This window comes from Canis aureus, chromosome 31, assembly GCF_053574225.1.
Source record: "Canis aureus isolate CA01 chromosome 31, VMU_Caureus_v.1.0, whole genome shotgun sequence".
NCBI classification, from domain to species: Eukaryota; Metazoa; Chordata; class Mammalia; order Carnivora; family Canidae; genus Canis; species Canis aureus.
Window position 1 is genome coordinate 40,038,516 of NC_135641.1, and position 61,171 is coordinate 40,099,686.

Sequence of the window (61,171 nt, forward strand, 5' to 3'; positions counted from 1 at the left end):
TTTTTTGTTCTCTATTATTATTATTTTTTTTAGCACAGTCCTTTAAAAATTGGTGGATAGGTTCTTTGGGGAAGTATTTAAGTGTGATTAATGACTACAACACCAAAGAAAACAAAAATGGGGTACATTTTCATTCTTCAAAACAGACAAATGTTACAACATGTTAATTTCCCCAAGGCTAGTTGGTCCTTTTCCCCACTCCACCCTTCTCTTTTATCCTAAAGATAAGAATACTTTACCATTGTCATGGACTAAATGTTTCTGTCTTCCTGCTCCTCACCCCTTCCACTCATCTGTTGAAGCCCTAACTCACAGGGTAACTTGGAGATAGGGCTTGTGAGGAAGTGATAAAGGTGATAGGTCATAGGGTGAGACCCTAATCTGTTAGAGTAAAGCCCTTTCTCTGCTATGTGAAGACACAGTGAGTCAGTGACCCATCTCCAAACCTGGCAGAGAGCTTTCACCAAGGAAGCAAAGCAACTGGAAACTTGATCTTGGATGTCTTAGCCTCTAGAACTGTAAAAAGTAAATTTCTTTTTTTGAGTCTATGGTATTTTGTTATGGTGGCCTGAGCAGATTAATAGACCATTTGCTGACTAAACTATTTGCATCTTACATTTCACATTTCAGGTAAAAATTTTTAAAACAATTATTTGTGTTTCAAAAAATCTTATAATTTAAGCAGAATTTGTGCCATCTTCATTTTCATTTTACCTAAGAGCAAACGATTGACACTTTAAAAGGCTATGTAACCTATCCCAAATGACTCAGCTGATAACTTCATAATCAAGGCTGAACATTGGGGTGCAATTGATTTATTTGGGTTAGTCCAGGAATCAATTATCTCTAGGATTTTTGCTGTGGGTATGGGCTCATCTAGTATTTTCTGCTGACAAGGGACAGTTAATCTGATATAAGCAACCTCAGTTTTTCTACTTTTTGTCCCAAAATGTCTCCAAATCTTTATTCATTTTTCACTTTTCTCTCAACTTTCTGTCTCCTCCTTAATATCACTACCTGTAATTTTTTTGTAACAATCTTTCCCATGATTTGCTTATCCTCCTCTCATCTAAAATTCTTTCTCTATTTTTCTTTTCCTTTAGTCTACACATTCACATGCTTCCCATTGTAATAAAACTTCATATTGTTTTTCAAATTGTATACCCATTTCTCTTCATTTTCTCACCATCTATTTCTAAAAGAAGATTAATTTCTCCTACATTTATTTTTATCCCATTACAAACATAATATTCATGCACAATGAAGACAACTTAGACCACACACTTACACACACACTATCTGAAATCCTGCCACCTATGGATAGCCAATAACTTCAGTTAACATTTTTCTCTCTCTCTCTCCTACGCTCTCTCTCTCCTCACCTATCTCCCTCTCTTTCTACCTCTTGTTTTACGTTCTCAGGCTCTCTCATCTATCTAAAATCTATTGTGTATATATAATCTCATCCACTTTTGTGCTATATAGCTTTTTAAAGGTTGATTTAATATTTTAAATTAAAATGTTATTGAAATATTTTTATTTTTATAAAATAATGCAAGTCTGTAACTTAAAGGTCAGTAATAATACAAGGCTTATATTAAACATATTTTAAAAACCACACAGAATAGTTTCTTACCCCATCCCTCTCCACCCATGTATCTCCTTATAGATGAACACTTGAAAAGTGTTTAACTATCCCTTAAAACTTAAATTTTCATAGTATAATTCATATGCTGTATTGCTCAGGGTCACAGCAGAAAAAGAGATGATTAAAGAAGTTTAATGAAGAGTTGATTTACAAAGGAGAAAGCCAAGTTAAAGAAACAGAAAGGGATAATAAGGCACCTGAGACTTGTATTAGTGTAACTAATAATAGTAGGATGCCATTACCAACTCTAGGACTAAGAGGGTTAAGGTCAGAGGAGCAATTACCAGAACACAGTAAGAACAGTAGGTGGAGGAGAAGGCCCACCTTGCAGAGCTGTGACCATAGATGGAGGAATGCGTACACTGCCCAGCCAAGGGTGAGAGGGTGGAAGCTGCAAGAATCAATAGCCTGCTTTCTACCTCTTCCTGTCCTCCCATTTCCCGCTAATACATCCCATTAAGCAAACCCACTAGAAGCTGAAGACCAGGAACCCAGATGATAGTCTGAAGAGGCGAGCCTTCTGAGGCACAGAACAGGTTAGAAAGGGTTACTATAAATCTGCAAGAGCACAGGGAAAATTACCAGCATATAGGCCTATACTAATATTTTTTGCTTTATGGATTTATATGTTGACAACTTACTACGGTAATAATTGAGCTCTTTTTCTCACACTTTCTCACCGTTTCTTTCAATAGACCTCATAATGTAGTACTTTATAAATTTCATTTGGAAACAAAAATTATACAATATCTAGTGTTTTCCACACTTATGTAAATATTCACTGCCAAGCCAAGTAGTACTACAATGTTTCCTTTTTATACCGCTCCCTACCTTACTCTCTCTCCAAAAATTCGTAATTGCCCCAATCTTCATTTGTTTATTTTTTATGTGTTCGTCACTATTTTTTTTCCCTAAATGTCACAAGTTATTCTTCATAGGGCCAAACACATTAGAGTATCTTTCAGTTCTATTTTCCCCTGGAACATTCTTTTCCTTGGTTCAGTTTGAATCAGTTGCTTTCTTGGCCCTAATGCTAACTATCCACCCATGACTTGCATCTTCAGATTTATCTTTCTTTTTTCCCTTTTGCTGAATTCCATGTCTTTATGTGGTTTTCTTTGTTTTGGTAGAATAAACCATGTATTTGTTTCATAAGAAAAGAAGTAAAATTTTGAGTCATGCATGTCTGGAAATATCTTTATGTTACTTTCATACTCAATTGATAGTATGTCTGGGGATAGAATTCTAGGTTGAAAATCATTGTCCTTCAGAATTTTATAGGCATTGCTCCACAATGTTTTAGCTTCCACAGTTGCTGTTTACATATTACTTGCTTCTATGACTCTTGTTCCTTTGTATGTGACCTGTCTTTCCTTTCTTAACCTCTGGTGTTCTGAAATTTCATTGTGAAATTTGGGGCTTTGTTTATTGTGTTTGACACACAATAAACTTTCAGTCTCATCTTGTTCTTCAGCTCAGCTCAGCAAAATTCCAATATAATGTGTTTTTAAGAATTTTTTTCCCTCTATTTTGTTTTTTTCCTCCCTTTTGAACTCCTATTGTTTGGATGATGCTGTATCTTCTGATTCTCTATGTTTTATTCTGTACCCTGCCCCAACCCAGCTTTTAGTTTGTGAATAACTTGTAATAACTGTTTTCAAATTTGGACGTATTATCTCTTATTATGGTCAGAAACATGCACTTTCATATCCAATATGTACCTAATGTACATTAGACCATTCTTTTTTCCACTTTTTCCATAATCATCCTTCTCGATGGATCCTGCCTCTTACCATGGTGTGTTGCCTCAGAATGTTAAACTTTTAGACATACCAAACAAAGGAATACTTGGAAATAATATTACCTGTGAAGCCTACCTTAATTAAGGTGGCATAAGAAACAGTATATTTTGGCCCAAGTTAGAATATTTTGAATTCAGGCTTTGTAGAACGGGATAATGACCACTTCTGTTTAGCAGACCTTACCCACTTATTTTCAACATGTATTGCTCCTGAGGGAAAGACCATAAAAGTAAAGAAAGTAAAGCATCTATTAGAAATGCAGGAGGCAGACTTATGGCAAGTATCGATGTGGAATTACTGGAATTCAGACATGAGATAGCTATCACAGAAATAAGTATTAAGGGGATCCCTGGGTGGCGCAGTGGTTTGGCGCCTGCCTTTGGCCCAGGGCGCGATCCTGGAGACCCAGGATCGAATCCCACCTCGGGCTTCCAGTGCATGGAGCCTGCGTCTCCCTCTGCCTGTGTCTCTGCCTCTCTCTCTCTCTCTCTCTCTCCCTCTCTGTGACTATCATAAATAAATAAAAATAAAAAAAATAAGTATTAAGGTACTTATTGGAAGTGAAAAATTAAGTTGGATAGAAAGTAAGTCTGATTTGGAAAATTAGTTAGTGAGGACTGAACTTTCCCATGAGGTTATTTATGATAGATATTTTCCATGAATTGAACAAACTAAGAATCTAAATCCAAGTTTTAATGATTTGATCTAAATAAGGCATGTGATAAAATAGAAGAATTTTATTATATATGTGAAAATGTGTAAGATTAGTATTTCAATTCTTCCATCCCCTTCTCAGTGTATCAGATTAACCAAGTTACCTTTATGTGAAAGAATCAGCAATATAATTGATAGTCTTTTAGTAAGCCTTGATAAAACCTTTTTGGTATACTGCTTAGAAACCAAGTGAGGAATGATTATAACAACTGGATAACAAATCCTTCCACAATATAAGTTCTTTGATTTCAACAAAATTCAAGAAGCGTCCAAATGAGTAGTTAACTGATAGGTTATTAAAGTTTATTTTTATTAAAAAACAAAACAAATAAAATATATATGTATGATTAATTCTTATGTGCTTTTTGGCTATGATTTGGAAATAGTTTATGGAATGACTATTCCATCCCTATACTATTATTTATGAAAACAAGATTTTTTAATACATCTATAATAACATAGTATGATAATAGAATTTATGCTAAACACTCTTTAATTTTAGCAGTAAGAAATAGCTACCTATTAATATTTATTTGATTGAAAAATAAATAACTTGTGCTTCTCATTGACATCAAATGTAAAATAATGACTTTAAAAATGAATAATATGATCAAAACCTGCAATACAGATTTTTTCGTCTTTTGTGTACTATTAATAATCATAAAAGCTAACTCAATACAGAAAAAAAATGTTAAACATTTTGACCTTTTTGATGTGGGATGTTTTTAAACATGAAAATTCAAATTACAGGTATTTTTGTTACAGAGAATCATAATAGAATCATCAAAAAGTTGTTTAAAAGCATATAAATTTGTTATTTGGGATAAAATTCTTTGGGGGAAATGAAAAGGAAATCTGAGAAAAGAGAAGAGTGCAGTAAAATTTCCAATTACTAATATATATGTATTTATATGTATTTTAATGGTTGTGTTGAGTAACAAATTACTAGGTATTTAAATTCCATTAAGTATATAGAGCATAGCAAATTTTAAATATCAATACATACTATATTTAAAAATCACATTCTTTGCAGCTATTTAAAAAAATTTTAGATGTTGACTAAAAACCACTATAGTTTTTTTTTTTTTCTATTTTGTTCTTTGCGCTGTAACTATTTGTTTTCAACTTTTATCCCTTTTATGAGAATGTAAGTGGTTGAGGATATGGACCACATTTTCTAAATTTTGTGTCTTTCACAAAATTTTAACAAAGTGTCTTATTCATAGTGGGAGCTCAACTAAATATTTACTGAATGAAATTTTTTATTTTATCAAAGGGAGTCAGTTGTTTTTACCTAGACTTCAGGTTAGTTTTTCCTATTCATTGATGATCAAAACAATTGCCTGATGGAAATAAAATTTGAATTTGAAAAGTAACTCACATATTATCTTTAAAATGAGAATAGGTATAATACTATAAGAAGAAAGTGAGGATATATAGTAAACAATATTTATTTTCTTAAATGGGGTTATTTTTTATATAAAATAAAGCAACACTTAAGCATTCAGAAATGTATTTATTGACATAAAACTATAGCGTATATATACCCCTAACTAAAACCAGTCTCTTTTCATGATGATTCTTCCTAATGTGCACCAAATTAGAAAGCAGTAAAAACACCAGCAGATGGCTCAGTGTCGTTGACAACACGCCTTTTCTCCTCAGGTCACTGATAGAATTGTAATGAAAAATTATATATTCTATTACACTTTACTCAGCACATCTGCTTAGGACACCATAAGTACAAGATATTGCCAAGCATTGCCTTAGTTGCTGCATATACTATAATAAGCTATCAAGAAGTAGCTTATGCATGCACACTGGTTTACACATATATACGGGTAACATAAAAAGGATTAACTCAGTGCTCCACTTTGTGGGGAAAACAGTCTGGAGATACTTCACCTCCCTTCTAAGCCTTTGGTATCCATCAGAATTGTATTTCCATAGTTGTAAAATTGACTAAGTTTTGGAGGATTATCGAGAAGGTTTGGTCTTGTCCTGTGATCATAATCTTGTTGAATTGCATTTAAATATATAGCATTTTACTCTGTACCTAGTATTATCCAAGAAGCAGTATTACATAGCAACCTTTTAAAAAAACAACATAACTTAGGCAAAAGCAAACCTTAAAAATACAATAAAAACTCATAACCAACTTAGAAATACCAAGTTTGAATTTAGGAATTAGATAGCCTAATATCTCCCTTAATTTTTACCATTCCTTTGTCATTGTGAAATTGTTGCTTCAAGTAGGAAAATATTATCTTGAATTTATATAATTTCTTGTTTATTCAAAAGAAATTTGGAAAAACTTTAAAAAAGAAAAAAAATGGAACTATCTTATAGGTTACAAACTTATATTTTAGAAGTATCTTTGTAAACACTAATTCTAGGTAACATTTATTGAGCACCTCCTTTGTACCAGGAACTCTGCTTAGCACTTTACATTTAATCCTCACCACTCTCTGAGGTAGGTAGTATTACTCTGCCCATTTTACAAGAGAGGTCTCCAAATCAAGTTTCATGGATGGCAAAAGGCACAAGTGGGGACATTCATACCATGGTCTTCCCGAACTGCTTATTAGACCTTGAGCTCTTTGAGGTGGAAGGGGGAGTCTTAGTTTATCACAGTGTATCACAGTGCTGTTTGCATAGAGGAGAAAGTTAGAGAAGACCCTTTCACTGGTGTCATGACTGGGCAGTAGCTAGGTGTAGCAGGTGAGTAGCCAGACAAAGAATTGTAATCATGCTTCAAATAAAGCTAAGAGAAAAATCACATTTGTTAGAACATTAAATATGAAACAAATTCCACAAAAATGATAGAGTACTATGAAAATTAAATGGCCAAACTCACATCTGATTTCCCTATAATTACATCTAATTAATCAATGCCAATTTTATTATTTATTATGATGTATGCAATTGAAGATCTAGGAGTTTCTATTACTTTAAGCTAGTTTCTAAGCTTGTTCCTTTGCCCTCCTATAAAGCTTTAACAGCTTCTTACTTCACCTTAAGTTTTCTTTTCAACTCATTTGTATTTCTGCAAAGAAAAAAATATGAAAGGGAAACAACGTAAAGTAGTTCAATTTCTCTGAGGCAGAAAACTCCAGGCATGAATTTCTGGTGTTTATGCATCAGTGGAAGTAAGTGATTAGATCTTAAAAGTGGTGTTTTGGGTTCTTTATTTAAACTTCTACTAGTTTTAAGATTTTATTTATTTATTCATGAGAGACTTAGAGAGAGACCCAGAGACATAGGCAGAGGGAGAAGCAAGGCTCCCTGTGGGGAGCCCAATGCAGGACTCAATGAGGGGACTGCAGGATCATGTGCTGAGCTGAAGGCAAATGCTCAACCACGGAGCCACCCAGGGGTCCCTAAACTTCTACTACTTTATTTTTTCATAGTAAATGAGATCAGGAATGGCAATTTGATTAAATCACATTCATCACTTGTGAAAATGTTAAACTTCTTTATCATTGTAACTTCAGGCTTCTCAAAGACCACCAGCATCCTAAAGGGAGACAGAACGTAAAGACTGCTAACTCTGGGAAACGAACTAGGGGTGGTGGAAGGGGAGAAGGGCGGGGGGTGGGAGTGAATGAGTGACGGGCACTGGGGGTTATTCTGTATGTTAGTAAATTGAACACCAATAAAAAATAAATTAAAAAAAAAAAAGAAGAGGACAAGAGCCACATAGGAGCCATTATCCTGCTCCTGCCCAATTCAGAGTCTCCACATTTTTTTTCTAGAGTTCACAAGCTAGCACAAAAGTAAACTACTTAAGCTCATCTTAACTGTGTCCTGAAATCCTAAGTAAAAATAATGTATTCCAAATTGGTCCAAAGGGAATAAAATGCAAAGTGAAAAGAAATAATTTTATGTTGTTTGGATTGCCAAATTATATAAAGGTAAACAACTCTGGGAAAAAACAAACAATAAGTGTTTAGCATTTTTCCCCCCTCCACTTATAAAAAGTACTTTTTAAAAAAAGTACTCTGTTTTGTGTACAGTGAAACAAACATAAAAAGGATGGACTCAATGGTCCACTTTGTGGGGAAAACAGTCTGGAGATACTTTACCTCCCTTCTAAGCCTTTGGTATCCATCAGAATTTTGTTTCCATAGTTGTAAAATTGACTGTAAGTAAAAGTCTATTTAATCATCTGTGTGTTTCCAGTTTGCCTACATAGGTAAAACCCCTTAGAACAGCACCTGGCACATAGATAATATACAGCAAATGTTAGCAATAAGATTAGAACGGCTTAGATAGCATCCATATACTGCCGTGACAAAGAAGGAACATCAAAGCGGATGACTGTCTAACCAGGAAAGTAAATAGCGATTTTGATCAAGTCTGAAATTGAGCATTCATGAAGTTTCAGGACCCCACCTTTAGGAATCCTGCAACCCACTCTTTCAACTTGTCTTGAAACATAATTCAGAAAGTATTTTTTTAACAAACAGAACAATCCTTTATTTCAAATTTCCCTTGAACTGCTCTAACCTATTTAGGGTTTGAGGAGATATAAAAATGCCCAACTTAATCACTGTTTGAATGTATTTTACAAAAATGCAGTTGAGACAACCATGCTGTGCTCAATTTAAAAGCAAGCCAAAACAGAGCTCAAAGGATTGAATAGCCAGGAATTAACATAGGTTTATAATAGATATTAATATTAACTGACAACCCAGGCTATATGACTGGTAAAATCTTTTCAGTCTTTAATCTTATAAAAATCATTTGGTCATCAAACAAAGGAATTAATTGTTTTTTTTTTCCGAGTACCAAAATATTTGGTAAACATACCAAAAAAAGTTTTTCTTTATGAACATATCTTAATAATACACTCAATAAACTATTCCACATGAAAATACAGAAAAATAAAATTTTAAACAAAATACAAATTCTAATACAGAAGAAAAATGGTGAGTGGGAGAAATAGAAAAGTTACCAATTTTAACATAAGCCTTATTGCCACTAGCCAAATCTTTAATATGAGGTCTGTGGGTACGAAAATGCCAACATAATCATATTCAAATGTAATGAGTTCAAATGTAAATGAGTTGCAGCTTCAGGTTTCCAATCACATGCTTAATGAAGCAATAACATGATACATTGAAACTGCTTCCACTTCATGAGAACCTTGTTATAAAGGATAGAGCTAGGAACATTACAATGTAGTTGCCCTTTGGTGTAGTAAAATGAGCGAAACTTTTTAGTTTACTTAATTACAGAGTCTTACTATCAAAAATAGATGCTCTAACTTAAAAAAAAAAACAAAACTTTCTTTGGAAATATTTGATGACATTTCTGAGAAGAGCCCATAAAAGCTCTCTAAAGAATAATACTTTCAAGACGTAGATATAAAATTCTCAGAGAATCGTCCATTAAAAACACAACTTTCTTCCAGTTTCTGTTCTTGTAAAAACAAACAAACAAAACAAAACAAAAAGCAAAAACAGGTTATCTTTACACAGTCTCTGTAGCTCCAAGGAATTCCATTTCCACAGCAGCTTTTGGCTTTTGGGCCAAGCCACGCTTCTTTTGGAACTCTGCTGCGATTTCCTCAAAGGATTTTCCTTTGGTTTCTGGGACTTTGAAAAATGTAAACAAAGTGAAGGCCAGGATCACTCCAGCAAAGAGGAAAAACACATAAGGGCCACAGAACTTCTGCATAGAGAACAAATAGAATTCCAATTAGCGGCTGCTCTCCTCCATCTCTGTTCAGCAAGTTTGCACAATATGAGGCTGCTTACCGCAATGTACTGGAAACACAGAGCGATGATGAAATTGCAGGCCCAGTTGCTGAATGCAGCTATTGCTAAAGCAGCAGTCCGTGGCCCTTGGCTGAAGAACTCTGCCACCATGAACCAGGGGATGGGACCAGGCCCAATCTCAAAGAAACTGACAAAGAGGAAGATGGCTACCATGCTCACATAACTCATCCAAGCCAATTTATTCTGAGGGAAAAAACAAAACAAAAGCAAAAGTGGAGTTGGGATCATTGGCTGCTGCTTCCCTTAGCTAAGCAGGCTCTCACTGAGTTCCGAGGTGACATAGCCCTCTTCCAGACATATTTATGTGCAAATAATTATAAATTATCCTGGTTTGAGACAAGTTTATTGCAGTCTGAGTCATGCTTTAGTCTTTTGAACTTTGATATAGGAAATCCTCTGGATTAGGATTTTATAGGACTCTCAGTCACTCTGAGCATACCGAGATTGCTAGACAGGATGCATTACCCTCCATGAAGTAGTGGACAAGGGTGCTGGTTGGAGAGAATCTGGTGCTTGTGCTAGGTCACACAGGTAGCCCAGTGGCAGAGCCAGTTTTAGAACCTGAAACAGGCTGACCCCAGAAACTATGCTCTGACCATTTTGCAACACTGCCTCCGTTGGTAACAAGTGTGATTTACTTGTGAATTTTAAGTCTTTAAACCCAAAAAGCAAATCCCCTTTCTCTTTACATTTCTCCTTTGTATTATATGCTGTTCCTCTAGCTTTATTTCATAAGTCAATCTCAAATATTTCGACATAAGAAGCACTTTAACCTGGAGCACAGAAGTGCTATCATATAACCAAAAATCTCAGTGCAAAACTACACTTACCAGTAGTACAAGTCCCAAGGACATGAAGATGGCACACACAAACATCCCACTCATTCCTATGAGAAACAGAGAGCGTCGCCCTGCCTTCTCCACAAGGAATACCTAGGAAAGTTTTAAAATGTTACTGACTTAAATAGTTTTTACTGCCAAAGAGTCACTTTAATTCATACAGCTGGAAGGAGGCAGTTCTATAATCCCATTTTACAGATGTGGAACTGAGTGGGGAAGTGACTTTTGCCTCAGGTGGCTGAACTTGGTCTCGGTGAGCAGAGGTAATCATAGATACCTGCTTCATTTAATCACATTGATTTGAACAGGCCATTCTGGAGAACGAGCCACAACCTTACCATCACTCTGCAGTTATCACCTGAGTACAATATTAAGAGGCTGTATATCTCAGATCTCTTCCAGTAGGTTTGTTGAACATTTAAAATGGCTCTACATAAAAAAAGGACATTAACTTATCTTTTGGTAATTATCCTGTTGTAAGTACAAGGTTTCATGAACTGCAGACACCTGTAATAGTATAACTGTTGGGTTGTCAGCCATTCTCATCCAACTTTCTCACTGCTAGTAAAGTCAAATTATGACCACTCATCTGGCAACTTACAGAATTTGATCACTTTACCAAATAGATCTGCATTTTTCTGGTGTGCCTAAATATATTTGGTGCTGGAAGTGAATTATCCATTTGAAAAGACTTTAAAGCAAAAACTTTAAGTGCTTTCTTATCCTAACTCAGGAGATATATCATTGATACCTTTGGGTCTGTGGACCTTTGTGTTAATGGTTAACATTTACCAATTAGTCAAGACCAATGTTTGTTAAATAGACTCTTCCTGCTTGATCCTTAGAATACTGCCAAGGTTGGTGAATCACATCTAAATATTATCTGTCATAATTTCTCACTTCAATGAGTAAATTGGCTTGGCTCATAGATCTATTAGTAAATCAATAGCAATCCAGTACCCTTGAGCTATGGCTCTGAAGATATCTAAGAAACATTTGTGTTCACCTATAGTGAAAGCCCCTTTCACTTCAGAGGTGTTTCACATTTGAGTTTCAAATCACTTGAGGATGATGAGCAAAGAGCCCACACTTAGTGTTGAGAAGGTAGTCGGAAAAACAAGTCTTGTCCAAGTTCATACCATTTCTCTATTTAATTAGACTCTGTAAATATGACTTTCAAAATTGGCTTGATGACACCATGTCAAGCTGTCAAGAAGATAGAAACATTTCTTCAGGAATGAGGGCTTTTACTATGTTTCTTCTGTTTCTGAACAATTATTATTAATAGGATAATAAATTCTAAACTCACTCCTTAAGGATGGAGATGTCTGCCTGACCAGAACCCTTGTCTTTGCTCAAGACCATGTGTGTCATGCAGATCCTGGATGTCTCCTTAGAGTTTAGTAGCTACTGCTTCTCCTCTCAACCCTTCTGTGTCCCCGTTCCTTCCACATTTCTTCCTGTTTTGTTTTCTCTCAGGTTTACAGGCCCTCTTCTACTGGCCCACTAGTGTGGAAGAAAATATGGAATGTGGAAACATAATTCATCATGGAAATCAGAAAGTCTTTCTTTTCCCAAATATTCAGGAAAAAATTGATTATGTCCCTTCCAAGTTGGTGAAATATTAATATCTTATCAATGCATATTCCATTTGCATATCTTTATGTGAAAGGATACACAGAATTCAATTTAGGGGAGAGAAATGGGGTGACTGAAGGACTATACTTTTTGTACGTTTTGAACCTTAAAACAACTTTTCAAAAATAAGTATAATTAAAAATTTTAAATGTTGTATGTAGTCCTGGAGGGTTAATTAGATGATTAGAGATGATTTTTAAAGTGTCACTTATCTGCTTAAAAACTTTCACAGAATAAAGGGATAGACTCTAACATATTCAAAATAATCAAGAAACTCAAAACTCTAGCTGGGTTGATGGGGAGGGGGGGTAGTAGTTTCCTTTTAAGGCATTTACAGTTTGGGTTACCCGATTTTGACAACCTGATGCCTTACATGGCAAATCCTGTTACATATAAAATGTTTTAAGCATGATCTCTATATTAGGAAAATATGTTGACATAGGATTTGTAAAAAATATACCTCAGGAGACAAAAGAATATGAGTAGCCTTTGGATTACATCCCAGTAACAGGCCTTCATCGATTTCAAGTGGCCTTTTGGCTTGAACAGGCATTATCTCTAAAGGCATGTCTACAGAATGGCTGGTGCTCCCTTGTTATCTGTTCTCCCTCCTCTTTCCAAGGTCCAGCACTGTTTAGTGTAGTCTGGACAAATCTACTTTTTGATCTAGGTAGCCAGCCTGTAATTTATTGACCACCCTAAGGTAATAGTTAAAAGTCCATGTGCAGAGCAGAAAAACAAGTGACTAGAGTATAGTGAATATAACATGGTGGCCAGCATTGAAAGGCACAAGCTTTTTGAATATCCTGCATTCAAATATGAAAATAAACCCAATTATCCTCATTTTAGAATGAATGACATGAGTTGGGAAGTTTTAGGGGTTTTTTTTTGTTGTTGTTTGTTTACTTTAATTCTTAGAGTGTTTATGTTAAATATTATTGTCAAGATGCTTATTCCTTATATAAGGTATTCAGTCTTGAGAAGACTACATGACCTTTCCCCCTTGTCAGAAAAAAAAATAACATTTCAAAACTAACAACATTTCAAGTTATATCACTTATATTCCATCTCTTATAATATCACATACACTTGTTTTGTATCACTAGAAGTTATATCCTCGTGAGCTATCTGGAAGCTCTGCCAATTAGCCTAATATCATAAGAATTTGCTGAGTCTGTTTAACTCTGTTATAGGCATAGATATCTGTTACAGAAGACCTTTTTTTAAAAAAGTATTTTTGCCAAGACATCAGGATAAAAAAAGAATTTCAACCATGGAAGGAGAGGAACCTAGGTAGAAGACCCAATATTGATAGAAATGACAACTGTCACCTGATCCCAACAGATTCAAGTACAGAGCAAAGGAGAAGGAATCCAGGTATTTACACAAAGAAGTCTTCTTTGCCCCAAGTGAGTTATTAATCTACAAATGTGTGACTACATGGCATCCCAGCAAATGGAGACAGCCAGTGATCCACCTGTTCAGCTCTGCTTACTGATTTATTATACACCCAATATATGTAAACAATAAATCACTAGTTGCTTCTAGCTCACAAGGTACCCTCTTCCCCCCACTTCTGAACTGAGGAACAAGCAGCATATTTATCTAGGGTGTTAACTCACAGACACAGCAGTGAAAATCGTGTTGATGGTACCAACTCCAATGGTTGCATAAACAGGTTCGCTGATTCCAGCTGTCTGGAAAATGCTGGTTGAATAGTAAAAGATCTGTAAAGTAAGCAATTTAGCCTTAATAAAGAATTCTAGCACTGATAGCTTGAAAGGAAGAAATATTTTAGGTTGTTTATTTTTAGTTGTTTCTACTGAGCCATGATCCCTAGGACACCCTAAAGGTTTTATCTCTCCTCTTCTTACAGCCAATGAGAAACCACTATCAATCTTTAGTATTTAAAACTTCTGATTGCTTAAAATTCTCCTTAAATTCAGCTGAAAGCTCTGAATCTGCATTATCCTGACATATACTTTTTTAATTTTTAAGTTTTTTGTTAAGTTCTAAAGTATATACAAAAAAGTACACCCAATGTAAGTATACAGATTAATTTTCACAAACTGAACACACCTGTGTAACCAGTGCGCAGATCAAGAGTAATTTATTTCCAATCCTCCAGAAGCCCCCAGAACATCCCCCTATTTTTCCAAGGAAACTCTTCAACTTCTAATATCATGATAAATTTTACCTACTTTTGTACTTACTATAAATGGAACCACACAAAGTGAATTATTTGGTATCAGGCTTCAACATTATCTTTGTGAGAACCATCTATATAGTTGTGTGTATTTGTACACTGTTCATTATCATTGATTAGTTTTTTTAGTATTAATATACCACTATTTATTACCCAATCCACTACTGATGGATATTTAGCTAGTTGTCATTTGGGCGAATATGAATGGTGCTGCTATGAACATTTTAGTACAATCCTTTTGATGAAATACGTACACATTTACATCTAGGAATAGAATTACTAGACTATAGTGCATGCATATGCTCAGCTTTAATAGATACTGGCAAATGATTTTCCAGAAAAGTTGTATCAATTGACACTCTTACCAGTGTGCATAAGAATTCTGGTTGCTATTGTTTTCAATCCAAAATTTTTCACTAATCTCAGTGAACGTGGAGAAATCTTCAAAATCTCTCTAATAGTGTTTATTAATAATTATGTTTTTACATGTTTTGTAGGCCTTTCTGTCATTCTGTCATCTTTCATTCTTTCTCCACTTAACAAATCCTGTTCCTGGCACCTCTTCTTGTACAGATAGGGCTAATGGAGAAGGACTGTGCAGATTATGCTCACTGAGGAGTATCTTACAGCACATTGCACACTATCCCACATTTTTAGGCTGCCCAACAGCCTCAGTTCAACATTTCCTGGATGCCTGTAAGTCAGGCACTGGGACAATAGCTAAAGCAGGGAGGTTCAGAAAGATTAAATATTGTTCCTTTGGATATACAGGCTGAACTAATTTGGTCTCCAAATGCTGAAGTTCTGTAAAATGTTAGATTGAAATGAACATCTAGGACCCCTTAAAGGAGGACAGAGATGACAAAAGAGTAGTATTCAGTGTGTTGAGTGAGGTTCAGGTCTCCTTTTGCTTCAACTGATGTAAATTACTTTCTTTACCTCTCCCAAGGCTCTGCCCATCCACAAGCCACCCCCTTGTGGATCTGTGATTGGCTCATTATAGAGGAAGCCCAAAGCACATTTTTAACAGCAGTATAAGGGGATAAGTGATTTTTTTAAATCTAGTTTTTTTAGCAAATGCTTACTTTTCTTCTTTTAGTAGTTAATTGTTGCCAGTACAACAATTTTAGTCTGTGTAATACAATGATTTCAGTTCAAAACGTAAAAGCTAGCTAGTTTAATATTCAGTATGTTTTCCAGTCATGTCTGGTCTACTATCCTCAGTCACCAGTTTCATGCCAGTTCACGCTACTATTTATTTTGTTTGCTGTCTCCTCAAATAGAGTGAAAGTTTCTTGCATGGCAGGAAACTTTTGTGCACCTAGCTATTTGGTTCTATCTATCTATCTATCTATCTATCTATCTATCTATCTATCTATCTTCTATCATCTATTTATTTAAAGTAGGCTTCACATCCAGTGCAGAGCCCAATGTAGGGTCTGAACCCACAGTCCCAAGATCAAGATTAACAGTCCCATGATGCTCAATCAACTAAGCCACCTAGGTGCCCCTGGTATAATTGGGTTAAACAGATATTGGAGGTGGGGGGTTGGTGGGAGGAGGATGCCTGGGTGGCTCTGTGGATTAAGCATCTGCCTTCTGCTCAGGTCATGATCCCAGAGTCCTGGGATTGAACCCCACGTGGGGTGTCTGCTCAACAAGGAGCCTGCTTGTCCCTCTCCCTGCCCCCACTCATGCTCTCTCTCTTTTAAATAAATAAAATCTTTAAAAAAACAATAAAAATACATAGATAAAGGGAACCATGAATTCATTTTGCCTAGGCTATCAGAAATCCTAAATTTGCTACGCAACTCCAGAAGCCCCTTGTAATTTAGGGCGTTTTAAAAAATAATTACTCTCTTTTTCCCTGTTTTGTGTTAATTATGATTTTTGCCTTCCATCTTAATAGATACACAGTACCACTGATTATTGACATTTCAAAAAACTCTAAGCCAATTTTAGGAAGTGGATAAGGCAAAACAAAGAAAATTAATGCTTACTCAATATCTGTTTATTATAGTAAAATGTGATGTCAACATTTTAAAATGCCTTTTTGTTATTTAAATTCATACCCCTTTCTTTCTCTATTTTAATTCACTTTGCTTTTAATTTAGAGAGTATTCTTAAACTTACCCCATTGATTCCAGAAAATTGCTGAGCCAAGTGCAGCATCAGTGCCACTAGAATAGGCTGTCTGTAGCAGGAATTGGTGAAGAGTTGAATTATGGAGACTACTTGTTCACTTGATGCTTCTTCCTTTTCTTTTCTCATCTCAGCGATGTCTTTGGTAATATCAGCATCTCCTCTGAGTCTTTTCAAGCCTGTCCCCCAAAATGATCAGGTTGGCACAACTCAGGTCAAAACAGAGTAAATTATAGTTCCACATAGCCCTTTCTATTGCTTTACAGCATAAGTGTTGGCAATCCTTTTTGTTAAGTTAAATCCTGCTTTTAAATTAAAAAAAAATTTGGTTTTATATAATGACCAAACAAATCCCTGATCTTTATTATCATAGAAGCATAATGCAAGTAAAAAGCTTTTAGAAGCCTCTGGTTGAGTCCAGTACCCTGCACGTGGGGTTTCCTATTTGGGCTCCAAGTGTTTAAGGGTTTGAAATGGCATGCATGAATCATATTGAAGTGGTCTTTCACATTCTTCTTACATGTAGTCATTGACTTCATCTGGAAAACCCTCATACCAGCTTAACCAGTAAACATTCATGTACACTGCTTTTCATTGGCTAATAATTCCAAAACACTAGGAAGAAAAAAAAAACAGACTTACTTTTCTTTGCTCTGACTTCTTCATCCAACTTAATGTAAAGGTATCTGGGGCTTTCTGGACAGAATAGGAGCAGCAAAGACTGGATGATGGCTGGCACACCAGACAAACCAAGTAGGATATGCCACTGCTCATGATTGCCCAGGATAAAGTTGAGGCCAACAATCTGAAAAGGCAGGGAGGAACCATGGCAGCTGCACAACACTTTGGGTCTGCCTTCTGTAACCATTTGTTGAAAAAAGTACATTGGTTATTTAATAGTAATCCCTGATAACTTTGATTCAGGTATGGCCAAAGTAGAAACTATTAGTAGCATGTCTTACCTTAACTAAGTTTGAGACTGTTTTATGAAAAGTTCACTTAGGTTTGTTTTCATTAACTTATGTGGGCCATTTAGGATGGGAAACAACTAAACTTTTAAGAACACATTTGACATCTAAAGCAACACCAAAAATCATGTGTAACTTTGGACCTTAAAAAATTTCTTCTTAGATTACCTAGAACTTAAATAAAATGGGATTACATAGAACAATTATTGTAATAAAAACCAGCTTTGTCATCCTTAATGCAGGGGTTTACCCTCTGATAATCTTAAGCTAGGGATTCTAGGTCTCTGAGTCCATGGGATAGAAGGGAAGCATAGAGCCAGCTGAACAAAAAACTGCTATGGTAATCATATATATGTTAATTTTCTAGGTAAGATGCTCAAACAAAGGAAACCCAAGCAATCAAAAATGTGAAATTTTCTATTGTTTGAAATCTGCACAGAATAATTTAATTCTAGACTAGCTCCAGAAGTTCAAGACCTGGCATGTTGGGTCATCTTTAGTGCCAACCCTACCACATATCCAAGGGGAGAAGTGAGGAATGGAGTACTAATAATTTAGCTTTGAGCTAAAGAGCCTAAGTTTGTATAGCATCCCCACTCCCAATAGTGGAACTAGTTTTTTTTCCTCTATGTTGGTCTACCATGAGAGTGGACTGTTAAGGAGGGAAAAGTTGGATAAAACAGAGGATGGGTGCAGTAGGGGATGGGAGTTTTTACCTGACTAATAAGAATGCCTGTGACAATGGCCAGCTGATGAAGGGTACCAAGAGCACCTCTGAGTGTGGTTGGAGCAATTTCACCAATGTACATTGGAACCAAGCCTGAAATTAGTCCTGCATAAAACATGAACATAAATGTGAAAGTGCAGCCAGGACTATCTCAATAACAATAACTTGGTTTAAGTATAATCAATATCTTAACTGAAAGTCCCTTTCTGAGTCTGTTGGAAGGAAGACCCCTTGTCCCCAGTCATAGACAAGTTTATGCAAAGAATATTTGTTGATAAGACTTGAATGAGGTTGTAGTTGGATATAGGAATAGAAAGAAATGGTTAGTCATGGATTTACCAATCACTCATAGCGTGGCCTTATTTAGTGAAAAGATGTTAAAATTGATTTTACATCATAATGCCTTAAATTGTCTTCAGAAAAGAGACTAAAGAATGCTCTAATAATATTCTTAATCTAAACTCATGGTATCACAGGAAATTAGAACATAGGCCAATCTCTTTACTTGATAGAGATGAGAAACAGTTTATCCAAGATCACAGAGCTTTAACACCAGAACTGCAAGCCCTGAGTCTCCACAATGCGGAAGTACCTCAAGATTACTGTTTGAGTGGTGAGGGAAGTACGGACAGGTGGAAGAGTTTAAGGAATTCAAGGGCTCTTCCCCCAATTACTCCCACCAGAGCATGATCTTCCAATAACAGGCTTTGGAAAAGATTCTGGTGCTTAAAGGAATTAAAAAAAAAAAAAAAAGAAAGAAAGAAAGAAAGAAAGAAAGAAAGAAAGAAAGAAAGAAAGAAAGAAAGAAAGAAAGAAGAAAAGAAAGAAAAGAAAGAAAAGAAAAAAGAAAAGAAAAGAAGAAAAGAAAAGAAAAGAAAAAAGAAAAGAAAAGCACTAGGCAATCCAGCCTTCTATAGCTTTCTTAAATACAGATGTAATCAGTCAGGTTGGAGATGGTGGAGCATCCAGCCGTTTGCTGAGTGCATAAAAAGGTCAGACGTTATCAATAAGCAAGGCTGAAAGTAATGTTTAGCATTTCCTTAAGAATTTAAAAATAAGACTTGTCAGAGTCTTCCTCTTAGAGAGTTTCTCTACAAAAATGGAAATGTATGGTTTTTGTGTAAAGAATGAATCTGGGAACCGTTTCAGTATATTTTTAATGCTTTAAATTGTTCTTAATATCTCACGTGAACAGTTGCATGATTGATATGGCATCTGAATTTTGGCTGACATTTACATATAACTCTAATGCATGGTCTGTTGATCTTAAATAAGAAAAAGCCTATTTATTTGGCCCTATTCCAAGCTATACTGTCTCTGTAATGCTTCCTATTGTCTCTCCAGAACATAATAATGCAGATAAGTTCACGGGTCTGAGTTCACATAATTTTAAAGTCAAAATGTATTTCCTATAATTTTTAGCAGTTTTAATGCTCAGAGCAGGATGAGGCATCATTTTAAAAGGTAGGTAGGAGTACAAATTACTTGGCAATGCTAATGATAGGTTGCTCCACATCGTTTTATAGCATTTCTTTTCAATTTTCCCAAAAATATTTGTGATTTTTTTTCATAATGTATTTTAAAAAAATGGAGAGAGAAGAAGGAAGAATCATGATGATTTGGACCTCCTTGATAGTGTTATTACTTGCATTTCACAAAAGATCTACTTAATATATCTAAGGCCAGACAGAAACAGTGCCAGAATTAATTCATTCTGAATTTAAATCTCTCCATTTGTGGGTTGACTCTTCACCTTGATAAAACTACTCTAACTTTCAGCTACTTGTATTATCATTTAAAGTAATGAAAAGAGACTTTTAATTAAGTTATTAACTTGTGGGTAATTTAGACTTTTGTTTCAAGGGATCACTGAAGACACATGGAGCTATAAGTCTTTTTGCAAGTAAAAGCTATAAACATTTTATAGGTCGTTTTGTGCTCTTGCACCTCCTCTCCCAGCCCCAGTGAATATTAGTGCTTTGAAAGACAACTTTATGATTTGGGACAATGGATTAAAACCTTGGCTCCAAACCATCAGAATCAGGGATTCTTTGGCATTGAGAAGCTAAAGATTTGGCTATTTTAGAGATTAAGTGATCCTCCCTTTGTTCAGACCTCTGCTGATTAAACTTGCTTCTGAAAGTTTGAAACTTCCAAAAGTTTGAAAAGCTGTTTCAAGAACTAGTGGTTCCAGATATTCAGATATGAGGTTTTCAAGGGGAGCATCCTTCATCCATTATGAACTCCCCTACCAGCTCCTCCTGCCTAACTACCTCTACCTGTGGTCACAGCCACTGTAATGCTTCATTCAGCCACATCTGGAATCCAGTTGTTAAGGGAATGTGGTCTGAGAGATGGGCTTGGGTGTCAAGGGCTTTCTAGGAAGGAGAGACAGAGACTCAAGTGGCCAAGTAAGCCGTAAGAGCTGAGTCGGGGGTTCTGGGCGTAGCGATGTGCCACTGTCTACTGTACAACAGGAGCAATAACAGCAGCTAGCTTTTCTTGGCAGCTTAGTACAGGCAGATTCTATGCTGAACATTTCACATGTATTCTCATAAGTGCCCTACATGGTGGATATTATCTCCTTCATTTAACAGATAAGGAAACTATGAGTTAAAGAATTTATCTGAGATTATACCACTAGAAATTGCCATGAGCAAGAAGAAGCTTTGCAACTCCCACTTACTGGTCCCAAACCTCCCTGACTCAGGACTTCAACTTTATGCTATTGCCTTTCACTTTTGTGATGCCACCTCTGGCTCAAAAACTTTCCTACATGTTACCATATCTGCCTTTAGAATAATTTTTGGACAAGTAAGTGTGTGTGTGTGTGTGTGTGTGTGTGTGTACATGCACATGCATGACTTACCACAGTAGAGTCCTGATAAGCTTCTTCCTGAAATTATAAGAATGTGAGATGGTCCCAGTTTTGAAAACCCCATCAGGAGAGCTCCAGCTAATGAGAGAATGTTGGCTACCAACATGGCTTTGACTCTGAAATTTTAAAAAGCAAGGATTACAAATTCAGCATCAAAACTTGATAAAATTATTTGCTTTCAGAGTATGCTATTTACCTAAGAGCAGTTATTGTAATTTTTGCTGAAAAAGTTAGTTGGGGAAATTTAAACCATGATTGCTAGTTTATCGGTGGACTAAAGCATTAACAATAATGTTTATAATGAGAAAATCTGATGTTCATGCATGTGATGTCCACGTTTTAATAGAGATGATTCAATTGTGGCAATGACTAGTTTGATTTAAGATAACACTTCTCAAATTTTTCAGTTACCTAATTAAGTTTTCTACAAATTGATTTTTTTAAGTAACAACTGTGTGGTGATAGCTACATTCAACACTGTAATTATAACCTATTATATCCTCTTTCTTTCCCCTCTTTCTTCCTTCCTCCCTCTTCCTTTCCTTTCCTTCCCTTCTCTTCCCTTAACCTTTCCTTCCATTCCCTTCCATTCCCTTCCCTCTCCTCTCCTGCCCTGCTCTTCCCTCCCTTCCATTTTTCTTCTTTCTTTCTTTCTTTCTTTCTTTCTTTCTTTCTTTCTTTCTTTCTTTCTTCCTTCCTTCCTTCCTTCCTTCCTTCCTTCCTTCCTTCCTTCCTTTTTCTTTCTTTCTTTCTTCTTTCTTTCTTTCTTTCTTTCTTTCTTTCTTCTTTCTTTCTTTCTTTCTTCTTTCTTTCTTTCTTTCTTTCTTTCTTTCTTTCTTTCTTTCTTTCTTTTTCTTTCTTAATGGTGCAGGTTTTTAGTTGACATAGATGATGTAAGGAACTTTCAAAGTTAAATTTGTTTTGATAAGAATTATTTGGAAGTAAATTAAAAGATATTTTTACTTTAGCCTTATCACAGAGAATTATAATTACTCATATTTTAACATTGTATGTAATGATATTTTTAGAACCTATGAATTAATGTTTACCAATGTAAAATATGTAATAAAGCTGACAATAGCAACAAAACATTATTTTCAAAATTAACCATATGAAAATTAACAATATTTATGATGTCTGATACTTTTTTTCCTATTAAATGGGAAGGTGGGGCACAAAAACCTTCAGAGTTCAATAAAGTTCAATAGATGATAAGGCAACCAATAAAAGAATCTGAATGGACAAGGTGTGGAAATACTGTGGCACAAAGAGATGTAAGCATCTTGTTATGTTCTGTGTTGAATAGGTGAGCTTTTCTTAAGCAACTTTCTTTAATACCAGACTTTTTTTTCCGGAGAGTAAAACTATGTGGCCTTATACTACAATGATTGCCCAACAAGTATGTGATAGGCTTAGTAATATCCCCTAAGAGTTCACATCCTAATCTCTCAGACTCTGGGAATGTATTACCTTATATGGTAAAAGAGATTTTGCAGATGTGATTAAATCAAGGATATCGAGATAAAGAGATTATCTCAGATTATCCTAGTGGGCCCACTGATGGAATCACAAGTATCCTTATAAGAGAGTGGCAGAGGAGAAGATTATATAATGGCAGAAGTAATATTGGAATAATGTGCTTTGAAGATTGAATAAGGGGCCACAAGCCAAGCAATATAGGTGACCCCTGGAAGGTGGAAAAGGTCAAGGAAATGAGTTCTTCCCCCAGAAGCTCCAGAAGGAACCAGGCCTGCTGACACCTTGGCTTTAAAACCAAGTGAAGCTGAATTTGAGCCTCTGACCTCCAAAACTGTAAGAAAATAAACTTGTGTTGTTTTCAACCACTGTTTACGGTAACTCATAAGAGCAGTAATAGAAAGCCAACATATGAAAAATGTCAACTACTCAAAGGGAGGGGAAACAGTGATTTAGAGCTGGCCTGTTTCAGAGCTGCAGAGCAGAAAAAGACAGGGCTATTTCTCTGTGAAGTGCCCTTTCTCTACATAAGGACGGAGGGCAAACAAATTTAAAATTTTACCTTGAGAAATTGTTATTAGCTGGCTAGTAGTATATATTCTGTTAGGAAGTATATTCTGTTAGGGAGGAAAAACTCTTAAAAGAGATAGTCTGAAAGTATATTTGATGCCAAATTGCTCTAAAGTCTGTCTTCCTTACCATCAATGGATGCTAGAGCACTTTGCACTACTTAAAGGATTTTTAACTTCTGCTTAGGCAATAGCCAAGAATAACCCAAAAATACATGGAATTATTGAATCATGGAGAAAGAAATATATTTCTAAGTATATTTCTTTAAATTTTGCTCCAAATACTCCTGTTAGCATAGGTTTTAACACTGTCATCATCGTCTTCACATCATTGTCATCAAAGTAAGGCTATATTCAGTACCTGCTTACTCTGTGCTAGGCATTGTGGTAAGTCCTCTATCTGCGCTCTTGTAATTTTCACAATAATGCCACGAGTTAGGTATTATTATTTTTTCCCTCAGTGTAGATGGATGGGGAAACATGTTAGAGAACTTAAGTAACTCACTCATTTTCACACAGCTAAGTGACAAGCTAGAGTTTGATCTGTGTGAAAACAAAGGTTAATGCTTGGTTTTAGTGAGTTCTGTTTTTTTTTATACAAAAGAAAGAATGCATTCAAAGGAAGGCTATGTATACCTTCCTACACTTAACAGTAGTGTGGATTGCACAGACCATGGTCTCCTCCACTATATCATTATAGTTAAATTTTAAGTGTACAGCTTCTGGAAAAAGTGACCCTGAGAAGCCAAATCTATAAAACAGTGGCCACAGACATTTATTGCCTATTACACAATTACAAGGAAAGACTTTTTTTTAAAGCAGTAATGGAAAAATACATTTTTATTTACTTATTTTTAACAGAGCACTGACTTAGTAAGGAAAATCATGTAATTTCTCAGTGAATCTTCCTAGTAAAATTGTTTAATAGGAGGCTGAACTCTTTTGTCGTAAATTTTGACATTAAAGTTATCAGTTTTGTGGCTGTTAATCATAGAGAATCATTCTTCTCCTGAGACTTGGAAGAAGCTTCACTTTTAGTTTACCGTAAGTCATTCGATACATGATAATTCGACATTGATTTGGAGTATGACCATTGTTGATGCTACATTCTAAGACTTGAGAGGGTATGCGTCCTGTTTCCATCATGAGGACATGAATTGAATGTTTGAGTACATCACTGGACCTGCCAAAAATTTCATTTCTAAATGAGATGAGAACAAGGGCTGGCTCTTTCTTTCTTTCTTTCTTTCTTTCTTTCTTTCTTTCTTTCTTTCTTTCTTTCTCTTTCTTTCTTTCTTTCTTTCTTTCTTTCTTTCTTTCTTTCTTTCTTCCTTTCTTTCTTTCTTTCTTTCTTTCTTTCTTTCTTTCTTTCTTTCTTTCTTTCTTTCTTTCTTTCCTCTATGCCCAACTTGGGACTTGAGCTCATGATCCTGAGATCAAGAGTCAGGCTCCACCAACTAAGCCAGTAGGGGTGTGAAGAAGTATAAAATATCAATAGCTGCCAAAAGAATTGGTTTGCTCATATTTTAAAATTTAACTTTGCTTAATTTTGTTTATTTTAGAAATAGTTAATATAGAAAAAATTTCAATGACTGCTTAAACCAGTTTGGTTCAAATTAAAATGATTTTTAAATTTTTTAAACAATTAAAGTCAGTTTATGAACCCTGTAATTTGTAGATCCTGATTTTAAGTTCAGCTAAATACCAGTAAATTGATAAAAACGTGAGAAACTGACTATTTTATGGTATTATTGGTATTCATTATTTAAGAAAACTTCTTGTAGTCTTATTATATAAAATCTCCAGTGCTAGAGGAGGAAATTATCAGAATTTTAATAACAAGAGAGATAAAATTATAACTTAAAATAGGAATTTTAAAAACTAAATGAATTGTAATCCAGAATTACTAAAATAGTTATCTATATCACTTACATCTTAAAAGGTTTTTGCATTTTCTAAATATTCCATACTTGCATATTTATTCTTATTATCAGGGAAAAGATAATTAATAAAATGTGGCCTCAAAACAGAAGATGAATATAAAACAACAAACATTTGATTTTCTGATTTTATTTCCTCTCTATGTGTGGCTATGGAATCTCAATTTAGTATGTCACATGACTAAGTGAATGAAATTTAAGTGTAAAGGAGTTTCAGTGATTTTTTTTTTTCAGTGACATTTTTAATCCAAGACACGTGATTAAAATCAGAGTAAAGAAGTGGAAACACTATTTGCTTTGTTTCTAGTTGGGACTTTGAGATAGCAGAAGCAACAGCTAGAAACCCATGCCAAGTATATGGGACAAATGGGAGTTGGGGATATTGACTGACCTTAGGACTTGACTGATCCAAATGACAAATTCTAACTTGAAAATGAAAAAGTGGATGTCCGAGAAATGAGAAATGGAGTGATTTGGTGAAGCAAACCATGGATTCCCTGGTTAAAAATTTTACTCTTGGTTCTGCCATTGGGTTCCTGAGTTAACCATTTGTATAGTGGTTTCTTAATATGTTCTTTTTTTTTTAAGATTTAATTTATTTATTTGAGGTAGGGGGAGCATGAGCAGAGGGAGGCAAAGGAGAGTATCTCCCAACAGACTCCCAAATGAGTGTGGAGCCTGACTCGGGCTGGATCTCAGGACCCTGAGATCATGACCTGAGCCAAAATCAAAAGACACACAACCGACTGAGCCACCCAGGCGCCTTGATGTGTTTTAAAACTAACAAATTTAGAGAATCAAATCATTTCTGTGGAAATACACACAAAACTCATTTTTGCTATAAATGCTTCCATGATTAAGCAAACTAGGGCAACAGCTTTCTACATTATTTGTTCTAAAACCAACCTAATTCATAGAGTCATGAATTGAGAAGCAACTCTAGAACTATTCCACAAAAATAAGGACGATTTCTTTCTAACAAAGTCTTAGAAACCCCCAATACTAAAGTTTCCATGTTTATGCTTATTTATGAAACTTGCCTACCTTCCAATCCGATCCCCTAGCCATCCACCAAAAAATGATGCAATCATTCCACCAATTGCAAAGCTAGACACAGACAAGGACCAGAGCATGGTGACAAGGTTCGAAGATGCTGTAGTCTCTTCCTCTGCCAAAGGGGTTGGTATTGAATCCATTAGGCATGGGGTTGTGGGCAGTTCCTTTGTACTGTTGATAGTATAGTTGTTGATAGCTTTTCGGTCATCCAATGGAATACCCAAAACGTATGCATAATGGGATATTATTATCTGAAGAAATAAAATAAAGAAAAGTAGCTCCAATAGTTCAAGTAATCTATACACTTTTTGTTTATTTTTCCTTTGGAATGTTTGTCAGGTGTTTAAAAGGGTCATCCCGATTATGGTATTATATACATACAATCATGGATAGATTTCCTTATAGTTGACTATATCCTGTAAAACAGAGGTTGCAAATTCCAGTGCCCACAGGAACTAGGCAGGAACAAATTAAGTGAAGGAGAACCCTGATAACCAAAGGACTGAAGTACTATCTCTATTATTGAGAATATAATAGCAAGTGGGCAAGATTATAGCACTGGAAGGCATTTGTCCCACCTAAAGAAGGAAGCTGCAAATGTGACACTAGTGTTCCATAACATGTAAGTTTTAAAAAGAAGCCAGAAATCTGGGTTTTATGTAAAATTCTTCAAGTTTTAAATGCAGGAAGCTATTAAAATTGAAAATATTCTGCAGGCTAAAAAGATAACACTTTTCACACCAGTGTTACCTGTGCACAGTAGGGTTTAAATAGATTGATGCAACTATTCAAATAGAAGCATAAAAATAACTATAAGAAAAAAAGATAGGGAAAGATGAAGCCAACAATAAAGTTAGTATACAAAATCTAAACACTAGGTGCTATATCCTTGCTAGAAGTATGCTATAAATTTAACAATAAACTTCCTAGCAGCCAGCGCAAAGAGAGGAAACCAATCATGTTGATGAATTTGATGAATTTCAAAGATAAAAATAGCTGAGTGCCCCCTGAGAAGGGATTAAGACCTGAAGGACTTTTCCCCTCTGTGTCCTCATAGATTTCTGTATGTAATAGAATGAGCAGCATTCAAAACTAAATTTCATCGAGCCATAGTTTATGATGTGTTTCAATAGAGGCAAAGATCCTACCAATGTGTAATTGAGTAAAGGCGCAGCCTTTGGGCTTCCTTTCTTGTCCTTCCTCTCAGGGCTGATTGGGTCACTCTTCAGCGGCCTGGGAGGACCTCTGACAAGGGCCTGGCATGAGCTGCTCTAGGCTGCCAGTCATGGGCAAAGCCCTATGTGACGAAATCTGCTTAGTGAGGGACAGAATTGATATCCTCTTATTATAAAAGAACTTTGACCAAGACATTTGCCTCATTAGTAGACCATTCTACATGGATAATAATGCATAGAAAAAAAGGCTGGAAGGTAATATTCAAAATGTTCTCAGCTGTTTGCTCTATGTGGTAGAGTAAGTATAGGTGATTTGTTGTGAATACTTTCTGTAACAGGTATGTGTAGTTTTTATAATCATAAAAAAGTATAATTTTAAAATCATAAAAAAGTATAAATTTTAAAATTTATAAATTTAAAATACCCTAAAATAATGCCACGTGTCATTCCACTAACAAATGACGCTGGATGACTATTCTTTAATGGTGTTTAAGTGGCTTGTTAAACACAGAAAGAGGGGCTCTAGAGTGGTCACCAAGCCTGATGCCAGTGGGGGATCCATGTTTTAAAGTCTCGCTCTAGGACTTGTATTGAAGGAGGGGGAACTTTAATTTTCCCTCTCCTTCCCTGGAGAGGATGATTTAAGTAGGAAATGAAAAGGTCTTACACAAAAAGAGGCTCTTCTGATTCCAAATTATGCTGATGTTGAATCAAATTTTAAGAAGGCTGCTAAGTTGGCACGTGTTGTCATCACTCACAGAAAAAAGCTGTGGCCCCCAGCATTGTTATCTAAATCTTTCAATCTCATGATAATATGGTGCATACAACCAAAGCATATCTTCTGGCCCAAGGAGCAACACTTTTCAGGTGACAGACTAGAGCCAGTACACATTTTTTTTTTTTTTTGGAATCCAACATTGTAAGGGAAGCAGATGAAATATGATGTATTCATAGAAAGCACCCAACAAATGCTTGTGCCTTTAATCTTATGCCTCTTCTCCCCCACTGCCCCACCAGCTTCTCTCCTCTTTCTCTCTTTACTCACCAAACAGTTCATTGAACACCTTCTTTATGCCAATCATTGTGTTTGACATTGGTTACAGGAGGAAGAAAAAGACGTTGATCCTTCCCTAAATGCCTCAATTAGAGCAAAGGGAATGAAGTCCTGGTTCCCCCACTTACAGGCTGTGGGAGTGAAGAAAAATGACATCCCTCTCCTATTTATTCATTGGATACCAGAGTAGGGATGCACAAAATAAATGAGGCAAATGATAGGAATTATTCAAGATCTTTAAAAACCCCCATCCGGATAGTTATCATGGTGAAAATTTTGTTGGACTTCTTGACTATGATTTAGCAGTTTTATATTATCTGTTTTTTTAAAGATTTTATTAAAAAATAAAAAATAAAAGATTTTATTTATTCATGAGAGACAGAGAGAGAGAGAGAGAGAGAGAGAAGTAGAGACACAGGCAGAGGATAAGCAGGCTCCATGAAGGGAGCTGACCTGGGACTCCATCCTGGGACTCCAGGATCATACCCTGGGCCAAAGGCAGTGCTAAACCACTGAGCCACCCAGGCTGCCCAGTTTTATATTATTTTATTTTGAATTATCTAGGGGAGACAGAATTAGGTGGGGAAGATGGGACCTTTTTAGTGTTAGGTCTCCTAAACTTTTTCATCTGGCCTAGAATTGGGCATAATAAGGTTTCTGGAGGTTAGACTGGGACAACATATGTTAAAGTACCCAATGCACAGTGAGTTGGTGCCCAGTGAAAGTTTGTGCATAAAATGAGTCATTCCTTTTATTCGTCTCGCTTATTTCCCAGCATTTTTATTCCTTTTTTTTTTTTTTTTTTTTTTTTTTTTACTCACTTATGGCTCAGAGCTCTAAATACACTCTTAAGTTTTTTAAAACAACATCTGTAGGCACGTGGTATTCCGGCTTGAGTTTTCAGTGAGCTCAGCGAACAGCAGAGTCAGAGATCAAGAATTGTTTATTACCTTTTCTTTCTTTGTGAGGGTTATTGAGTAGTCAAGGCCAAGTTATCAGCTTTGAAGCCATGCACACAGTGCCTGACGGAACACTGGGATTACCCCATGTTCCCCACGTGGGTACACTTTATCTCTGTGTATGAGGAACACAGATCGTTCAGCCACTGACAGAAATCGTCAAAAAGAGATTTGAATTGTATGTGTTTCACTTGCCTCTTGAGGTGCATTGATCACGCCAATGTCATATCCAAACTGGAAGGAGCTGAGTGTAGCGGTGAAGACAGTGAGAACCAAGGTCCCGGTGATCTGTGGGTAATGAAACACAGGGCTGGGAAACACTAGGCAGTTTCAGTTACCTACCCTCCTGGCAGTCTGTAGCTTGGACTTCTGATAGGCTCCACAGGCTGGTTCTTGCTCCTTGCTCCTTGTACACAGTGTGCCCTATGCTCCCAGCAGAGGTCTTTCATTCAGGAATGCAAGAGCCATCCATCAAGTCCTCCACATTGCTAAAGCTGAGAAAAGTTTGGGACAATTTCTTCCGAGACAGGAAGGAACCAAACCTCCTTTTCCATATATATATATATATATATATATATATATATATATATATATTTATAAAAATATATTTATATTTTATTTATAAATTTATATTTATTTATAAATATATTTTATATAAAATAAAATATATTTTATAAAATATATATGTATTTTTAAGATTCAAAATCAAGACTGGGGACTAGAATTGCTACTGACCAAAGGACACTGCCATGATAAAAACAGCCAATTTATATCATTGGGAGAAGCCAAAAAGGCACTAGTAACAGAGATAGGGAGGTCTGGGCATTGCTACAGTACAAAAACACCTCAAAACTCATACAAGAGGCATCACTCAGGCTTTATCATGACCGCATCAATATCCAAGTAAGGATAATCTTCAAGATTTGTAACTAATTGAACCTAGAATTATGGACTGAAGGATGTTATTTTCTTTCCAACTCCATGTAGCTACAAAACTCAGTGTAGAAAGGGACAGAGCATTCACTCCCTTCAACTCATAAATACATGTCTAACCTTCTTAGAGAAATCCCATCATACATGTAGAATCATATATCAGGATATTTGATTCAGCACTCTGTGTGTGTGTGTGTGTGTGTGTGTGTGTGAGAGAGAGAGAGAGAGAGAGCAAGATGGCAAAAATTGTAGAAAGAACCAAAATGTCATTCAATGGAAAATGGCCAGATAGGTTCAAAAACATCATGATACATACAACATGTCATGCTGCAGTTAAAAAGGGTAATGTGATCATTATGTACTAACTTATTGTTAAGTGACAAAGGAAGGTGTGTAATCTCATTAATTTTTTGGAGGCTTAAACCTGAGTATTCCATGATTTGTGCATGTTATATGTAAGTCACATAATATTTTCTTGAAGAACAAATAACAAAAGGATGACCATTGAGGAATGTGCTACTAGAGAAGGGAAACAAAACAGTATTTTTTTCTTTAATTTTTATTATAAGACATTTTATAAGGAAATCATTTCATGTATAATATATAATTTAAATGTTTAAATAAATTGCATGGGATATTGTAGAAACTTCATTGAACAAATAAATGAGTCATATCAACATGGATTCCAGCTCCCATTTGATATTTAGGGAGTATTATGACCCAAACCACTTTTCCTATAGGATCTTCAAATTTTCTCTAAGCAACAGGATGATTGTAAATCTCTACTCCATCATGAATAGTTTATTAGCTAAATCTCCTCGTTCCTTAATGAAGTTAGAGGTCAGAAATCTCAGTGTCATCATCAATGAAGTATTATCACAGAACCAGCCTGAGAGCCCTTGAGTTCTATAATGTAGAGGTTCTAAAACTAGACCCCCATTGGAGAGCTTGTTACTGGTGTAGCTTCCTGGTGTACTATTGGGTTGGAATGTCTGTGATGAGAATTGGAATCTGTAGGTTTGTACTCTCTTTCCACTAATTCAGAATGAATTTCAGGTGGCACTTCTGTAGGCTTTTCTTCCCAGCACCTTTCTTCTCCAAAAGGACTTAAAACTATCCCCAAAGGTATGATAATATATTATCTTGAAAGAAGCATATATATCCTATATCCATATATATCCTGAGGGAAGCATACATATATATAAAATATACATTATATTGAGATATAAATCATATATGCCTATATATAATACAATAATTACAAATAAATTCAAAGTATATTAACTGTAACTGTGTATGCACATACACACACACAATATGCTACATTGTGTATGGGATTACCAGAGATTTTGAATTGTCCTTTAATATGTAACTAGATACCTAATACCTAGTGTCTCAGGCAACCAAACTAAAATGAGTTCCATTTACTTGGTTGATAGTTTCTCCTCAAATCCTTTTTCCTCTTCAGCTGTTTCCAAGGACAGGGAATTTTATCCTTTCCTTTTATTTGTAGGAAGTAACCATCATCAGCAGTGAGGGGGCCAGGGGCCACCTTGACAAGGCTTCCACCCACTTCCCTGAAAGTCTCCATCACTACAATCTAGACAATCTGATAATAGGCGCAATGCAAACACAACTTCAAGGCCTAATACTGAATATTTCTGCCTACTGCATGCCTATTCATCGATATAGGTGATTATCTCTTTTAACTATATTGGTTTTCTCTTGCAGCTATAACAACACATATTTGTTATTCTACAGTTCTTATAGGTCAGAAGTCTGGTATGAGTCTCACCAAACTAAAATTAAGATGTTGGCAGGCTGTGTTCCTTTTTTTTGGAGGCTGTCGGGGAAAATTTGGGTTGCTGGTAGAATTCTGTTCCTCATGGCTGTAGGACCAGGATCTGTGTTTTTGTGCTGGCTGTAAAGCGAGGGCCATTTCCAGCTCTAGAGGCCTCCACAGTCATTGGTTAGTTGTGCCCTTCCTCTATCTTCATAGCCAGAAATGGGCCAGTAACGTCCCCATGTTGCATTTCACTGATCCTGACTACAGCTGGTGGAAAAGTTCTTCCCTTTGAAGAATTTATGGGATTAGATTTGGCCTATCTGGATAATGATAGATAATCCAGGTAAATCTTCCTATCTCAAGGTCCATAACCTTAATGACATTTGTAAAGTCCTTTTTGCCATTTAAGGTAACATTTACACATTCTGGAGACTGGGTAATGGACACTTCTCATGACAGCACCATCAGTGTCCCTATTTTATAGATAGCTAGACTAGTTTAAGGTCTCACAGCCAGTAACTTATACAATAATGATTTAGACTGAGACTCTATGCTTTTAACTAATCAGTTATTTTGTATTTCTCATCGGTCAGAAATATTCAAAAGTCAAGCACATCTAAAAGTCTAGGATCATAATCTTCCTAAATAAAAAAAATCTGAGGGTGCACATGTTCACAGAATTTGCCAAGTGTGATGCTGAAGCCAAATCACCAATACCCACCAGTTTCAAGTGCATTTTCCTACTACCCACCAGACAAATCCCCTCCTTCCTCATCTACCCACAAAAAACTTTTATGAGGTTTCTGTACAAAACTACAAAAGAGCAAAAGCTACTCAACTGCTCATCTGTAGCTCAGTCAAAGAAGAACCTCATGGCCTTCCCACCACCAAGCCCAGGGCCATGATGTACTCACCCAGTTTCATCCCTGCATCTCCTTTTCTTCCTGTAGCAGAATGTCCAAGCACTTGGTGTCTTAGTGACTGCCCTTCCCACTCCATCCCTGGGCTTCTGCTCTCTGCTGGCTCTGTCCTGCCCCCACCAGACAATCATATAGTTCCTTTCTTCTTATTTTAACAATCCAACTAGTCACCATGCCAATGGTGAGCAGAGGTGCTATGGAAATGGAAGTTAGGGATGCAGGTGGTGGCCGCAGCAGATCTGGTTCCCCGTAATCTCCATCGGCCCTCCCCAGCCACTCCAAATACACACTCTAAGTCACAACAGCGTTAACTGCTCCTATATTACTTGATAAAAATGAAATTTTAATTTTCAAAGATTGAAGTTCTCTGGAGCTCCCGTTCCTTTACTTTCTAATCAAATTGTTCTAAGTCATTACTATAGAAATTCTGAGGCTGCCCCTAAGACCAATTTCTCATAGGAATAATGGAAAAAGGAACTGTAAAGGAAACAAAGTTTTTAAATGTTTAGAAATCTTCAAGTGTCCTTTAAGTCCTTGTCCTCTGGTTTTCTTGGCTGCTTGTTCGGAATTGGCTTTGGTCTTACCATCCCGGGGAGGGAGGTGGCTGCAGTTTCCCCACTTTAACTTCCTAAAATAGAAATCTCATCTAGTTGGTCATGTAAGGAACAATGTTATCAATTTTAAGAAAGTTACTTGAATTCCCTACTAAAGTCATAATTCCAAATATAGAAGTCTCTGGAGCTGCTTGATTGCATTTCTTCCTTTCTTTTTTCTTTTCTTTTTTTTTCCTTTCCTCCCTCTCTCTTTCCCTTCTTTCCTTCTTCTTTCTCTATTTTTCTCTTTCTTTCTTTCTTTCTTTCTTTCTTTCTTTCTTTCTCTCTCTCTCTCTCTCTCTTTCTTTTTTTTTTCTGTTTTATATTCAGGTTTAATTTACCTCTCTGAACTTTGCCTTAAACTGGCTCTTTGCTTTCCATCTTTACTTTTTCTGTTGTGAAATGACAATAGATAAAATTTGTAGTCAATCTTCTATGCGTGTTGATATTAGGCTTGGTCAAAAAAGTTTTGTTTATGAGAGGGAAAGTTACTGAAGACTGCTAAGCCTGAATGAATTAGCCCATCAATCCTACCCATTAATCTAATGTCCAAGAGGTTGACTCAAGGATAGGTATATAGGAGCTAATAAGAACAGTGAGAACTTAGGAAGTTACCTAGTGCAGGCTCTGGGTTCTAAATGGTTCACCTGTTCTTTCAACAACTCTGTAGGTAGTAATTATTATTTTCATGTCACATATGGAAAAACCAACACACAGAGGGTAAGGAACTTGTCCAAAGGCTACATACCTACAGAGTGGCTGAAGGTCTTCAAGCTTCGTCTTTTACCTCTTCATAGGCTACAAGATATTAAGCCTGACTCTTAGGAGGACTACTTTCACTCAGAGCTCAATAATTTTAAGTTAGAGAAACTAGGTTCTACATCCAATGAAAGATAGGCTGCAGGATAAATATGGGATTACATAGAATGGACGAGGGCTGAGCCCTAATGTAAAACAAAGTGTGGTGTTTATTTTGTGGTTTAGAAATCATATGGTGTTTGTTAGAAAGAATAAATCAACGTGGAATTCAGAAAACCTAGAAGAGTCCCAGCTAGGCCCTTATCCCTGAACCTGCTTCTTTACCAAAAAATGGGTATAATAGTTATTGCATAAGATTATCATAAAGATTAAATAAGATACATAATATAGTCTTCCTACAAATAGTGAGAGGGCTCTAAAACAATTGCATCTTTTTTCTTAAATTTTTATTTATTTATGATAGTCACACAGAGAGAGAGAGAGAGAGGCAGAGGGAGAAGCAGGCTCCATGCACCGGGAGCCCGACATGGGACTCGATCCCGGGTCTCCAGGATCGCGCCCTGGGCCAAAGGCAGGTGCTAAACCACTGCACCACCCAGGGATCCCAACAATTGCATCTTTAATCACATTAGCATCTCACTTATCTCTCTTGTCAACCAACCATCTGTCAACTTTTCATGTCACCAATAATCTAAATAACAAAGAAATTATAACAAGAAATTATCCCTATTTTATAGGTGAGGAAACAAGGGCTTAGTAAGTGATATGTCCAGTACCAAATAGCTAGTAAGTAACAGATACTCTAGTGTTCAAACCAAGAACTGGTGTTCATAAACTCCCATTGCTAAACAAACAAACAAACAAACAAAGAGATTTTAAGTAGCTACGTATTGACTTGGTATGGAGGAGAAGCTGATGTCTTTCCTCTAAACTGCATGGCTCCAAATGCCAACCTGAAGGTTATCTTGCACCCAACTTTGAAAAACTCCAGGGACCTCTCAGGCCATAGAGTTTTCATGCTGAAAGGGATCTTAGAGAACAGAGGATTCTAATCTAATTTTTATCATTTTTCCCTTGAAGAAACTGAATTCAAGTCCTTGTCTGAGTTATACAGCCCAGAACTCAGGTCTCCTGACTCTCAGTTCCATGCTTATCCCACTTCTTTCAAAAGGTCTGGGCAGATTTACAAAGCTGAAACATTGTACTCTACATCAGTTCTCATTATTTCTGGGTTCCATTATTACACAAGAACCAAGAGCCAAGGAATTTCTAAAGCAACAATTTCTAAAGCAAATTTCTAAAGGGAATTTAATGATAGTTCAAAATGAAGCTTGAGCATTTACTATATGTCAGACACCATGGTAAGCATATTACCTTCCCTTTTGCAGTATCTTATACACTTTAGTTATTCGAACACTACCTTTATGATATTTGCCAAATCTACATGCCATCCATATAGTTATTAACCTAATATTTGTCTTTGTATCATCTTTAAAATGCTAACCATTTTAGTTCTATCCTGCGCTATACTAGGAAATCATGAAATCCTAGTTATTTTTAAAATACATCATACAAATACATAACTAATAACATTAAAATATTTGTCATCTGTGTCTCTCAAATATTATCACATTTAGATACTCCCAGACTATAAAGAACTATTATAATCCCTGTATATCTTATATTATATTCTCCTATTATATCCCAATATGTTCTTATTTTGTCACAATATAGAAAACTCAAGCTCAGTTAAATAACTTAACTTTGGTCTCATAGCAGGTACGTAGCATCACCACACTCCAAATCCAAGCCAGGCTAATCGCAAAGTCTGTGCTCCTACTTTACTGACATCAAAAAGTGCTCAGCAGAGTAAATTAAAATCAGAACTTGAGAGATCCTACTCTAACAGGGCCACAGACTTACCTCTTGGTGTGATTGTGTGCAGGGGTAGGTGCGTGTGGTTGAGGAAAACTTACAAGGGAATGACAGCACTATGAGCTTTCTAATTTTAAGTGTTTATTTTCAAAAGTATCATATCTACAAAGAAGTTGAAAAAGTAGCGCAGTGAACGCTCCCTACCCTGTGTTCAGGAATGGTTACCATTTACATTTGTTTAATTTTCACTGTGTGTGTGTGTGCGAGCACACGCATGCACGCATACACGCATACACGCATATGTATGTAGTTTGGTTGGAATCATTTGAAAATAAGCTGCAGATATTAGAATCAGTTCATTCCTAAATACTTTAGCATGTGTTCACTAAGAACAAAGACATTCTCCTACATAATTACAATACCATCACCATATCCAAGAAAGTAATAAATACGCTAATATTATCTACTGTAACAGCCCATTTTCAAAATTTCATGACTGCCCCCATATTGTCCCTTACAGCTGTTTTCTTTTTTCCAGGATCTAAGATGGCTTGTTGCACTTGGTTGTCAGTTCTTGATCTCCTTTTATCTAGAACAGTCCTTCTACCTCTTGTTTTTCATTCATTGTCATTTTTGAAAATTTCGGACCAGTTTTCATGAGTCGTTGATACAGGTTAATTTGCCCTTTTTCTGCACATTCTTTCAGAATTACTTGAGAAAAAGTTACATAGACTTCTCAGCAAACAGCAAATATCCTTAAAGTTCTGAATAGATTACATGATATAAAATCCTGACTATGATATATATTTTAGCAGCCAAATCAACTATCAGTTGGCCAAGAGAAGTAGCCTTGATCTGTGGTAGGTACACCCAATATCCCCCAAATCCTCCATCTGGACTTCAACAAATCCAGATTCATTTGGATTTCCTTAAGCTGATTTAAAATGAACATAATGCTGCTTTACCTTGTCTTCTGTCATTTTATCGGTTAGGAGTCCTCCTCTTAACTCCACGTCCTGTGATGAGTGTGGCACATGCAGCTGGCCAGCCGCTGCCTTTCTCCAGCTTTCTACTAGTTATACATTAGAGGAGGAGGAGCAAGGAAAGGAAGCGGAGTGGTCATTTTTATTAAAGTCCAAATCTAATCTTGGCAGAGGTTGACTATTGAGGAGAATCTAATCAATAAATGCTTTGCCTTCGTGACTTGTAGCTTCAATGCTTGTGCACCAGCAAAAGGAAATGGGAGCAGGTCTCTCTGGCGTAAGTTACGAACCAGGGACGGTCACACTTCAAGAAATTTTAAGTACACCAGCAACCAGGGATGGTGAAAAAGGAAATCTTTGGTGTCTTTTGTAGAAGATGAGATGCTGGGTTGACGTACTGTGTTGTGAGATGACAGAGACAAGGGACATGGGAGGTACATTGCACTCTGCCCTGCAGAGAACCAGTACTATGGTGTTTGTGCTTTAGAGCTGGGCTGTGTGGCCAGAGGCCCTTGTAAGCTTGATTGCTTTACCTGGATGAGCTTTGGAGAGCTACGAACTTGGGTTTGAATCTCAACATTTTACTGGTGGTATTACTTTGCTTAAGTTGGCTCCCAGTGACTTTTCTCTTTGTTTTTTCACTGAATAAAATGAAAGTAACAGAATGCATTGTTTGCTATATGGATTAAATGTGATAGGAAAGTGGTTAGTCTAGTCCATAATAAGTGCTCAGCAAATGTTGGTTGTTATTTTTGCTATTATTATTATTGGTATAGTGTTATGTCGAGAGGCGCTTGTAGAATATAGAGTTCTCAAGTAAATCTGCTCGTATGGCTTGAATCTGTACCCTTCTGTGTCTTCTTTATCATGTTCAGCCCTGTGGGAGCCCAGACAGGGTCAAAATTGGTTGAGCTTGAACTATGTTTGGTGACTGTTGTCACTGGCTCTACTGAGGCTCAGCTGGAACCAGTTCCAGCAGAGGACTTACAACAGACAGTCCCCCAAATCCGGGGATGTTATGAAGAAGCAGACAGTGATAAAGTGAAGGATAAAGGAGACTCCAATTTCATGTGTCTCTTATTTCACCACCGCCCTTTTATTTCTATTATCTCTGCAGGGCAACCCAACGAGTAAATAATTCAGTCTAAACCACAAACTTGAGCCCAGCACAGTCCTAGGTTCTGATATGCATGAAATAAAAGACACTTAGGTGTTCACAAGGTATAAGAATATTGTCTAAATGAAATCACAAACAATAAAAGTTTTTTTTGGTAGAAAAACATGAACTAATATATTATTAGCAATAATAATTAATCTTTATTGAGTTGTTGCTTGTCGCCAGGTGCTGCTCTCAGCATTTTACACGGATTACTTTTTCATCCCAAGGCAATCTCCTTTGTAAACTGGGCTTTGGCGAGCAAAGTTAGCCCAGATAGCCACACGGACGTCAGCGCACAGCCAGCACCTGGCTTTCTGCACCAGTTTCAGCTGGTTCTGCACCCGTTTCGGCTGGGGATGCGCGCTGCCCACTCGTCAGAGCGCCCACGATCAGGAGAGGATTTCTTAGCAAACCACTTTCCAAGCGACTTGACACTGCAGGGAGGAGTCTTGGGGCAACCGTGAGAAAGGAGTTCCCTTCTGACTTTTACCAACCTCGGGGTCCTGAGTCGTCCTTTTAAGAGACGGAATTGGCCTCGCGCGCGGCGTGGGGTCCGGGGAGCCTGCACCCACCCCCCACCCCCCATCCCCCATCCCCGCGCAGGGGGCGCGCCCTGGAGCCGCGCGCCCGCCTCCCCCGGTTTGGCCAGCACCTGTCCCTGCTCTGTCTCGCCCGGAAAGAGCAATCCGTGCCCCTTAGGGATGGGCTGAAGCTGCCTCCGGGGCGCAGGGAGGCGGGCGCGGGATCGCGGCGGAGGCCTGGCGCGGGAGGCGCTGCGGTGGCACCTGCGCGTTCCCCGGGCGGTGATGGGGCGCTGGGTGGGGCGCCCAGGGGCGCCGAGAGATCCCCGCTGAGCCGTGGGGTGGTTCTTCACGCTCCAAACCTGGAAGGGCAGAGTCTGATTACTTCTTGGCTGATCTAATCCTCGTGGTAGATAGCCCTGGCTCTAGGGGGGAGAGTCTCCAAGGATAGGAAAGAGTCCCCCCTCCTCCCCCCCCCCCTTTTTTTTTTCATTATTTTTCTTCCTTTCAGCAACAGGAGACTTCTAGAAGAGGGAGGAGAGGAAACCAGCCGTCCCAGCTTGCTGCATTCCTCTCACCGGGCAGGTGCGGGAAGGCAAAGGCGTCCCGGGGAACCCCATCCAGTGTGTTGAACTGGGCCAAGCTAGGGGCGCAGGGGGCAGCTGGAGACTCCTTGACCCTGCGGGAGACAAGTGCACTTTAAGATTTCCGAGTCAGACTCGCCCTCATGGTACTTGCCTCTTGCCCTCTCTAGACACTCTGGTCGGGGCCACCAGCATCTCTCCCAGCTGTGACCCCCTGGCCTCCCTGTCCCCATTCTTACCCTACAGTCCCCTTTGACAGAGCAGCCAACAGTGGTTTAAAAATTAAACCAGACCATAACCCCCTTTGTTAAAAGTATCCAGAGGCTTCCCAGTCACCCTTAGAAAGAAACCCGAATTCTTTTCTATGGCAGGAGCAGCGGGTTTGGTGTAGTGTTCATTCCCTGACGCTGGGATCTCTCCTCCTCCTCCTCCTCCTCTCCTCCCCGTCTGCTCAGCCACACTGGTCTCAGGCTTGTTTAATGTATTCCAGGCTCAGCACCTTTGTACTCCTCGGGCCCCTGCCTAGAGCACTCTGCCCCAGATTAGTATGTGGCTGGCACCTCTACAATCAGATGACAGCGCAGACTCTCTAACCAGGCTTGTTCAGGTGGATGCCACCTCCCTCTTCCAACTCATTCTCGGTCCTATTACTCTGCTTTTATTTTTTCACAGCCCTTATGCTTGAAATTTTATTTACTAGTATTTTATAATTAAAACAAAATATTTCATTAATAAAATAATGAATAATAAATGACAATATTATGTATTAGATATGTATTATATACATTATGTGTAATAATGGTTATCTATAACATAATAAACATATTTAATTATTTAAATATTACAATTATTTTAATTAAAATGTATTATTATTTTATTATTTTACATGTCTATTATTTATTATGTTCCACTTTCCCCACCATATTTAGGTTCCATGAATGTGGAGACCTTGCCCATTGTTATTTCCAGTGCCCGCTAGAGTGGTGGGTACATAGTAGGCACCCAATAAGTATTTATTCATTTAATAAATGAAGGAAGTTCAAGAAGAGTTGCCACATGCTTGGGTTTTGTTTTTTAAAGATTTTACTTTCTTACTGGGGGGGAGAGAGAGAGAAAACATGAGCAGGGGGAGGGGCAGAGAGAGAAGCAGACTCCCCAGTGAGCAGGGAGCCCAATGTGGAACTAGATCCCGGGGTCCTGGGATTATGACCTGATCTGAAGGCAGGCACTTAACCAGCTGAGCCACCGGGCGTCCACTACATGCTTTCTTTCAATGCGGGAGGAGGCATCTGAGGCTGGCATTAGATATTTATTGATTTAACGTTCAATAGATGCAGTATTTACACTGCATTTTGGTAGGCACCAGTTACAACAGTGAACTGAACAGACAGGTCTCTGCTCTTACGGGGCTTACATTCTATGAAAGATACAAGATGGGTGCTGAGAAAGAGAACACCAGGGGGTGCCCACTTTAGAAAAGTGCTCAGAAGAATGTTCTTTGAAGAGGTGTCTTTTTAGTTGATACCTGAAGAAGGAGCAGGCAGGGTGGAGGGGGAAAGTATGTGCCAAACTTCAGGGAGGAAAGATCTTAGGTTGAAGGATAAGAGAAGTTTGGTTAAAGAAGGGGAGCAAGAGGAAGTGGCAAGGGATGCTATTGGGGAAATAGACAACAGCTATATGCAGTCAGAGCCTTGAAGGCCATGGGAATGAGCTTGGAGTCATGCCAAGGACAATGGGAACTCCTTGGATGGGATTAAGCATGGAAGTGATGTGATCCAGTATCCGTTTTAAGATTACTCATGCTGCTGAGTGAGGGGTGGAATGGATGGGGCACTCATGAAAGAGGAGAGACACAGTTGCAAGGCTCTTACAACAAGCACCAAAAATAATAGTGGTAGCAGGGAAGGAGAAGTAACAAATGCAAGATATATTTTAGTGGCGAAGCTGGACTTTTTCCTAAAAGTTTTGGAAGAGTGAGAATTCAAGATGGCAGATTGGCTTCTGGATGTTGAATTGGGATGACTGTGATGCTATTTAATGGTACCGATGCTGGATTGTTTATTCATCTGAGTGATAATCTAAGTTCATCTCCCAGACCTCAAGAAGGGTGGCAATAAAATAATCGAAACAGATACATTTTGTTTTACTTTTTATTTTATTTTTTTTTGTTTTACTTTTTAGAAGTTAAACTTTGTCAAATAATTGTAGTTGTCCGAAATAGTATAGAGTTCCCATATACCCTTTACCCAGTTTTCCCCAATGTAACATCTTGTAAAACTATAGTATAATATCACAGTCAGGTTATTGATATCAGTAGTCAAGATACAGAACATTCCCATTGCCACAAGAGTCTCTCATGTTGCCCTTGTATAGCCACAGCTACTTCCCTCTCACCCTTACTGACTCCCAAACTGTGGCAACCATTAATCTTTCCAACATTCCTATAATTTTGTCATTTAATGAATGTAATATAAATGGAGTTAGCTAGGATGGGTAGTGTTCTCCAGAGAAATAGAACCAATAGTACATGTGGATAAATATGAGAATATGAGAGAAAGCGATTTATTTTAAGGAATTGCCTCATGTGGTTGTGGAGGCTTGGTGAGTCCAAATTCTGATGGGGGACACCGGCAAGCTGGGAACTCAGGAAGGAGTTGCACATCAAGTCCAGAGGCAGTTAGCTAGAGAATTCCCTCTTGCTCTAAGGAGATCAGCCTTTTGTTCTATCAGACCATTGGCTGATGAGACCCACCCACATTCTGGAAGACAATCTACCTTACTCTAAGTCCACCAATTTGCTTATTTATTTATTTATTTATTTATTTATTTATTTATTTATAATTTTTTAAATTATTTTTTTAAATATTTTTTTAAATTTATGTATTCACGAAAGACACACACACACACAGAGGCAGAGACACAGGCAGAGGGAGAAGCAGGCTCCATGCAGGGAGCCCCATGTGGGACTCGATCCCAGGACTCCAGGATCACACCCTGAGCCAAAGGCAGACGCTCAACCTCTGAGCTAACCAGGTGTCTGTCCTTCCACTTTCTTTTTCTTTCTGAAACTTGTAGTTCCTTTCCTTTTCTATACAAAATTCAGAATAATCTCATATATATTTACAAACATTTCTTGCTGAGGTTTTGATGGGAATTCCATTAAACTTGTATACCAGTTTGGAAACAACTGATATATTTGCCGTGTTGAATGTTCCAATCTATGAATATGCTCTTCATTTATTTAGATCTTCTTTGATTACTTTTATAGGTTTTATAATTTTCAGCATATGAATCATAATACATATGCATTTTTAATTTTAGTGTCCATGCATTTGTTGCTAGACTATAGAAGTATAATAGATTTTTGCTTATTTATCATATATCCTACAACTTTGCTGAACTCACCTACTAGTTCTATGAGTTTTTTTTTTAGCAGATTTCTTGAGCTTACTTATGTAGACAATCATGTCACCTGAAAATAGGGAGAGTTTTATTTGCTACATTCTGAAATAAAATGACTTTTATTTCCTTTTCTTAACTTATGACACTGGCAACAACTTCTAGCACCATGATGATTAAGAGTGATATAAGTGGCTATCTTTACCTTGTTCTTAGTCATTGAAGAAAGCATTAGTCTCTCAAAATTAAGTATAATGTTAGCTCTGGGTTTTCTGTAGATACTCTTTATCAGGAGGCAGTTCCTCTTCAAATCAATTATTCTAGGACTTTTTTAAAAATCATGAATCTGTATTGAATTTTGTCAGTTTTTTTCATCAATTGATCATGTGATTTTTCTTCCTTAACCTGTTAATATGATGGATTACATTGAATGACTTGAATCAGAATTGTTTCTCTGGAATAGCTTCACTTGGTATTGAGTATAATATTTTTTATGTATTACTGAGTTCTTTTTTTCTAGCATTGGGTTAAGGATTTTTATGTCAGTATTCATGAGAAATACCAGAGTTTTCTTTTTGTATCATCTTTGTCTGGTTTTGATATCAGGGTAATATTAGGTTCATCAAATGAATTTAGAAGTCATCTTTCATCTTCAGTTTTCTGGAAAGGATTGTATAAAAATGATGGTTAGTAGGATGCACCAATCAAAAAGTCTGGGTCTGGAGATTTCTTTTTGGGAGGTTTTAAATTATAGATTCAATTTCCTCAGTAGTTACAAGATGATTCAAATGATCTATTTCATATTGGATGAGTTGTGGCAGTTTTGCTTTTTGAGAAAGCAGTATATTTCATCTAATTTGTCAAATTTATGTCTTTATTAGTATTCCTTTATCATTCTTTTTATGTCTGCATGGTTTATAGTGATACATCTTGTTTCATTCCTGATATTGATAATTTTTGTCTTCTCTCTCTGTCAGTCTTGCTAGAGGTTTGTAAATTTTATTGATTTTTTTCAGAGAAGAAGATCTTTATTTCATTGATTTTCTATATTGTTTTTCTATATTCAATTTTATTAATTTCTGCTCTTATCTTTATTAGTTTCTTCCTTCTGCTTACTTAGGGTTTATTCTGGTATTCCGTTTCTACATTCTTGAGATGAGAGATTAACTGATTGCTTTGAGGATTTTCTTCCTTTCTAAGAAACTTAGAATTTAGTGCTATAATATTCCTTCTCAGCGCTGCTTTAACAGTGCCTCATAGATTTTGACATGTTGCATTTTAATTTTCATTCTGTCAACGTATTTTTTTTAATTTTTTATTTATTTATGATAGTCACAGAGAGAGAGAGAGAGAGGGGCATAGACATAGGCAGAGGGAGAAGCAGGCTCCGTGCACCGGGAGCCCGACGTGGGATTCGATCCTGGGTCTCCAGGATCGCGCCCTGGGCCAAAGGCAGGTGCTAAACCGCTGCGCCACCCAGGGATCCCTGTCAACGTATTTTTTTTTAATTTCCCTTGAAACTTCCTCTTTGACCCATGAATTATTTTAGAAGTTTATTGTTTAGTTTCCAAGTGTTGGGAGTTTTTTCTCTCTCTGTTATTGATTTCTAAGTTGATTCCACTGTGCATGATTTCAATTCTTTTAAGTTTGTTTAGATTTGTGTTATGGCCCAGAATATAGTCTATCTTCGTACGTGTTCCATGAGTACTTCTGTTGTGTCTCTCTTCTGTTGTTGGGTGGAATGATTGATCAATGTTGATTAGGGCCTGCTGGTTGATGGTGTTGTTGAGTTCTTCTAGCTCTGTGGTCTAGTTGTTCTATCAATTGTTGTGGGAGGAGTATTAGAGTCTACAACTGTAATGATGGATTTATCTATTACTGCCAAGTAAAAGTAGAAGTCCATGTTGCCCATTGAGCTTACATTGACACCCAAGGTAGTGGGAGGGCTTTTCATTCATGATGGTCAGGGGTAGGATTTCCTCTTCTCATGTGGTCTCCAATGACACCATGATAAGGATGATTTCATTACTGATGAGCAAGGTAAAATTCCTGTCTCTCCAGTAGGCATCTTCTGTCAATACCCTGACAGGAAGGGTAAGGAGGGGCTTTGTTATTTCAAGTAGGGGGGAAAATCTAGAGTCCCCACATGATTTCCACTGATATTGGTGAAGGGGAGTTTCAGTAAAGTATGGATAAAAGTCCTGTTCCCTACTGGGCCTTCTTTGACATCGTCCTGGTAAAGATGTTAGTTTTGTTTTTTGTTTTTTGTTTTTTTTTAGAGCCTCACAATGTGGAAGTGTAGGCTCCCTACTTAGTCTTTGCTGGTATCATTTGGGTTGCAGCCATAATTTTTTCTGTGGTGACTGGCTGGAATAAAGCAGTTATTATGCAAAAGGTTTTTTGTTTTGTTTTGTTTTCCTTTCTAAGTTTCCCTTTTCCTTGTCCTTTGGCTAGAGAGAGCAGGTTTTTGAAGGTGAGAGGCAGAGACATAAGCAGAGAGAGAAAGCAGGCTCCATGCAGGGAGCCCAATGCGGGACTCGATCCTGGGACTCCAGGATCACGCCCTGGGCTGAAGGCAGGCACCCAACCCCTGAGCCAACAGGCATCCCTGTTTGTTTGTTTTTTTAACTTGTTTGTACCCATCGACATTTCTGGGTTGCTGACTTCATTACAAATCAGTGATATATGAGGCAGTGGAATTCACCATTGCCATTTTTCAGATGTTGAAGTTTCTAGCCAGGTAGCCCTCTATTCTCCACTTTCTGTAGTCTTATGTTTGTTTTATATTAATGTCCAGGATTTTTTTTTTTATTCCAGGAGGAATAAGGAAAAATATGTCTACTTCATCTTCCTGGTTGCAGAAGGCTTGTTTCACTTTTAAAAGACTTTAGGGAAAGAAACCTAATTAATTATAAAATAAACACAGAGCAAATAAATAAACAAAAGATGAAGTCAAGCCAAACAAAGAACAAAAAATTTTTTATGGCATTTAACCTAACTTTCCCCTGAAGTAACTTCCGTTCTCCCATTCTTTTTGCTTTTTCTTATCTCATCAACACTAGAATTGAGAAGTTACTCTTTTCATCCCCTGTACTTTGGTTCATCATATTTGGGGTGAGATATAGGGGAAAGAAAATGAGTTGGAGGTAGATAAATTGTGAGCTAAAGACCATCTCCCTTCAAGCTTCAGACAACTGGATATTAATTGCCTACTCATTATCTTCATGTAATTGTCTAATAGGTACAATATGGATTTTATCATAATTAGACAGAGACCTTGATTTCTTACCTTCCTATGCTCAAATATGCCACTTGCTACTAATGTAGCTTTGGGCCTCAGTATCTACTTCTGTGAGACCGATAGGATAATGCCTACTTCTTGGGTTAGTTAAAACCTTTAGTCTTCTCCAAAGCCAAAGCCAACACTCCTTTCTAGCCCCCCTCATACCTTCCTAAGGACCTCACTCCTGCAATTATCCACTACTCTTCTTGTCATCAATAGAAATCAATTTCCGCATCTCTACTAAATCGTTTACTTCACTGGTGTAAAGCACATTAACTTGGCCCATCTCGGGGAAAGTATCTCCCTTAGCTTCCTAGATGTTGCCTCATTTCTCTGTTTCCCTTCATGGCAAAACTCGTCCAAAAAATTGTGAACGCTATCTACACTGTTTACCATTCTTTTCTCCTCAATCTACATTAAGTGGGCTTTTGTCCCTCACCACACCTCTGAAATAGTTCTTTATGAGTTTCCCCACAATCTAAATCTCCCCAAGGCTAAAGGGCAATTCTGTATCTATTGGACCACTCCCCTTTTTCTTGAAATGTTTTCTTCTCTTGACCTCATGACAAATGGACCACTTGAACCCAAAGGCCACTGTCTCTCATTTTCTGACTCCTTCTTCATTTCCAGACTTAATAGTTTTATAGTCCAGTACTCAGTCCTTGGCTTATTTCTCTTTTTATCCACATTCATTCCGTAGATAATCTCATTAGATCTAATGGCTGGTATCCAATAAAATGTCCTGTGATGATAGAAATGTTCTTCATCTGTGCCGTCCAGTGTAGTTGCCACTAGCCACATGTGACTATTTAAATTTTAATTAGTTAAAATTTAAAGATTCAGTTGCCTGTTGTACTAACTATACATTTCAAGTGCTCAGTATCCATGTAAGGCTAATTGCTATTATATTGGACAGCATAGAAGTACAATTATCTGTTTCTCTTTCCAAACTTCAGATAATACTCAACATCTCTATGTAAATATCTATGAGTTTTTGTCTTAAGTTAATCCTATGTAAGTAGAACTCTTTCTCTACTTCTTTATCTTTAAATTTGCTACACAACAAGCCTTTTCTTGTTCAGTAAATGGCATCAAAATTGCTCCAGGGGCCAATTCACTGGAGAGCTCTGCCCACTATGCCTTCCAAATATGCCTTGAAACTGACCACATCTCACCATCTTTATCACTATCACTCTGGTCTAAGGAGCCACTCTCTCTTGCCTTGACTATTGCAGTAGCTTCTGAACTGCTCTGCCTGTCTCAATTCTTGCTCCTCTGCAGTTCATCTTCCTTATGGCAGTCAGGAAATCTTTAACAATGTTTAAAAAATAAAAAGTCAGAATACATTTCCCAGTTTAAAATGCTCCAATTGCTTTCTAGTTAAAGGAGAATAAATCAGAACTCCTAACCTTACCTTAAAGGCCTGCATGATTTGATTCTTTGCTTATTTATTAACATCTGCTCCTCCACCTTCAACTTGTTCATTTTGCTGCAACCACCAAGTTGCTTGAAACCATTGAGCTAGCGCTTTTCTGTCTGGAACAGTCTTTCCAGGATGGATGCCTCCTTCTCATAATTTAGTCTCAATTCAGATATGTCCCTCTCACCTCCACCTACTTCCTCCTCCAATCTACCTCCACCCATCCCCTCCCTGACCACCCTAGCTAATATAGCATCTTCCCTGCTTTCCCTTATTAACATAATTACCCTATTATAATTTGTTCATTGCATTTGTTAATACCTAACCCCACCTTATGTATTTGTTTCCATGTTTATTTTTAGTCTCTCCCCTAATACAATACAAAGTCCTTAAGGGACAGACTCTGTCTATCATGCTCACTGTTGTATTCCCAGCCCCCCGAATATAATCAGTACACCCACATGGTAGGTGCTCCTAAAGGACTGACTTATTAACTTTAGGCTTTTCTGGGGGTATTATATTTGTTGATTAATTCATAATTAGGCAATGTACACAATTTGCCAGAATCCCTTCCTACCTTACATCAAGAGTAGACTGCCTAGCCCCTGGAGGATTACTACACGCTTGATAAGGTACTGATAAAATCATGACCAGGTGGGCACAAGTTACCACCACGCGTACCAAGAGACCTTTGGCTGCAACATCATGGGAAGACATGAAGAAGGGGTCCTGTGAGGGAGAAAGCCAAAACCTACCAAAGAGTAAACAACTTGAAGCCAATAGGCTTTCTGTGAAAAATGATGCACCCAAAGCAAAACACAGAAAGGACAAAAAGAAAAAGCAGTATTTAAATGAAGATGTAAATGGATTCATGGAATACCTAAGAGGAATCCACAGATGATTCACAATGGAGAGATGATAGCAACAGACAGTCAGGAGGTAAGGGAAGAAATTGCGGTTGCCTTAAAGAAAGCCGACGGGAAGGAAGAAGACTGAAAAGACAAGCAGCAAAGAAAAATGCAATGGTATGTTTCCATTGTAGAAAACCTGGCCATGGGATTGCAGATTGCCCAGCTGCCCTTGAGAATCAAGATTTGGGCACTGGAATATGTTATCGCTGTGGGTCCACAGAGCACGAAATAACCAAATGCAAAGCCAAAGTAGACCCAGCTCTTGGTGAATTTCCTTTTGCAAAATGTTTTGTTTGTGGGGAAATGGGACATCTGTCCAGATCTTGTCCTGATAATCCCAAAGGACTCTATGCTGATGGTGGTTGCTGTAGACTTTGTGGCTCCGTGGAACACTTTAAGAAAGATTGCCCTGAGAGTCAAAATTCAGATCGAATGGTCACAGTTCGTCGCTGGGAAAAGGGAATGAGTGCGGACTATGAAGAAATTTTGGATATGCCTAAACCACAGAAACCCAAAACAAAGATACCTAAAGTTGTTAATTTTTGATAGTGACTAGTTCTATCATTTGTTACCACCTCATTGTTAAACATGAACTGAGCCTAATTCACAAATTGGAGCTGGGCTTCCTTGGAAACCTGTGTTGTGGGACCAGTATGATCTGGGTATGATCGAACAGTTTCCTGAGTGCTTTCCATTAAAGAGTGCTTCTATCACTGGAGAAAATCACTGAAGAAAAGTATAAGATGTTTAAATTGGATTCTCTCAAAGAACATTTTTAACAGAACTGAGGTATTACTGAGTGGTTATATGCTTGATTGTAACAATCACCTTTTTATTAAAAATTATGCATTAATGTGAACTACCCCTAAACAAAGTATAACTGCTTTGCATTTGGAATTGAATTTTTGGAAAAAAAAAAAAGGAATTGAATTTTTGGTTTTATTGTTTTCTCGGTTCAAAGTGCCTTTTTATTAAGAATTTATAAGTTGCCGTAAAATTTACTGTATTTTTAAAATATTTAATAAAAATTCATTTGCTATTTAAAAAAAAAAAAGAGTAGACTGCCTAGGTTTGAATCACAGTTTCATCATGTCTAGCTATATGTGATCTTGGGAAAGTTTCTTTTAAACTTTCTGTGTCATGGTTTCCTCATCTATAAAATGCACATAATAGTGTTTCTCTCATAGAATGGGTAAGGATTAAAGAAGTTATTATTTTTTTTTTTATTTATGATAGTCACAGAGAGAGAGAGAGAGAGGCAGAGACATAGGCAGAGGGAGAAGCAAGCTCCATGCCGGGAGCCTGACGTGGGATTCGATCCCGGGTCTCCAGGATCGCACCCTGGTCCAAAGGCAGGCGCTAAACCGCTGCGCCACCCAGGGATCCCGGATTAAAGAAGTTATTACATGTACCTGGGATGCTTGGAACATTGCCAGGCTCATAATAAGTATTTGCTATTATTATTGATATTATTATTATTTATTACTGAACCTATGCTACATTTCATTAAAGGGCACCTTCATTTCCTAGAAGATTTTCAGTAAGGACATTGGGTTGCAAGGGACGATGATGATATTTCAAGAATTTCCTGACTCTGATCAAAACATGACAACTGTTTTATATTGTAGATTTTATTTATTTAAACAAATATTTATTCTCTGTTTAATCAAGGATACTTAGAATTAGTCCCAGGAAGCAGTTCAAAAATATCATCTCTTGCCCACTTAGAGAGAAAGGGAAGAAAATTTAATTAATTAGTATGGCCTTCCCACAGCGAGGTTACTGGTGGGCAGCTTTAAGCCTTGAAAGAGCCCACAGGACCTTAGCATCATCCTTCTATTGCAGTGTATGTCTGGTAATAAAAGATCTTGATATTATCCTTAACCTTGAGAAAATAGGCAGCAAGGCAAGAGGCAGCTTCACAAAAGAACTAGGAACTAGAAAAGTAATCATTAACCAGATTCCTAAGCCCTCTTTCTAAAATACTGAACATCTACCGTAGCTCAAAATTTTACACATCATCACTTCATCCCTGTAACATCATTTGAGTGAGACATTATTTTCATTTACTGGCAAGAAGACTAAGGCTCAGAGCATTGAAGAATCTATCCCAAGCTTCCATGGCTAATCAGTGGCAAAGCTGTTCAAGAAAAGTTTATAGACTATCTTTTATGTGCCAGTACTGGAGGGAGCAGTGAACTAATCAGGTGAGATTCTTGTCTTCCTTGAATTTACATTTTTATAGGTATTATTTGGTTCCAATTTTAGAACCTATCTTGAGAGCACCTCAAAGTTTTTCAAATGACAACCTATGGGGGATGAGGTGACACATTAATAAATACATCAGAAGAGTGAACAACCACTGTAACAGCAGTCACAAATATTTAATGAACAATTTGTAGGTACTTGTGCTTATAGGTTCTAATAACAGCTGGAAAAAAAAAAAACAGACACAATGCCAGAGTCAACAGAACTTTTAAAAAAGATTGGCAAACAAGTGCTTAACAGGGTGGGGCAAGTAATGTAAATGGAAATGTCTATGCATTGTATCCTTTCAACACAGATATATATTGTGTATTAATCAATTAGACATATTCTTCAGTTTTTCAAAGGACTATGGCTTTGTCTAATTTTCTTAAAACACAAGTCTCTTTGCCTAGCTTTTCTTTTCCTGATTTTGTGAGTGAAATTCTATCTTATTTCCTGCTTCATATGGGAAAAACTGTAGTAGACGGCATCTGACACTTGGCTTCAGCCTCAGAGAGTAATAGAGAGATGTAAGGTCTGTGACAACCTGGAGAGGCTACTTTCTTATAAGGAGGGTAGTCACTACCCAATTCTAGATGATTTCACCATCCAGGCCCGGGGATTTGTGTTCCCAGAGCAAATGTAAGCCGTAAGTAAATGGGTGGATTGTTTGTTTTGAGTTCTTCCAGAATTGATAAACCCAAGAAAAAAAGAAAGAGGAGAAAATCCGGGGAGTTTAAAGGCAGGAACTGACTAAGCACATTTTCTTTTCCTTGTATTGTCTCAGAAAGGTTCTAGGTCTATAGATTCCAGAAAACGAACCACAACTTGTAATGTAGATTATCTATTTGCATGTTATTCACTGTGTGTTTTCCTTCTGTCATCTCTATCCCTCTAGCAAAGCTTTCAAGAGGAACTAAGGGATGGGTTAATGCCCACACTGAAGGGCTAGAAGGGGCAGCTGGGGAACCAATGACAGGATGGTGAATTTGGGGAGACTCGAGTCAGCCCTGTGAGTGCCCGCAACCTCAAACCTTGTGGACTCTTGCTTTCTTGCTAATGTTGGGGATGTGGATTTACTTCTAAGGGAACCTATAGTTTTATTTCAAGAAAAGAAGGAGGTTTATAAGTATGACAATTAAGATGAAGTGATGTGAAGTGCAAAATTCCTGCATCTCTTATCCACATTCATTTGGGTGTGCCCACATGCAGTACATAAAAGCTCCCCAAAGGTCCAAGTCTGCGAGATTGAGTGTAGTTCCTCTGAAACAAATTACTAGAACCTTGTTCATTTGTGTATAGTTCTGTATTAATGATGGTTCACATAACTAATAATCTCATTAACTTTCACATTCATAATGAATATAATCGTACAGGGTTTTCACAATACACTCTGAAGTAGGTATTATTATTGTTCTCATTTTATAAACAATGAGTCTGGTATTCAAATGCAGTTTAGTAATTTGATCAAGATCGCATGATTAGGTAGAGCTAGGGTTTCTTTTGAACTCAGATTTTTGGCTTCAGATCTTTTTGCTGTGACCTGCTATCTTTGCTGTGGCCTGGAAGCTACTTATAAGGGTTGTCATCATGTGATCTATGCCACAGTGAATGGTTGGTGCCGAATGGCCTAACTTATTCAGCAATTAATAACCAGATTCTTGATCATTAAGGGCAGGAGTAGACAGTTGTTTAAACTGCAAAACCATTGTTCCACTTGGTGGAAAACACACTTTTTTATTTAGTTCTACCCACAAGGAAAACACTAAAAAGAGTGGAGTCTAGGTTTCCAGCAAGGTCTGCTGAGGCTGGTATATTGTTCTTGTTTGGATGCTCTGGGGTTCAAATGATCTTTCGGACTTCCCCTGGAAATGAACCATGGCAGGGGTCCAGGGAGATCAAGTCACGGTCCAAGTGCAGTCATGATCTCTGTCTCCAGCCACACCCATGGCTAGGGGAGACTGCTAGGAGCTTAAGGATAGTGTCTTGTGCTGTGATTAAAAGGAAAGAACCCTGGCAGATTGTTGGTGCCAGTTCTGTGGCAGCCAATGCATCGGCCTACTTCCTTTATTCCTTTTCTTTTCCTTCCTTTAATATTGCCTATAATTGAGTTAATTCAATGGATTTATATAATGGATCAGAAGGAATGAGTGGACTCTTCTGGCTAGCTCAGTGGTTACCTGGAGAGACTCAGACAATCTAAGGTGACAAATCCAGATGCCCAGAGGACCTCTTGACTCCTCCCGAAGGCAGACCTATGGCTACCAAGGGCAGGGCAGAGGAAGTAGCCCTGGTCGCTGGGGTTATGACTGTTAAGACTTCTTGTATAGATGCAGTGACCTTAATAGCCTTACAGTGACCCACACTGGGAGTCACACATGAAAAGCTACCCAGTAGCTCCTACAAGTCTAGGTACCATTCCCACCTTTTTGCTCTTTCTTTTAACTGGAGCTCGTGATACGTGGCAATGAGGACAGCTCTCATTAAAAGAGCAAGAGGTCTGCTGAGTGGGCAGCCCCCTGAATCTGTGCCATTCATGTCATGAAGGTTTGACAATCTGTGTCAAATTCCTTTGACAGTTGCACATCTATGGCAATTTTTCAGTGAGCACTGTCCTAAATTAATTAATCATTGGGTAATTCAGTCTAAATTGAATGGTGCCTCTGCATGCAGAAAAGTTTTGTTTGCGATTTTTAAGTCATCTCAGTTTAAATGAAGTCTATTAAAATTCTCTGTTCCTAACCAGTTTTCAATCAAGGATGCCTAAATGGCCACAACACTCTGCAGGGCATCTTTCTGTTTTGAGTTTGTGTCTCTTCAGCGTTCAGGGTTAATCATTTACAGACAGTGTTTGTAATATTTTCTATCATTGCCTTCAATACCATTTGCTGCTAATTTGTGGGGTGCTACGGGAGGCTTATGAGGTTGACATAAAAAAGTGGGAGTAAAGATCATGAGGTCATCATTGAGGTTTAACAAACAATGTTCCTCTGTGTTGTTGACCAATAGGTCACCAATAAAAGGACTAGTGTCAGGGAGAAATGGTTCTCATGACAGCTGTTTACCAGACACAGAGGAGTTCTAGGAATGTACTGTCACAAGCAGATGGTGCAATTTGCTGGTGGGCAAGATGTTGACCCAGGTACTCCTTTGTCTTGCAGATCTCTAAGAGGCACAGCCAGGTTCCACTTATTAGCCCCATTCCCTGGAGAAAATCCCCAGTGCTTACACCAAATGTGGGCCTCTGGCATTTTTTCAGAGACATTTGAGAGACAGTGGCAAGACCAGCAAACATAAAAGCAAATAGAATCTCTCTCCCTTGCAACTTGAAATCACCTCTTTCTTTGAGCAAGGCAAATGGATTTGGTGAAGCACTTTTTGGTGATTGATGGGAAGAGGAAACAGTTTTTATTTTTCTTCAGTGACTCGAACGAGCATATCAAAATTGAAGGTTGGTGCCTCAGTGACTGTGCAGCAGAGGACTGTTTCCCGTAGGAGGACTCCTGTGGGCCTCTAGTGATGTTCAGGGCAGCCTCAGAATGGAGCCCTCCTTTGTGGTGGCTACAGTCTCCGATTACAGGGGGAGTCTGCCCCAAGGGCCTGTTACTGCCTTTCCTCTGACCTTTCTTCTCTCCTCTAAAACTCTCCTCAGGTGGCCTATGCTGAAGTGAAGGGGGAAATCGCTCTGCTTTGCTACAGCAAGAGCACAGGCCCCCATCTCTCTTACCCTGACCCAACTGCCAGATTGTAGCCAATCCTCCTTACAGGTGGGCTCTGTTGGCCACACAACAAAGCCTTTGCCTTTATTTTGCCACTGATGGGTGAAGGGTGAAGAGGGTCAGAAACACATCCTGGTGGACAGGAGAGAGTGCTGTCCTTGGAGTGGAGATGAGCCTTCTCCTTCCATTGCTGCTGCAGCCTTTCAGGCCACCTTGAGCCACTCCATTATGGTCTCTGAAGGGTGAGGCTCTAAGTTCCTTGCAGGTATGCAATTTTGTCCTTTTGAGACATGTAAGATCACGGCAGGGATAAGAGAGAGATTTCTCGATGATGGCTTCACACTAAAGGGCAAAGAGATGGTCTGAGTGGTCCCACAGGTAAGAGTCTAGATCATTTCTGATGATTATAGCCCCCCACTCCCTGCCCCAAGAGGAGGCCTAACGCTAGAATGTGATCCTTTGTCCTCATCACTTAACACCCAGCCTGACTAATCCATTGTCTTTACTCACAGATTGCTTGCCAGTAAGAATTCACTTAGCATTTTAATCCATTAATTTGCTGCTGCAGAGCCAGCTCTGCCTAGGAGATAACTGTTTCAGATGCCAGGGCACTAAAAGATCACTGCTTGAAAAGTTTATTGGGTAATGAAATTTTAAAAATCTCAAATACCAGGTAATGTTTTTTTCTGATTGTTATTGTTGACTTCCACGAAGATTGTAGCTGGAACGTTTGTGGGAATGTAGGAGTACAGAAGAGATTAGGTAAGAAATTATGGAATTGCCACAGAGGCCACTGCTTGATTGGTGAGGCTAAATGGGAGTCTAAAGACAGACATTCTTATAAATTATCTCTTACTAAGGTAGTTCTATTCATTTATCTTAACCATCAAAGCTTAGGGAATGAAGCAGGCCAATGCATGCATATAATGCAGGAATAGAAACCCAAGAGCACCAGATGGTGCTCAAAAAACAACAGAAAGTCAATACAAAGTAATTTTGTTTTGAAGGAGGAAAAGGAAAACATATAATTTTGGGTATTGAGTGGCATAGGCACTTTTTTTTTTTTTTTTAAAAAGCTTTTATTTATCTGTTTGACAGATAGCAGGAGTGAGGAGAGGAGGAAGGACAGAGGGAGGGGCAGAGGGAGAGAGACAAGAAGACTCCCCGCTGTGCACAGAGCCCCAATCCCAGGACCCCAGATCACTATCAGAGCTCAAGCGATCACTACCAGAACTCAGGTCGGACACTTAACGGACTGAACCACCCAGGCACCCCCTTCTTTCCCTCTTTGAATAAATAGATACACACATTTAAAAGGTAATACCATTGTATTCCTTTTACATAGTGATTCCTCTAACCTCTCTTTTGAATGTTATGGTCATTATAAGAACAGCTACACACAAAATTTACAAGGAGCTTTTCCATTCATGGCCTGATGTGATCAACATAACACAACGGTGGGCATTATCCCCATGTTAGAAATAAGAACACAGAGGCTTGGGGAGCTGTGTTTACCTAGGAACGCATATTATATGGGCTTTAGGTTCTGTTCTTCCAAATAGTTTAGGAATAAAGTCCCAGTTCTCAGCTTTGCCCTTTCCACTTGATTTTCACACACTCCCTGGGTGATCACTGATGTTGAATCATTTCTTGACCTTGATGTCTCAGGAACTAAATGCTCTTTGAAGAGGTGCTAATCAAGTGGTCTTTATTTTAAAAAAGGTCTTATTTGCACAGTCATTGTTACTGCACCGGTTTGGTAGAAAGAGCACTAGACCAGTAGCCTAAAGAACAGTCTTCTTATTTCAGTTCTACCCTTGCTATGCTAAGATCTTGAGCAAGTTATTTCTAACTCTTTGCATTTTAGCTTCCCCATTTATAAAATAAGAGGATTAAACAGAATGAGTTTTAAATTAAAATTAAAATTAGGGAGAAAAATTTTACGTATAATGGAAAAATAATTATAATGAATAATTAAACACTGATTAGGACATAGAATAGACAAAACCAATAAAGCTAATCAAGAATAAATTAAGAGTAAAAAAAGAAGCTAAGTGCAGAGTAAAGCATATAGATAAAATGTCAATAAAAAAGGAAAAAGTTAAGAACAAATAACATACAAAAGTGTAGGCAGATGTTTAATCAGATAAATAAATATTCAAAGAAGAAGAACAAAACAAGAAGAATTTAAAGTCACAAAGACATAGAAATAAGGCCAGTTGCCAAAGAAAAGGGAAAGGCAAAAAAGAAGAAAACAGTAAATAGCTGAGTCAAAAGAAATGAGAAGTTGGTTATCAAGGAGAGAAGTATTAAAAGGAATAAGTAGTCATAAAAAAGGTTATCTCCACCTAAATCTAAGAGACAATTATAAAGAAATTAAATGGAGATTTGAAGACTTGAGACACAAATGGAGGGCTGCTGAAGGGAAGTGGGTGGGGGTGGGGTAACCGGGTGACAGGCATGAAGGAAGGCACATGAGGTGGTAAGCACTGGGTGTTTTGCTATATGTTGGCAAATTGAATTTAAATTAAAAAAATTCTTTTTATTTATTTATGTATTTATGTATTTATGTATTTATTTAATTTTTTTTATTGAAGTTCAATTTGCCAACATATAGCATAACACCCAGTGTTCATCCCATAAAGTGCCCCCCTCAGTGCCCATCACCCAGTCACCCCCACCCCCCACCCTCCTCCCCTTCCACCACCCCTAGTTTGTTTCCCAGAGTCAGGAGTCTTTATGTTCTGTCTCCCTTTCTGATATTTCCCACTCATTTTCTCTCCTTTCCCTTTATTCCCTTTCACTAATTCTTATATTCCCCAAATGAATGAGACCATATAATGTTTGTCCTTCTCCGATTGACTTACTTCACTCAGCATCATACCCTCCAGTTCCATCCACATTGAAGCAGATGGTGGGTATTCGTCGTTTCTAATGGCTGAGGAATATTCCATCGTATACACAGACCACAGCTTCTTTATCCATTCAGAGGAGAGAAGAAAGAAGGTGAGAGGAAAGGCAGTAACAGGCCCTCGGGGCAGACTCCCCCTGTAATCGGAGACTGTAGCTCCGGAGACCCCCAGAATTCAAAAGCCAGCTCCTCCCCACCCCCTGCACCCCAACTAGAACATTTAATAAGATGAAGAGCTGCCTGTATGAGGAGCGTCAGCTCTCGCATATAAATCCTGTCACTGTGCGGGGCACTCATGCCGTCTCCACATACAGGTGTCTTTGAGGGAGCTGTATGGAAAACTCACTCTATTGCCCTTTCTGATCATTTTGCCTCGGACGAGGGGTGACTTTGGCATGCTCCGGGTTCTGGGCCTTCGATCATGAACGGCCGTCAGGAGAGGGACGGAGAAGGGGCGAAAGCCTCGGGTTCATCTGAAGGCTGTGCTGATTCTTCCTTGCTCCAGAATGCCTTCTGGTTCTAGATTCTCTCATCTTCCAACGGTCACCTATCTTACTAACGGGGGTTAGTAATACAAGATAACCTGAGATCGTGGAGCACTGGGGGTAGAACTGAAAAATTTGGTCAGACCGTGCGTAATGCTGCCAATCCATGTTTTTATGACAGCCTCTGGTAAATTAACTTTGAGATCTGGAAACCAGGATGACAGCTCTGGGGACCAGACACGTGACCCTCTATCGCATGGTTGTCGTCACAAAACTTGGGCTTAGTTGCTTATGGAAAGATGAAAACACATCCAGGCTGGGGATATTCCATGTTAAAGAGAACTCAACTCTAAAATGCTTTTCCACATAAATTACGGAAAGTTCATTTTGCAGTAACACCTTGGGCATCCCTTAGCATCTGTTTCACATGCTTCATCTATACCTGAAACCAATGGCTTGTATCTTTTGTAAAGACCTTCAGGAATCTGCAGCTTAGCACCACAGAATCCCCAAATGGCTTTGGTCCTGGAAAAGGTCGATTGAGACCTTGACCCTGGCTATTTAACAGGAATTACACGCTATTCTTCACTTGGACAGATTTGTGAAAAGACACAGAAAATAAGAAAGGAGCAAAAAAATCATTTCATTGTTATAGTGCTTCACATGATGTCATTTCATGATCTTCTTCCTTTATTTTTTAAATATGTTTCTTTTATTACGTGAGCAGGAAAATACATAATTGAACAGATCGAAACTACAAGGTGTGCCCTTTACAAGACTGAGTGAAACAATAAATTCATCAGAAGGCGTGTTTCAATTTCCTAAATGAAACTTCATGCAACAACATTCAGCGGCGCTGAGTATATACAGATGTTCGAGCCCGCCCGGGCCAGCCTCAGAACTCGTCACCTGGACAAATGATAAGTCCCAAATGTCATGAGGTTTTCTTGAAGCTGCCTTGGGCAGGGGGATACTTTTCCCATTGTTTATTTCTTGTTTTAGGGGGAAAAATGTCATTTTTAAACATTTAGACCAGGGAACAAAATGCAAAATCCTCTTCCCATTCCAATAACTCTAATACCAGTAGCTTAAGCTGGGTCCTTATCCGTATAAACGTTAAGAGTCGGGAAATGCTGCTTTTCTCCAGCTTCTATACGACAGTCTCTCCTCCAGCCCTGCGACTTGGCCTGTTAGGGTGATTAGTGGAAAAAGTACAGCCAGGATCACAGTCAGGTGTTTTCCATCCACAATAGCCTTCCAGGAAAAAAAACCATAGGGCTTTCTATTTTCTACATGAGAGCAAACCAATGCTTTTATGATAAAAAACTGTGGACATAGCTTTTTGTTTTGATATTGAAATCAAATGACCATATAGCTCTGTAACTTTTTTCAATGCCAAAACTCTGTTATTGTTTATTTTCCTTCCTTGATTAATTCGTCCGATAACTACATCTACTATTTGCCAGCTGTTCTTCGAAGTACTGGAGATCGGCCAATGAACAAAGTAGATGCTGATAAGTACTATGAAAAGCAATAAAGCGGAAAATGAGTGGGTGATTAGAGAGCTGATATACCTCTGACAGTAAAGGAATATTTGTGTAGGGACCTAAGTCACGCAGAGGTGTGGGGGAAGAGATTTCCGGACAGAGGAAGCAGCCAGGTCTAAGACCCTGAGACAAGAGCACGCTCTGAGAGTGTTCTGGATAAAGCAAGAGAAATGTGGTGAAGCAAATGAACTAGGGAAACAGTAGATGAGGTGAGAAAAGCGGTATTAGTGGTTGGAGAGGGGGCAAAGGATAGGTCAGATTCATAGTGCTTTTTAGCAATTTTAAGTACGCTTGACACTTCCGGTGAGTGGGGAAAGCATTGTGGACTTGAGCAGAAAAGTACCATAACCTATATGTTTGTAAAAGTGTCATTCATCCCAGGCAAGCTGTGGCCTGGGCTTCTATATCCATAGACTGTGGATATATTGTGAGGCTAGGAAAAACAGAGTCCCCCCTCCTCCCCACACCCGCCCCTCAATGGATTGTATATGGCATGTGAAAGAGAAAATTTAAAGGCAACTATAAGATTTTCTGGTCTGGAAGAATGGAGTTGGTTGTTTAGTGACACAGGACATACAGTAATGAAGTAGGATGGTGGGTGGGCTGCAAAGTGGTTTAGTTTTGAGCGTGGTGAGCTGGAGATGCCAACCACACATCCAAATGAAGATATCAAGTAGGAGCTTAGACATAGAACGCTGGCATTCGGGAAAGAGGTTAGGGCCGGAGCTACAAATGTGAGTATTTCAGTGTATAGAGATGGTTTCTAGAGCCCCAGTTGTGGAGAAGATCTTTCAGGGAGGGACTGTCCAGTGCTGGGCACTCCAGGAACTTGGCAAAGGAGACCGAGAAGGAGTGGCCAGTGACGTGAGAGAACGTGAGGGATATTCCAGAGCTGAGAAAGTATTTCAGGAGGGAAGAGGTTATTAACTGTGTTAAAGACCGAGTCCAGAGTATGAAGCCAGAGACCTCATCGTTGCATTGAGCAGCATGAAGATCACATTGTTCTTAGCAATAGCTATTATGGTGGGAATGAGAGCCTGATTCAAGTTGGTTCAAGAGACCAAGGAGGGAGAGGACTGAAGATGGGAAGTATATATAATCCCCTCTGAGGAGTTGTTCTGTGAAGGGGAGCAGATAAATAAAATGGTAGACAGGGTGAGGTGGTCGAGGTGCGTGTTCGTAAGACAAGAGATGGCAGCATGGATGTAGTGACATCCTCCACTGGGATGAGGGACATCGGTGATGCAGGAGAGGGAGGGAATGGTGGGGGCAGTGGCCTTTATGTGGTGAGGTTGCAGACGACCTACCCGGAGCAAATAGAAGAACCACCTGCTGTGAATTAAGGAGGCACAGTAGTAACTGGTAATCTATTCCACTGGACAAGACCAGGAAACCAAGAAACCAGGGTGTATAGAGGATTGTCAAAGTGGATATTGAAATCACCAAGAGTTAAGAAGGGGTGGTGGTGGAGCCAGCGACGGTGAGCCAAAAATGAAATCCTTAAGCACTGTGAGGGAGTGCTGGAAGGTAAATGAGGACTTTGTAGGCTGATGGCAAGAGCT

General features: G+C 38.0%; 2 protein-coding genes, 1 long non-coding RNA gene and 1 pseudogene across 5 annotated transcripts; 2 read left to right on the forward strand and 2 right to left on the reverse strand.

Moving 5' to 3' along the window:
• Positions 1-5,660: 5,660 nt before the first annotated feature.
• On the reverse strand, positions 5,661-37,539 carry SLC2A2 (solute carrier family 2 member 2). Of its 3 annotated transcripts, none has more exons than XM_077880334.1 (11): positions 37,406-37,539; positions 29,770-29,862; positions 26,375-26,637; positions 21,337-21,461; positions 18,457-18,572; positions 17,415-17,577; positions 16,764-16,951; positions 14,047-14,151; positions 10,778-10,879; positions 9,927-10,130; positions 5,661-9,840 (listed from the first exon to the last, which is right to left on the reverse strand). In XM_077880334.1, exons 1-11 carry the CDS (start codon positions 37,418-37,420, stop codon positions 9,640-9,642), a joined length of 1,575 nt encoding a protein of 524 aa, XP_077736460.1. In that variant the 5' UTR covers positions 37,421-37,539; the 3' UTR covers positions 5,661-9,639. The 3 variants fall into 3 exon arrangements, with proteins under 3 accessions (XP_077736460.1, XP_077736461.1, XP_077736462.1); XM_077880335.1 differs by lacking the exon at positions 29,770-29,862 and adding an exon at positions 29,917-30,068 and having other exon boundaries at positions 8,618-9,840; positions 37,406-37,521; XM_077880336.1 differs by lacking the exons at positions 29,770-29,862; positions 37,406-37,539 and adding an exon at positions 29,566-29,679 and having other exon boundaries at positions 8,618-9,840.
• Positions 36,141-40,464, forward strand: LOC144302712 (uncharacterized). Its single transcript, XM_077880339.1, has 4 exons — positions 36,141-37,700; positions 38,810-39,042; positions 39,615-39,688; positions 40,178-40,464. The coding sequence occupies exons 1-4, from the start codon at positions 37,656-37,658 to the stop codon at positions 40,231-40,233; spliced, it is 408 nt and encodes a 135-aa protein (XP_077736465.1). The 5' UTR covers positions 36,141-37,655; the 3' UTR covers positions 40,234-40,464.
• LOC144302713 (uncharacterized) lies at positions 39,168-40,207 on the reverse strand. The gene is made up of 3 exons (XR_013369741.1): positions 40,024-40,207; positions 39,682-39,782; positions 39,168-39,465 (listed from the first exon to the last, which is right to left on the reverse strand). It is a non-coding gene; the product is annotated as an uncharacterized LOC144302713 (long non-coding RNA).
• Positions 40,465-47,355: 6,891 nt separating the features above from the next.
• Positions 47,356-49,645, forward strand: LOC144302710 (zinc finger CCHC domain-containing protein 9 pseudogene; annotated as a pseudogene).
• Positions 49,646-61,171: the final 11,526 nt, after the last annotated feature.

Excerpts from the sequence above, each read along its gene's own strand:
- SLC2A2 (XM_077880334.1), bottom strand. Across the intron at positions 18,573-21,336 it reads CTTATCAGGACTCTACTGTG|GACTAATTTCAGGCTTGGTT; the intron begins GTAAGTCATGCA and ends TGTTTTATGCAG. Across the intron at positions 14,152-16,763 it reads AATTTTCTGGAATCAATGGG|ATCTTTTACTATTCAACCAG; the intron begins GTAAGTTTAAGA and ends CTTACTTTACAG.
- LOC144302712 (XM_077880339.1), top strand. The coding sequence starts at position 37,656 with ATGCTTGTGCACCAGCAAAAGGAAATGGGAGCAGGTCTCTCTGGC. Across the intron at positions 39,043-39,614 it reads GGAGGAGTCTTGGGGCAACC|CAACAGGAGACTTCTAGAAG; the intron begins GTGAGAAAGGAG and ends TCTTCCTTTCAG. Across the intron at positions 39,689-40,177 it reads GCATTCCTCTCACCGGGCAG|GCTCAGCACCTTTGTACTCC; the intron begins GTGCGGGAAGGC and ends AATGTATTCCAG.